A 72,089-nucleotide genomic window follows, 5' to 3' on the forward strand; every position below is an offset into this window, starting at 1 on the left:
ATCAACACTCTCACCATTAATTTCATTGGCAATTATAACCATCAGTTCACGTTGGCGACGTGCAGCAACTCTCAGAGGCCTGATGCGCTGTAATGGCACAATTGATGATTCCTGTTTGTGAGTTAAAGAATGATTGCGCAGCATAACCAATGAAGAGAAGTATGAATGACACTTCTTACAAACCCTGTCGCTGATCACGGATTGAACAGACGGACAATACAAATCATAAGGGATTGTGCGATAAGGATTTGAAGAGCGGGGAAGGATTTTATCCACTTTTATACTTTGAGCAACAAAAAGATATGGAAATTTATGTGAAATGCCATCTGAGCATGTTTGGGTGACTGCTAAAGGCGGAGGAAGAAATCTATCAGTTATTAAGCTGATATACGAGCTTCATGGCTTTGCGCAACATTTACCATCTATGCATTTAACAATCTGAGTCAAATACTGGCTAGTTCTCACATGAATATCGTTCCAACGCTGTTCTTTTGAGAGCAGAGAAGTTTCAAGGAGTTCAGACTCTTCTGGATCTATGTATGCTGCCACTGTAGGTAATGTATCCACTGTCAAGTGTGACCATATTTCTGACAAAGTGTTTCCGGCAAACTGAAAATTCTTCTTCTCTAAATCTGTGTCTATTGTGACTCATCTTTCATGGGGTAAAACTAATCCTGTGAGCCCATTGCTAAGTGGCGCCATTTTTCTTTCAACCCTATTCAATGCACTTCTTCCTGGTGCATTTGTAGCAAAGAACAAACCATCATAGTTCTGATTGAGAAAGTGGTGTACCGCAACTTTGATCACCTTTTGATACCTAGGATTTTCGTCTGGACCACCATCAACCGTCAACACTAATATTGGTTTAACAAGTTGATCCACACCGCTCTTTGTGATATCATCAAATTCATGTAAAGTAAGTAATTTTTCAAAATCAAGTCCATGACTAAGCGCTGTGGATGAGGAATGTTTACCAGATCTGATTGATATGTATGTTGGGCCGGAGTATCCAACAGCTTCTCGATTTCGGTGTTGGGCTGAATTTTTATCCCTGCATAAACTGAAAGGATCAGCTTATGTCCAGCAGCCACAACCCAGTCATGGTCAGGCAAGCTCATCCTGTATTCCATGTGCATGAGCAATGGACTCTGTTTTTTAGATGCTGTCATACATGTCGTTGACCTTCATGAGAAGAAGTACGTCTTGGCAACACTTCTACTAATTATAAACCCATCCTGTTTAAACTGATCAGTTAGCTGATCTAATGTTTTAATAGTCCTCTCGTGATGCTGATCCATGCATAGCAATATTTATGATAGTTTCCTATAAAAAAGATTGATCTTCTACAATCCTTGGCCTGCCAGAATAAGATCTAACATTCAAAGTGGCGCGTAGCCCCGGATTCTCTTCAAACACAGCATTCAGTGTTTTCTTTTCTTTTTATTTCGAGCTTTCTGAGATCTTATTTGATCAGATATCTTCCTCTTTAGCTTTTTTTCCAAATCACTCTTTTTCTGTTTCTTTTCTTTAAGCTCCATGTTCTGTTCTTGCGTTAACATTCCGTGAGTTTGTCGCTCATACAAGCCGACTAAATCAGAATTCAGAATCTCAATCTCTGATTGTAAGTTTATCTGGACTGTAGCCTGCTTAGATGTTGATAGTTTGCTGGTAGAGGGTTTGAAATCACAGACTTCATGAGCATCGTTCACTTTTTCATATGACTTCAGTGACTTATTAGTATTAGGCATTTCTTTTGCCAAATCATAGGGTTTTTCTTATGTGTAGATGTAGATACAGATGTTTGTTTGGCCCAAAACGTCAAAAGAGTCTTTTAGCGGCAGCAATTTCTTTTAGGTCTTGCAGCCAGACCTCCGCTTTCAAGTTCAGATCTGAATCGCTTTTTAGTTGAGTCCACTTTTCACCGACTTCTTCTTGGCAAATATTTTTACTCTTTTTAGGATATGCCAGCACGTAGGCATAAAAAATACATTGGAACATTTTATTTTTATCTCTCATTAACTGTCGATTTTTAAGCAGTATATATGTGATTATTAGATCTACCTTTCAATTGAAAAGCCTCACACAGACAAAGTTGATTCAGCAAGACACGTGTAGGCCTATTTGAGTTGATCGAATAAACACGCATCACAAGCTGACCCTACACACATCCGCTTTTTTTTGGCCGCACCTACAAAAATCACGTGATCTCGAACTTGGAACTGTTCGTACTAGTTATTTTTCCTCTAGATCAGGGTTCTCCAAACTACGGCCCGCGGGCCGTATGCGGCCCGCAAGGTCCTCTCATCCGGTCCGCGGAGATCTTTTTGTTCACGGAAAAAAGTGTTTGTTAGAAGTGGCTGGGGAACTTTGCCCAGAAAATACAAAACAATTTGAAAATGTAGCTTTGGGTGCAAATGCCATTGCCCTCCGCGTTGCAGACATTAATGAAAACATTGTGACTCAAATAGTGAAAACTGCTAACAAGTGTCGCAATTTTTCAACTGCAATGGATGAGTCGCTGGACAGCTGTTTCATGTTTTCTGAACAAGTACAGGGCAACAACTTGACGCACTTTCTGCAGTGCAAGGACTTCATGGCTGAAGCAACACCCCGAGTTCCTTACATCATTTGCATGCGAGATCATCAAGGACCTCCAGCTGCATCTTCAGTAGCGGTTTTCTGACTAGGATTCATAGGCAGAAGAGGTGAAACCCATTTGAAACAAATGTAACCAGTTGCCCAAATGAACTGCAGATGGATGTCATTGAATTGCAAGCAAATTACTTCCTTAGAGACAAGTTTAAAAAATGGCGGGTGGTTTTTTTTGTGTTTGCCGAAGGAGAACATACTTGGACCTCGAGTGTGTTTCTTTAAGACTTTTTCTCCTGGGGGTGCATTTAAAATGTGTATATATGTTTATATAAATTATATTTCGTTGGGGGGGGGGGGGGCACGGGGGACACAGCAACCCCAAAGAGATGCGTGAAAGAGACTCTGGCCCCCGAACTGATATTTGATATTTAATGCGGCCCTCGGGCTGAAAAGTTTGGAGACCCCTGCTCTAAATCGTTCAACAACCATGAGCTATCGGCATGAACCCCATGAAGTAAGGGAGACAAGGGCAAGAGTCGCAGCCCTAAGTGTGAACATAAGTTTTTAAATAAAATATTCGGAAAACGTGGTTTAAAGTTTTATTATGACTGCCCTACTCTGTAAACTTCAAAGAAGAGCAAGCATTACACTGATACCCATGCCTTACCCTCACTAGTTGATATGCTTCCGACCTTTATTCATATAGCAGTATTGACACATTTGCTTATACGGCAGTCTACTACACAACACACATCGTCAAATTATAGGGCAATTTAATTAGAACAAATATATATTTCACAATCTTTTGACAACTTAGAAGTATCGCTACAAATGTAAAAAAATATTTAGTATTTAGTAAGTTTATTTTTCTAAAAACTAAAAAAAATGCATGTTAATCAATTCGTGGAATTAAGACAACGTGACGTCACACTGTCTATACCCCCCTCCCCCTCGTCACCCATCGTCACAAAAGTCTGAACCCCCTCCCCACCCCCACCCCCCCCACCCCCTAGGCGTGTGACGTCACTTATGGACGACCCCTTATACGCTACGTGAGATGAAAAAAAATTTAAGTAAGGTAATAATAGAAGAATATAGTAAAAAGTGAGTTATCTAGTATTTTTTTGCACGATTACAAGGCTTTCTCTATGCTTCGTGTATACGAGAAAGTAAAAAACCACTTGATCGCAATAGTGCAATATTCTTAGAACTTAAATTCATACCGCTTCAGAGCTGCAACATACCAGTTACCGTCCCATAAAATTTTATCCTAAACATGTTTGATTCGGGTGTAGCACAAAAAGGCGACATCCAGAAGGCCGACAAGACAAAAGGTCGACACGGACTAAAGGCCGACATGGAAAGCGTCGTTAGACGAATTTAACTAATGATAGTCAACGCGGTACGGCGATAGAAATTAATTACAAAATAGAATTTATATATAAAATATATTCTTTTAATGGTGTTGTTTCATTTGGGACGTTGTTATATATATATATCACCGTTATATATATATATATATATATATATATATATATATATATATATATATATATATATATATATATATATATATATATATATATGTATAAACTTAAATTTGCAGTGTGTCTACGAATACATTATGTTTGTCTGAAATGGTTGCAAACGCAAATATTTTATGCACATTTAAATTAATATTCTGACAAAACAAAAGGAGAGAGCCTTCAAAGGGTCTCCTGCGGGAACATTTACATAAAATAACGTTTAATCTTGAATGCTCCTAGAATTGCCTTTCTAAGTGTATATGGGCGTCGCGAAAATGTTATATTTTTTTAACACAATTAGACATCTGTTGCCATTTAAGAAATAACAACAAATGCAGTTATAGGCGTTTACTAACCAAGCGTTCTTTGCTAAATGTTGTATGTATGCATATGGAGGTGGGATGTATTGGTAACATATTTCCACCTTAAAAATTGAAATAATTTTACACAAGTTATTAGTGGTCTTTAGGTGCTTGTGAAGTCTAGAAATTAATTACAAAATAGAATTTATATATAAAATATATTCTTTTAATGGTGTTGTTTTATTTGGGGCATTGTTATATAGCGTACCAGATTCAACCGTTTCGGGTGTTTATTATTGTGATACAGGTATTCCTTACTAGATGCCCTTTAGTGCACAGCTCCAATTACCTTAGACCATGCTCAATTGTTTATCACTCATTAAACCTTCACAGCGCGCACTTTTATCCGCAGTCCACGTGTCTTTGCTTCGTCTAAAATGAGCACCTACCGTCGTCAATGTTACTCAACAGGCCGATCTTGTCACTTCTACACAAGCCCGTCATAAAGCAACCATAGGGACCGGTAGACCAGGTATTGGGTCTGTCCAGCGTCACACAATCAGCGTACAGAGTGTGTGTATCGTTGCTCAGGGAAAAGTTTCTGCTACAGCATTCTACTTCGTCTACAAATTCAAGTTGTTATCGGTTGTTTTATTCTTCCTTGAGAAGCCTGGGACTAAATCATTTAAGCGTGGACTGGACATTTTTGACTGACATGCTCAGGGTAAAAAAATTCGACTTCATTTTGAGTTGTCTAACCTAATAAATTTCACAGTAAACAACTAATGGGAAAACAGTTTATATCAAAATGTGATTGTCGGAAATATTTCAAATGAACATTATATGTTGCAGACATAACTATCTCAAGTTATATTAAAATGTTAAAATTTGTTAACATTTTTAGAATAGTTTTTTACAAAATCTTGAATCTATGAAATTAGTTTTATTCTTTTTGAAAATGCTAAAAAAAATCATTTTGTAAGATATAGAAATTTTCTTATGGCAAACCGTCATTTTTCATGTCTACTAGGAATGTGCAGTTGTTGTTTAAATTGTTTGTATTTATTCATTTAGTTATTGTTTCCGCAGTGTACTTCAAAATTGTTCATTTTGACCTAAACTGTAGCTAAAACATAAAAAATATGCCCTAAATAAATGCACTATTATAATGTTTACAGTATTTTTAATGGAATAAAATTTTAAAAAAGTATCTTATAATTTTAAACAAAATGTGTTTTCACTTCCGGTGCCCCCTTAAATTTGTGTATTTAGAGTGCCTCTGCCAGGCCATACTTGACCGCCAATCAAACCTTCTGAAACCAGCATCAGCTTTCAGCATCATCAAAGCCAGAATAATACAGTGCTCCGACTAATAAAATTTTTCAATCTTTCAAAGAAGATCGATTAAAACCTGAATATTTTAAAAAGCTTATATATATATATATATATATATATATATATATATATATATATATATATATATATATATATATATATATATATATATATATATATATATATATATATATATATATATATATATATATATATATATATATATATATATATATATATATATATATATATATATATATATATATATATATGGGTAAGTCCGTGTGTGTTGTGTGTGTGCTTGTGTGTGTGTGTTTGTGTGTATAGTTGTATTATGTTCAGCCTGCATCAGACAAAATAAGCATAGCGCAATTTCATCTAATGTGCTTTTGATTAATTAAATAGATGCTTATATGCTCAAAACATCTTTCGAATAAACACGGTTCTTTTATTGTATTACGATTTAGGCGTAATCAGGTAAAATAAACATTCTCTTTAGCCCTAGCAATCTATTGGGTAGACCAGACATGTGTAGAGATGACTTGACCAACATTACGGTCAGCTACATTTAATTTTCTGAAAATAACTGTTTATCTTAAACAGGGTGAAACTATGAACGTCCAACATTCACAAATCCTAATCTAAAACGGAACTATAGGGTTTTCAGCAAGCAGTAAAACGCAGTATATTTTTCGTCTATCTTAACAGACAATTGTCTAAAGTAAAAACTAAACGCTGACATAACATTTTATTCTGTTACTCATTTACAATTATTGATATTTTCACTGAAAAAAATACCTGCAGACAAAAAAAAACATTAATATGTATCATTTCATTACTGCCTCATTTAAATTCAAATTCTTTCAAGTTTTTTTTTAGTAATTATTCAGTAAGGTTGGGCTGCCTGCATGTAATAAAACCTAACCGAACCTAACCTAACCTAACCTAACCTAACCTAACCTAACCTAACCTAACCTAACCTAACCTAACCTAACCTAACCTAACCTAACCTAACCTAACCTAACCTAACCTAACCTAACCTAACCTAACCTAAAGTAACCTAACCTAACATAACCAACCTAACCTAACCTAACCTAACTTAACTTAACTTAGCCTAGCCTAACCTAACCTAACCTAACTTAACCGAACCGAACCTAACCTAACCTAACCTAACCGAACCGAACCTAACCTAACCTATCCAAACTTACCTAGCCTAACCTAACCTAACCTAACCTAACCTAACCTAACCTAACCTAACCTAACCTAACCTAACCTAACCTAACCTAACCTAACCTAACCTAACCTAACCTAACCTAACCTAACCTAACCTAACCTAACCTAACCTAACCAAACCTAACCTAACCTAACCTAACCTAACCTAACCTAACCTAACCTAACCTAACCTAACCTAACCTAACCTAACCTAACCTAGCTTAACCTAACCTAACCTAACCTAACCTAACCTAACCTAACTTCAACTGAATAATCTTAATCTTATTTATTAAACTGTTTCAATATTAGTTAATACAAAATATTTTACCTGCTAAAACTAATATTCGTGTACAATGAAAACAATCATCATTTGTTTACTGGCTGACTGCCACGTCTAACTGAATAATTAATTAACTACTTGAACGAAGTTATAACTTTAAATTAAACAAGGCAGTAATGAGTTGATGCATAATAATGTAAGTTTGATCTGCGGGCGTTTTTTCAGTATAAAAGATGCCCACTGTCTTTCAATGTTTAACTGTCTCCTTTTGTGTCAGTCACAGCACATAGACTGAATCTTCATACTAAGGTAATTATACGTATGTTGTTAAAAATAGTTTGGTGGGTGTTTTTTTTTGTAGCCTTGCACTGTTAACAATTACGTCACATACCCTCTAGCTTTCCATTTATTTCCGAGACCTCAAGAAATATTATGTCCACTTTACCTTAAAAAGGCATGTATTTAGTCGCGGAAAATCAAACAATGAGCTTATTATAAAAAGTTACTTAGTCCTATAGAGTAAACTAACTGCATGGAAAAATGGAACAGTTGTTTTATAGATGTAAGCAACATGCGCGTTTCTAAATCGGAAGTACTGCAGTTTTCAACTAGGATTGGGTTTAAAACCGATAAAAAATTAGGTGTTTGGTTTTTTCTGAGCAAACAATTCATTCACATGACTAATCTACGCATAGATTTTTAGGTCTAAATAGAAATGTTTTACATAGTTACGTCTGAATCGTAATACAATATAATCATAGTTTATATTGATTCAAAAGACGATTTGTTGCATCGTCGATGTTTTATGGTGCCGCGAGCGTTGCAAAACTCCTGGGCAGAAAAGTCTGCTTCCAATGGGTGCCTGGCCACGTCGGCTTAGCAGGCAATGAAAAAAGCTGACTCCCTTGGAAACAGAGGGGCAAAAAGAAAGACCGCTTCCACTCCCACCACACACAGAGACCGTAGAGTAAAGCTAGACGAATCTTTTAAACGGAAGTGGAAAATGAGTTGACAGAGAGATCTAAAGCTCGAATTGTCTTAAAGCACAAAGCAGATGAAGAAATCCTCAGTTGCTGACCCATGGTTGAGGTTGCAAAGGTGGATACAATCAATCGTTACTCATCTTAAAACAAGGTATTGCCCATCAAAGTCGTACCTGTATGACTTAAAGATTTCCCACTATGACTACTATTAGATTTAAATACAAAACTTACAAGAAACTGAATTTAATGAGGATTGTTTCACCTTCGTAGTGAAACTGGTGTCCCCCCCCCCCTTATACCTCTGGCTAGAATACATAACTTTACTTAAAATAAGTTAAAATGATACGTTTGGAATGAAAAATCATTTTTTTTTACAAAACCATCCATATTAATTTTTAAATCATTCATTTAGATACTAAACGTTTTAAGAATATTACACTATTGCGAGCAACGCAGCAAAAAATATTTTTAGAAACGGCTTTTAAACTGTTATTTATTATAATAATAATTAGTAAACATTACGTTAAGTGTATTAAACTCTATGCTAATTATATATTTATTTCTTTGACAAACAAATAAAAATTATTTCCCCCCAATTTAATGTTGTTTTAAAGGGAAAGAATATTTGTGTGACTTAACAAGGGAAGTAATAGAAAATAAATTAAAAATGTGAAGTAATGTGTACACTTTGTAAAATTGTGTAAAAGATGATTTTTTTTCTCAGACTTTTTGTACTCGACATGACGTTACTTAAAATGATACATTTGGAAACGAAATTTTTTTTAAAAAAAAGCATCCAATTATTGTTTTAAGTCTTACATTTATATACTATAAGAATATTACACTACGAGCCGACCCGCGGCATAACATACGCCGCTATTTAGTTGTTGTCTTTTTCTACTTTTCAGTAATTCATAATTTGTGAATTCGACAGTACCAACGCTGACACTGAAAATATTTCTTTAAAACACTATAAGTAGCTCGTTAAGGACCATAACCCCCCCCCCCCCAACGTCTAAAATCGATTCAAACTAAATTATCTGCCCCTAATAGCCGTCACTAAACCCGACTCCATGAAGGTAAACATAGCGTGAACCACAGCTCACTAAGACCATGTAGGGGTGGGGATGGTAGGGAGCGCGTTTACAGCTTGTTTTCTGGTCCTAGGACCTTTGACCACAGGTGCTTTGACCATAGGGGGTTTGACCATAGGGGGTTTGACCACAGCGGAGCTTTGACCATAGGGGCTTTGACCATAGGGGTTTGACCACAGCGGGGCTTTGACCATAGGGGGTTTGACCATAGGGGGTTTGACCACAGCGGAGCTTTGACCATAGGGGCTTTGACCATAGGGGTTTGAACACAGCGGGGCTTTGACCATAGCGGTGCTTTAACCATAGGGGGTTTGATCATAGGGGGTTAGACCATAGGGGGTTTGACCACAGGTGTTTTATCAGCAGAGGGTCTTTGATCACAGGTGGTCTATCAACTGGTGTTTGATCACAAGCGCTGCGTCCGACTTTGATCATAGATGTTTTGTCCACATAGGGTCTTTGATCTCAGGTGGTTTGTCCAATGCTGTCCATATATTGTAATGATTTATTTTAAAAGTTGCTAAATTATATTTTAAATTTCGACATGATGTAATAATATGTTAAATCATCATGTATAAATACAAGTCATCTAAACAACTCTATGTCAAAACCATGGAGAATCTTGGAGAGTATAGCACGTATCATTTTTTATCCTTTATATATGCTATATATTTTCAAGTACATATACATTATTTATTTGTGAAACTTGTTATATGTCGCATTATTTGTGTTTCATTTATATTTAAAATAAATCTATGAGGCCTAGCACCAGCCTTTATGTGGAGACTAAAATATAGTTCTAGGCTTTTTAAAAATACATGTTAATTTCTATTAACATACTCTCAGGAAACATGTATAAAATCGTGTTAATTGTATCACACCTATGATAAAAGCCGGACACAGCGCTTGTGATCAAACACCAGTTGATAGACCACCTGTGATCAAAGATCCTCTGCTGAGAAAACACATGTGGTCAAACCCCCTATGGTCAAAGCCCCTATGGTCAAAGCACCTGTGGTCAAAGGTCCGCGCACCTGTTTCCTAGCGTCTCCCAGAAGAGAATTATATATATAGATAGCGAGTAAGTCATTTTTTTTAAAATCTAGCCGTGCCTGCGAAAAACGTTAGCCCTTCCGATGTAAAACACATTCACTTTGAGCCTTGTATATTGCATATATATATATATATATATATATATATATATATATATATATATATATATATATATATATATATATATATATATATATATATATATATATAATATTCTTTAATTGTTATCTCGGTTTTTATCGATCTTATTTCATAGATTGAAAAATGTTATCGACCAGAGCACTGTTATTTCTGGCTCTGATGATCATGAAAGCTGATGCTGGTTGCAGCAGGTCTGATTGGCGGTCAAGTATGGCCAGGCAGGGCCACTCACAGTGTACAAGTTTAAATGATTTCATTACGGGTTTCTCTAGGAAAGATAAAACAACCGATGACCCGTTGAATTTGTTAGACGAAGTAGAATGCTGCAGCAGAAATTCGACCTGGAGCAACGATACACACACTCTGTACGCTGATTGGGCGACGATGGACAGAACCAATACCTGGTCCACCTGTCCTGCTGGTTATTTTATGACTGGCTTGTATAGGAGTGACAACAAGATCGGCCTGTTGAGTAACATTGACGACGGTAGGTGCTCAAGGCCAGCGGATCACCCACCATCCTACGGACATTGCTATGACCATGATATCTCAAAATGTTTTGATAACAAAGGCCTTTGTAAATGTAACGACACCTACTTTGTTACCGGCATCTATCGCGGTAGTTGTGATAAACTCAACTGCCTTGATAAACTTCGATGTTGCAAGACCGCTACAGCACCGGAAGAGTTGAATTCACTAGAAAAAGTAAAGACCCGCATTATGGATACCACTATGTCTAATATTGCGTCACTAGCAAACTATTTGGGTTATAGCTATTGTCAAGGATGTAGAGCCGCGAATGTTGGGGAAGACTTTAGACGAAGCGCCGACACATGGGCTGCTGATAAAAGTGCGCGCTGTGAAGGTTTGATGAGCGATAAACGTCTGAGCATGGTCTATGGTAATTGGAGCTTTGCGCTTAAGGACATCAAGTATGGAACACCTGTAACACAAGAATTAACACCCGAAACGGTTGACTCTGGTACGATATATAACAATGACCCAAACGAAGTTACTAAGACCATTGAGCGAGCTGAGACTGTTGTCCGTAGTGTCACACACACTACAACCAGTTCTTGGACAAACAGTCATGAGCTTGGTCTGCAGGTCATGTATACAATAGGAGGTTTTGGAGCTTCTGCCGGCTATTCGTTTAAATATGAGACCACCACAGCTACAACTGATGAAACCAAAAAAGAGCAGTCGAAAACATTCACAGTTAGCACATCAAAAACTCTGAAGGCAAAGTCTGCTGCAAAATGGAGTCTTATTATGTCCAAAACCAGAACTTCTGTGACCTACACAGCAACTGTTATAGTCAAGTTTTCCACCGAACTCCAAGGTTTTCTACGTCTCGAGAATAACTTCCACTCTCAGTATCGCGGCACCAACAACCGCCCCACTTTTAACTACCGATTCGGCGATTCAAGCACACCTTTTTACACAGCCTTGAAACAGCAAAGCGAAACTAACCTACAGCCCTGGCTGTGGAACGACATGACAAACAAATACCCGAATGTTAAACCTGTAATAAATGCTTTGTTAAATGAAAATAGATACGTCTTTAAGATAACTGGTAGGTTCGATGAAGTCATGGGCAAAAGCGTTGATTTCCGCTGGGATGCGGCAAAGCTACGCAAGCGAGCAGCCGTGGCGGATGACCGTAATGTAATACGGCAGAACGCTACCCACATCGCCAAGACTCTGGCCAACGATGTTCCTCTAGTGAAGTTGGAGCCTCCCAAAGTCGATATCTAGGCGAACAGCCAAGAGAATATAGATAAGCCATCTTTTTTCTGGCTCTTAGTTATACTGATGTAAACCATCGGTAAACTTTGATTAAATATATCTTGAAAAAATAACATGTTATGTTATTATTTTATCCAAACAACATTCAGACACACAACTTCATATTGTATTGATTTTGATTTTCTGTTTTCGTTGTTTGATAATTAATGTATATATATATATATATATATATATATATATATATATATATATATATATATATATATGGTAATCTATCGTTTTGGGTACGTAAAATCGCCCGCGGCTATTAATGTACGAAAACGTTACCTCATTTTCAAGGCTTTAATAGGAGTATATTGTCATATGTTTGTGTCAAATATTATAGATAAATAAATAATAAACCTAAATCAATGGCTAAATATATCAATATAGGCCAGAAATTAACTTTAAACAGCAGTGTCTGAGAGCAAGATTTGCTATATAAACTAATAAACAGCAGCCATTTGTAAAATAGAGTGGCTTCCCCCTGAATCTCCCGCTAAAAGCTTATAAAAATAAAACTTAAACAAGATGGCTGCTATAGTAAATGAGCATTGTTACATCTGTTGGAAACATCGCTAGTCTTCATTTATTACAGAAAAGTTATAATTCAATTGTTTAAAAACAGGTACATAAATGAAACAAGGAAACATTTTTGTATTTTAAAAAACATAAATCCTCCTCAAAATGTTATATAATTATTAAAATTTAAGGAGTCACCTGGTTTTCACATTACAAGTCGCGGGCGATTTTACGTACCCAAAACGATAGATTACCATATATATATAAATATATATATATATATATATATATATATATATATATATATATATATATATATATATATAAAGCAATGTATGTCTGTATGTGTGTCTGTGTGTCCTTTATGCATTACTACACCTCTCATCACATCGCCGTGAAACTTTGGGAAGTTGTTGAGAATATTCCTGGGGAGGTTTCTGCGAAAAAAAATATTTCAAATTCGCAGGGGTGGCGCTCCCACAGGGCGCGATTTGTTTTTTCTATATACGGTATCCTAATATATAATAGGCCACGTTCGCATTTCTCTCTCTCTTTCTCTCTCTCTCTCTCTCTCTCTCTCTCTCTCTCTGTCTGTCTGTCCGCAAAATATTTTCGCCGGACATCACATCAGAATCTACAGCGATATATCGAGAACTTTATACGGACTTTTGTTGAAAATAATATGTTAGATGTTTTAAATGTATAACCACAATTTTATTTAAAGAAGAAAAATTAAAAATAAAGGCTTATTCGAATGTAGAAGAACAATTTTATTTATGCAACCGGAAAAGTGTATAAACTTGGGACAAGAACGCATTTAATAATGACGTCGCTTATTATTTACACTAAAAAAAGAGCAAGAAACTGATGACGTCATCTTCCGAGTTTAGAATAAAAAGAAATGAACTATTTCATTCAAATATGATTTAGAGCTATGTACGCTATGAAATGTAGACTATACAATACGATATTCTCGGCCTAAACTTTAAAAAATTATTTTATCGTTTTGGATTCTAGATCTAGACTAGATCTAAATCTACGCAAAAACTTGACGTAGACGCTACGTCGCTAAGATCTATTCTAGATCTAGATTTAGACTCCATCTACTGTAGAATCTATTCCAAAAAGAAATTTCTATAATAAACTTTTTCAGGACTTAAATATTTTATAGAAATCTTTGTTTGTTTAGCAATGAAACTGGCTAATTTTGGGTAAAAAAAATAATTTGAAAAAAATAGGCATATTAGTGCAAGTTATTGTTTTAAATACTTCTTTTATTCTCCATATTTTAAAAGGTACCTAATTAGCTGAGATGATAGTGTACTTGATACCAGACAGCTGGTGCTGGATCAAGACACACCAAGTCAAACCTAATTTATTTTTATTTATTTTTTTTTATATGTGAATCTTCCTATTTTAGACTATAAAGAAAGGAACTACTTTGGAAATCTTTGTTTATCTATGCAATTTGCTAATCTCTATAATATTTGAAGCAAAGTTGTCGCGGCTGGGTACGCTAGTATATATATATATATATATATATATATATATATATATATATATATATAAAGAATAGAGATTTTTTTTCATAACTCATTTAGAAAAATCGAACTATGCAATTAATATCGCCTTCAAAGTTATATTTACATTAGTAAAAATTAAAGCTTTTTGGGAACCATCGATTACACTCATTTTCATATTTGTGTATTGAATATATACCGTTGAAAATCTGTTTGAGTTATTTTATCGATTCAAATAATTTAAAAATCGCCACAATAGAGGTAAATGAGGTATAGCCAAGAAGTTTATTTATATTTAATATATGTGTATTATATATGTGTATATATATATATATATATATATATATATATATATATATATCTGACTCACATAACGACCGCTTTTGTCTCACATAACGACCGTATGTTGTCTGAAACAACAGCACTCTGAGACATTCTCACATAACGACAGCCAGGTGTCTGATTAACTTTAAAACCGCCTGCTGTCTGACTTGCATAATGACTATCTGTTGTCTCATTCACATAACGACCGTGTGATATTTGAAATAACGACATTATGTGACTTACTCACATAACGATATTCTGTTGTTCAACTCTCATAAAAAAAATCTTTTTTACTTCACACAACGACGGTCTTTTGTCTCACTCTTATAACAATAGTCTTTCGTCTGACCAACATAACGACGCTCTGTTTTCTGACTCACATAACGACGCTCTGTTTTCTGACTCACATAACGACGTAATGTTGTCTGACTCACATAACGACAGTCTCTTGTCTGACCAATGTAACGACGCTCTTTCTTCTGAATCAAATAACGCTCTGTTGTCTGACTCACAGAACGACGCTCTTTTGTCTGATTCACATAACGACAGTCTGGTGTCTGACTCACAAAACGACGCTATGTTGTCTGAATCCCATAACAACCGTCTCTTGTCTGACTCACATAACGACGTTATCTTAGCTGACTCACCTAACGACAGTCTGTGAGTCTGACTCACATAACGACAGTCTATGAGTCTGACTCACATAACGACCATATGGTGTCTGACGCTCTGCTGTCTGACTCATATAACGACGCTCTGATGTCTGACTCTCATCAAATTAGTCTGTCCTCTTCAGTTGTTTCGCTCCCCTTTCATAAAGACAGCATGACATCTGATGTTGTTTGACTCACACATGAAAGCATTATGTTTTCTCATTATAATACGTTCCTTGTAAAACAGATGCTTACAACGCAAAAAAAATCAACCTAATACCGACTTTTGAAATATAGTTACGTGCCTTTAAAATATTCATGCTAATAGATAGGAAAAGTCTATCTAATCATACTAAATTTTAAAAAAAAAATTTAAAAAAACATGTCAAGCTATAAAATTATAGCTACAATTTTAAAAATTAAAGTAGATTAGGAACCATCGATTACACTCATTTTCATATTTTTGTGTTGAACATAAGCCGTTGAAAATGATTTTGAATTATCGTATAAATTTAAATATTTAATAAAACCGCCCTCAACCCCACCTTGAACTGAACTGGCCAGGGAGAGTAAAACGATGGAAGTCATAACATTTATTTTCCACGATAAATACGGACAAGGTGATCCAAGAAAAAAAATGGCGAACAAGGGAATATTTTCAGTTCGATTCAGGCTTTTAAAATTCGTTTGTATCCCTTTTCATTATAATTGGCTTATTTTTTTATGTTTTTAACACACGTTTCATTATTTTTGTTAGGCCTGTGACTACTCACACTGAGTGCTCTAGTCTAAGCTGAGATCTAGATCTAGATCTAGATCTAGATAGATCTATTATTAAGTGTCTATAAGTTTCTAGATCTAGATCTAGAGTCTAGATCTAATAAAATCTAGATCTAGATCTAGATTATCTAGACTAGATAGATTTATAATTTATATCGAGAATCTAGATCTAGATCTAGATTATCTAGACTAGATAGTAGATAATAGATAGATTTATAATTTATATCGAGAATACTACTATATCTAGTACTAGATCTAGATCTATATATCAGCCATCTAATACTAACTAGAGATCTAGATCTATAGATCTTATACGACTTATAATTAAGTAACTTTATATAAATATATTGTATGACAGTAGATCTATTAGAATTAGTATTAAGTACACGTCAAGTTGTAGAGATCTACTCTAGTCTAGTCTAGATCTAGATTCTAGATCTAGAAGTTATATATTTTATAAAAATCTATATTAAATAATTAAAAAAAAATTAGTTTATTGAAGTATTTTAAGTTAATAGTAATAATAGATAAGTTAAATAAATTAGGCCCATAGTTTATATTATAAATGTGTAGCTGGTATAGACTAGTTTTAGAGACTAGTCATATAGATTATAGTAAATAGTTAATCTTAGTCCTTAGTTAGTAATTAGTTAGTAGGGCACTACATAGTACATACACCTAGTATAATAAATGATTAGTCTAATTAGTTAGAGCCTACTTGTTAAAATATATTTACTACTAGCGTACCCGCCCCACCCGCGCGTTGCCGCGGGGATAGAAGAAAGTCTGACGAAATATATTAGAACGATATAACCAATGCATTACCAATCATATGTTCTTAGACGCGTGTCCTTCTTATCTAAAACTGTGTTATTTAAATGTTAACAATGCCTGCGCTTGGATAATAATTATCGGGACACGGGTTTTCCTATACTACCGTATGAAAACCTTTAGTGCATATTAATCACTCAGCGAAATAATGAGGTAGAACACACTTCGGTGACCACCCATGTGTCAGTGACGTAGAGGGGCGCTCTGAAGAGCCCCCCCCCCCCCACCCCCAGATTACACTACCACATAGGCGCAGCGTACGGCCCCTGGCTCCTTAAAACCTGATGCAATATGCTAGCGTTACTAATGGTCTATTATTAGATGCTCGATCTCAATTTCTGACTGGGTCGTCTAATAATAGATGCTTATTACATCATTTTCAAAGTGACAAAACTCTACAGTAGGCTCCTTATATTCAAAAAGTTATTTTTTCATCTTTCGCAAGGTGACGAAACTGTACAGAAGGATTTCCTCGCGTTACAAAGTTATTTTTAGAAACCTGTTGTAGCTTTACCGCTGAATATAGTACCCCTTACTCGCTATGCTGGACGCTCGATTAACGGATGCCAAGTGCCAACATAGTCGCTCTAAAACTTTGGGCGCCAAACCGTGTATTGACGAAAATCGTACCCTACATGGCGCCGGAGTATTCTCATCTACTCCTTAAAGCTTCATGGTTAAAAAAATATTTTTATTTGCAGAACCCTAACATTGAGTGATCTAATCATCTCCCCAAAGTTTCATGGTACACGGATGAACGGTGTGAAACCGAAATTTTATAAACCGTTCATAGAGAAAAATCGCACCCTCCCGTGGCGCCGCCCTTGCGTAATTAAAAATGATTTTTTTACAGAACCCTTTCCTACAGTTTTATAATGAACTTCCCAAAGTTTCATCTCTATCGGATGAACGGTGTCACTGCAATTCACTTTTATTATTTTTATACACCGTTTATACAGAAAAATCGCACCCTCCCGTGGCGCCGCCCTTGCGAAATTAAAAATGATTTTTTACAGAACCCTTCCCTAGAGTTTTATAATGAACTCTCCAAAGTTTCATGCCTATCGGATGAACGGTGTCACTGCAATTCACTTTTATTATTTGTATATACCGTATATAGAGAAAAATCGGACCCCCCCCCCCCCCGTGACGCCGCCCTTGCGAAATTTAAAAAGGATTTCTTTTTCACAGGACCTTTCCCTGAATTGTTCTAATCAAATCCCCCAAGTCTCATGGCTATCGGATAACGGTGTCACACCAAATCGACTTTTATTTTTATATACCGTATATTGAGAAAAATCGCACCCTACCGTGGCGCCGCCCTTGCGAAATTAAAAATGATTTTTTACAGAACCCTTTCCTAGATTTTATTTTGAACTCCCCAAAGTTTCATGCCTATCGGATGAACGGTGTCACTGCAATTCACTTTTATTATTTTTATATACCGTATATAGAGAAAAATCGGACCCTCCCGTGGCGCCGCCCTTGCGAAATTTAAAATGATTTTTTCACAGAACCCTTCTCTAGAGTGGCATAATGAACTCGCCAAAATCTCATGGCTAACGGATGAACGATGCCAAACCAAATTCGACATTTGTTCTTATATACCGTATATAGAAAAAAACTAATCGCGCCCTGTCGGGGCGCCACCCCTGCGAATTTGAAATATTTATTTTCTCAGAAACCTCCCCAGGAATATTCTCTACAACTTCCCAAAGTTTCACGGCGATGTGAAGTGAGGTGTAGTAATGCATAAAGGACAAACAGACATACATACAGACAGACACACACACACAAACATACATTGCTTTATATATATATATATATATATATATATATAGATTGTAGTAGTATTAGTAAGTATAGTTACTCTATACAGTTACTGGATATATTATAATACACACAACCTCATAATTGCTGTGGTAGATTGGAAACACTGACGACAGAAACTATGCTGTTTGTATATAGTTCTTTATTGGGCCTCAGCTAACATGATGGAAACCGGAACAGCAAGTCACAATAGATAAATACAAGGGACATCACTCAATAACAACATTATAAATATAACTAATACAAGAAGAGTGAGTTCCCTTGACTTTACAAATCTCAATATATTACATCCCTTTACCCTTAGTAAACAACAACACATCTCTCAATAGAACAATTGATAGTATCCTAAAATCACCAAATATATTGTAACCTGAACATTATATGATTTGAATAATTTGGTAGATTACATCCTTACAAACAAATGCAAACTATGCTACAACATAATTAAAATACAAAACAATGATGTCAAAGTCCTTTTGACCTTTAAAATCATAGGTCTAACTTATCTGGGACTTTGATTGTCCTGTTTGACCTTCTCAGTGGCTTTTGATTTGGTGACTCAAGATTCTGACCATATGGATTCTCTATCTCAGGAGGTCTAGGATCTAAATTATTAATTCCAGAATTTACATTTTCTGACTCTAGACTACTTGGTTCACTCATATCAACAGAACTTGGTTGTGGAACAAACTGAGTTGGTGTGAACTGATCAAATTTGGTGGGATTGATAGATTCACACTTATTGTCTGCACAAGTTATTTTAACTGGTCTGCATGTCTACGGACAGTAAGTCCATCATTTGTTTTTACTTTATAAGACACAGGTCCTGTACATTGAACAATTTGACCTGGTATCCATTTTTCCACTCTCCCATAATTTCTCAGATACACATTATCATTAACTGCAAATTCTCTTTCAATGGATGTTTTGTCATGATTTACTTTTTGTGAATGTTGATGTTCGGAAACAGACCTTTGAACAGTTGGATGTAATAGGTCAAGGTGAGTTTTAACTTTCCTACCACATAGCAATTCGCATGGTGCAACACATGTTGTTATATGAGGAGTTGTGCGGTATTTTGCTAAGAACCTGCTTACTCTTTCTCTGAGAGAAAATCTGTTACCGGTACTCATTTTTACCATAGCGGTTTTGAATATGCCTACTGCTCTTTCAGCCAAACCATTCCCAGCAGGATGATAGGGTGATATGGTTATATGCTCAATACCATTTGCTACACAAAACAGCTTAAACTCATGAGCAGTGAAACTAGGCCCATTATCTGAAATAATTTGATCTGGTAATCCATGAGTTGAAAATATTTCCTTAAGTTCAATAATGGTATCATTTGCAGTGATTGTGTTCATGATTTTAACTTCTAACCACTTAGAATGTGAATCAATAACAATTAAGAACATTTTGTTCATGAAGGGTCCTACGATATCTATATGTTTACGTTTCCATGGTTCGATTGGCCAGTCCCAGTTTCGCAAAGGTGCTGTAGCTGGTTGATTTGAATATTGTGCACAGCTTGAACAAAGCTTTACATATTTTTCAATATCAGCATCCATATGTGGCCACCAGAACCACGATCGTGCAAGACTTTTCATTTTGGAAGAACCAAGATGAGTATCATGTAAAGTTCTTAAAACTTCTTTTTTAACATTTTGGGGATAATAATTCTTGACCCCCATAGTATACATCCATCTTCTAGACTTAACTCTGTTTTTCTTACTTTATATGGCCTTAAGTCATCATTCACTGACTCTTCAGGCCAACCATTCTTACAGTACTCATATACTTTTATTAAGCACTCATCTTTTTGTGTTTCTCTCTTAACATCTTTCACATTTATATTGGAGTTATCCATGATAGTGAAAAGAACAAATACATCTTCTGGTACATAACTAAGGCTTTGGTTTTTTAAAGGTAATCGACTAAGACTATCTGCACTATTCTCAGATCCAGGTTTGTATTTCAATTCATAATTGTATGCAGTTAGTGTGATAGCCCATCTTTGAATCCTTTTTGAGGCATGCTCAGGTAGGGGTTTGTTTTCCCCAAACAAACCTAGCAATGGTTTATGATCTGTACAGATGGTGAATTCTTTACCAAACAGAAACCTGTGAAATTTCTTAACACCAAAAATGATGCCTAAGCCTTCCCTATCTAACTGAGAATAATTTTTCTCAGCCTGGTTCAAAGATCTACTGGCAAAAGCAATGGGTCTGTCACCCTTTTTATCTATGTGGGATAAGACTGCTCCTACACCATCAGGTGAAGCATCACATGTTAAGATAAGTCTTTTCCCTGGGTCATAGTGAGTTAGTAAGGTGTCAGAAGACAAAGCTTCTTTTGCTGCATTAAAAGCAGCATCTTGTTGTTTACCCCAGTGCCAAGTTGCATTTTTCTGCAGCAGCTTGTACAGTGGTGATAGTTTACCAGACAGATTTCCCATGAACTTTGCATAGTAATTTATCAAGCCCAAAAAAGCTCTTTGTTGTTGGGTATTTTCAGGTTTGGGTGCTTCTTTAATGGCTTTTGTTTTCTCAGGTTGAGGTCTGAGACCTTGCTTGCTTAAAATGTAACCAAGAAAACTAATTTCTGTCAGCATGAATTGACATTTATCTTTGTTTATCTTTAATCCTTTTTCACCAACTATTTTCAAGACTTTATCAAGTGTTTTAAGATGTTCAGTGTCATTCTTACCAGTTATGTACACATTGTCAAAGTAAACACAAACATTTGGAATATCCTTAAAAATACTGTCCATGACAGCCTGGAAAATTCCAGGGCTAGATGATATACCAAAACATAGTCTTTCATATTGGTAGAGTCCTTTATGTGTGTTTATTGTCGTATAGACTTTTGAATCTGGATGCAGTTCTAGTTGAGTGTAAGCATGACTAAAGTCTAATTCAGTGAATTTGTCTCCTCCTGCCAAATTCAAAGAAATTTCCTCAATGTTAGGAATAGGGTACCTATTTAGCTCTATTTGCTTATTCAGTGTGGCTTTATAGTCTCCACAAATTCTTACAGAACCATCCTTCTTTAACACTGGCACAATGGACGTTGCCCAATCGGAATAGTCTACCTTCTTTATGATGTCATTAGATTCCAATCTACTTAGCTCATTTTCAATTGTATCCCTCATTGCATAAGGTGGAACTCTAGCTTTGCAGTATCTTGGATTTGTGTCTTAAATGCTTATCCTCACTGTCCTATCATTTAGTAATCCTGAACTACCAAAAACACTTTCATTTTCAGATATAACTTTATCTATTGAAGTAAACTAGATTCTCTTGCTTTGTTCACTGAAAATATACTCTCACAATTTAACTTAAGATCAACTAACCAGTTCCTACCTATTAATGGTGGTCCATTTCCTTCAACCACAAGAAGAGGAAGTTTAACACTTTGACCATTATAGCTTACATGAACCATACACTCTCCTATCACAGGAACATTGTCACCAGTGTATGTTGTTAGACACTTGTGACATGGTTGTAGAGGCACTGATCCTCCTGTGACAGCGTCAAAGTCCTTCTTTGTGATGACTGTTAGAGATGCTCCAGTGTCAAGTTGGAAGCTGATGCTCTTACCGTTGATATAAACTAGTACATTGATGGGAGCATGACTTATTGATTTCACAGAGAACATGTTGAAATCCGGCTGCGAATCAGTTTGAGCATTTTCACAGGAAGAGTGGTTCATTGGTTGGGTTAGGTAGTCTTGGTGAGAGTTAACATAGTGCTGCCTTTGGTTGCGGTACTGTCTTGACTGGCTAGATTTAAAAACAGACGAAGACTTTGCAAAGCAGGCATTGGCAATGTGACCTTGCTTACTGCACTTATAACAAGTTGCTGACTTGAACTTGCATCGATGAGATGCATGGGGACCTTTGTATCGATGACATTTTTGAATCATTATTACTAGATTTAGATCTAGGATTTGAACGTGCAGGCTGTTTAGCATAAGTTGAAATGCTCTGATGGGATTGGTGTTTGTTGACTAACCTGCTGTTTACTGCATGGATCCCTGAGGGTGCTAGAGATCTCGCCGCATCGGATGACTGCTGGAATGAAGTTGCAAGTTGTATTGCTTTTTCTAATGTGAGATCTGACTCGAGCAGCAACTTTCTTTGAACATCAGGGCTGTTTACACCTGTCACAAACTTTTCACATAGTCTGTCGGTCAGCGTGTCCCCGAATTCACAAAATTCACTTAAATGACGTAAAGCAGCGACATATTCTGATATTGAATCGTTTGGTTGACGAGTCCTACCGTCAAATCTAGCTCTACACAGGAACTTTGGTGGTACAGGCGCATGGTGGTCTGTTAGCAGTTTGCTCATTTCGTTAAAGCTCTTGGTAGTTAGACTAGCTGGTGCGCATAAGTCCTTTAATAGCCTAAATTATTGAGGCCCTATGACTGTTAACAAAACAGCTCTCTTTTTGGCTTCTATCGTCACGTCGTTAGCTTCAAGGTAAAAGCTTAACCTATCTAGATAATCATGAATGGTTTCATCATTCGAATCAAATTCTTTTATTTGGCCATACAGCGCCATTATCCTAGAAATACTTAGCCAATATGCTCTAGCAAGCTTTTTTTTTAAAGTAAGCATGTGCTCTTTTAAGTCGATTGATTTATCCTCGTCGCCAGTTGTGGTAGATTGGAAACACTGACGACAGAAACCATGCTGTTTGTATAGAGTACTTTGATGGGCCTCAGCTAACATGATGGAAACCGGAACAGCAAGTCACAATAGATAAATACAATTGACATCACTCAATAACAACATTATAAATATAACTAATACAAGAAGAGTGAGTTCCCTTGACTTCACAAATCTCAATATATTACAATTGCAAAATCATGACATTAGTGAATCAATTATTTAGTAGGCCAATATTTTCTATATTAATTTAATTTTAATATTTAATACTTACTAAATTACTAGATCTGTACAAAATACATTTTATTTAAGATAATTTAGGCTATAGTACAGATGACAGTCCTAATACTTCAATTACATTGTTATTATGATTAGGGCCAAGTGAGAGGTAATTACTAATAAGACTTATGATGACTTATATTAGTCTAATAACTAATAGATTCATATTTAATAGCAGTAGATCTATAGGCTTAAAATAGTATTGTAAAAAAACTAAAGAATGCTTAATTTTTACAGTCGTCATATTACTTTTAGTTTCAGTAGGCTTATCTAGACTGTAGATTTAGATGTAGTAACTTAGTAGTAGTCTAGTAGGCCTGTGATAGCGTAGGTATTTAGTATTAGTATGTAAGTTAAACAAAGTTAACTAGGCTTAATTAGGCTACAATTTTAAATTGTAAAAATTACATGTAGCCTAAATAAAAGGTTACAGACTAGTACATTAAATAATATCCAAAATTTAAATTCAATCTAGATTAGTAGTCTAACAGTAATTTTAGGCCTCTTATAATAATAGTAAAAATTATTAAATAGAAGATTAGGCTTACTAGTACTAGTAAAGAGCTGTCTTATTTTAGTTCTACTTAATTAACTTAATATATGATTTAGTCTACTCTTAGTCTTATGTAGTTTTCTTTAGAACTTAAAATGCAGAATAGTTGATAAAGCCAAAAGGTGTCAATTGTCATAGATGGGTTAACTTACTAATCAAATTAATATAATTATCCTAATATTTATTCTAGTATGTGCATGATTTATGATAGTTATAGTAGCCTAGTCTGGATATCAATTTTCAACTAATTCCTTTTCTTTTTTTAAAATTATATATACATGACTTTTGGACTCTTTTGAGGGCTATTGTATTTAATGACAAACTCCTTACATTAAAATATTAAAAGTAAACTATTATACCTATATTTTTATTGAATGGTAATGGTTAGATAGCCCATACAATCCAATACATAAATACACATCATTGCTTTATGATCTTTATAAGACAGACACATATTTTTATTTATAACATTAAGAGTTGAAAGTATGTAAACATAATGAGTTTAATATAACAGTTTATGAAATTTATTTATGTTTTTTTTAGATACTGTGGATCATACAACTGCATACAGAGAAGACAAAAGTCAAGATGAAGCTCAATTTAAAAACTGATCCAAGGATACATGTTGGAGCCATGAAAACTTGTTCATATTGAACAACTATTTTTTTTTATTTTAGTTCTAAATGAATATGGTAATTAAAAAAAGAAAATTATAAACTTTGTTATGTTTATTTTTTTTAGCACTGCTTGTGTGTGCTGGTGTATGCGGAAACTAATTATTGCTACCTTAATTGAATAAACTTAAACTGGTGAACTATAAATAGTTTTTAAAAATATGGTGCTGAAGTAGATTTCACCTAGTTTCTCCATGGTAATAAATTGTATGATCAGCAAAATGTCAAACAGCGTTTACTGTCCATAACCAGTCAGGTACCAGTTAAAGCTGCTTTCAATTTGAATCAGAGACAACCTAAAGGATTGAAATTTCAACTCAAGAACTTTTGCTTTAGCAAATGTGTTCACAAATATGTAGTCCCACTATAAGTCTTACATTTGCATATATCTATTATAGCTGTAAAACATAATGATAAGGGAAGAATCAAGAATATGGGTTTTTGTCAATTCTAGCCATACCAGCATATAAATGTAGACCAGGCTTAGTGAAGCATTGCTGATAACTCACCATCAACCACAAATACAGCAAACTATAATCACTGCCTGTTTCCTGGTAATGTGTTGTTATTGGCCATGCAAGTTTATGAACATGTTGTAATTGTTTATATATTACAAAAGAAAAAGACTGTTGCTGATCAGATGCATTCCAGATATTTGAGGAAAAGATGTTTTCTATAAGGATAAGCAGCTATAGCAAATGAGGTTAGGGGAAATATTGAGTTAAAATAAATTATTTAATAATTGCAATGACAGAGATATCATCACAACAACAAATGTAATTAGGTTTGTATGACTAATTAATGAATATCCTATAAATAATAGCAAAATGCTGTAGTGGTCGTCCATAAAAGACTTTGAGGTGGTGTGGGAGATTTGGACCTTTGTGTCAAGGAGAGGGGGGTTCAGAAAATAAGATGACACTTTTCAATGTTCAACAAACACTCATTTTAAGAAACTGAATTTAAACCTTTATTTGCATCATTAAAAGTCGTTTTATAAATTGTTATAAAATAATTCACCAATAGGCCTACATTGAATGTTGGAAAAGCCCATAGGTTTATATATTTTATGAAAATCGCTGCAATAGGGGGGGGGGGTTGGCTTAGGTTTACTTTTTTTGGGGAAGGGGGAGGTCTGGCATCGTTGTGACATCGTTAAAAGATGACCCCATAGTCAGAGGTCGATCTAAGTTGATTAGGTGTATATTAAAATGTTGCTATTAATTACGCTTTACTTATTATAACAATTTAATATAGCCTAGTAGTTTATTTATATTAAATAATATAACATCCCCTTGCACCACAACACCCTGACTATACTAATCCAAATTAAAATAAAAATGTTTTGTAAATTACTATTATATTATTAGTAATTTTGTGTATAAATATTTTTAGCCTTAGTAAAACCGGAAGAGACTTTGTACTTATTTCACAAATGGTATAAAATATTCAATTTTGGTTCAAAAATATGCTTTCTGGCAATACAAAGTGGAACCACTTTTGGAACCACTTTTCCTACCTATTACATCCATTCATTTAATAACTATTTTCCTTGTATGCGGTTTCACTCGACCAACCAATTTCCGTGAAGTGATGTTAAGTAAGTGTGATTTGATGTGAGGTGGATGTGATGTGAGGTGGGTGTGATTTGATGTGAGGTGGATGTGATGTGGGTGTGCTGTGAGGTGTGGTGAGGTGTGGTGTGATGTGAGGTGTGATGTTATGTTATGTTGGTCTTATGTGAGGTGGGTGCGGTGTAGGTGTGATGTGATGTGAGGTGGATGTGATGTGAGGTGGGTGTAATGTGAGGGTGTAATGTGATGTGAGGTGGGCGGGTGTAATGTGATGTGGGTGTGGTGTGATGTGAGGTGGCTGTGATGTGAGGTGGGTGTGATTTGAGGTGGGTGTGATGTGTGGTAGGTGTGATGTGAGGTAGGTGTGATGTGGGGGTAGGTGTGATGTGAGGTGGGTGTGATTTTGTGTGATGTGAGGTAGGTGTGAGGTGAGGTGTGCGTGATGTGAGGTGCGTGTGATGTGATGTTGGTGTGATGCAATGTGATGTGATGTGGGTGTGATGTGGTGTGATGTGGTGTGAGGTATTGTGATAAAAAGCCATAACAAACACCTGTTGACCACATTTTACATTTCAATTTTCATAAATGGCCTTTGCATACCGCCACCTTACATTAAAATATTTTGACCCGCCTAAACATATATCAATTTAGAAGTGGGCGCTGCATTCTATTACACAATTACATATGTAATAATTTCAGCTAGGTTAGACGGTGACAGCTTTAGCTTTAAAGAAAAACAAGACTATTTGTTGCGACTCCCTTAGCAAAGTTATCAGGAGTTCAGATCAGCAATGCCCGTATCCAATTGTCTGCTTTCTCCGGTGGGAGAAGGGAAACTTGAAATTTACGGGGGGTGGGGGGAGGGGGGGGGGGGGGCTCACTATATTTTCCGGGGGATGGGAGGGCGGGAACGACACGTCTAAAAGTATGTATTTTCATTTTAAATTTTAATTCGTTCTTATCTTCCCCTGCAATGATGCCTGAAAGTAACTCTGAGCGGAACCAAAAAACATCAGAGTTTTTAACCCCCGGGATGATGAGGCTAGGTAATTGATAAAGGCAACACATCTAGTATAGAAAACTTTTTTAAAAATAAAAAAAAAAAAACAGAAAGATAACAGGTTCAATGTGGAGTCAACGGGTCATTTGGCGCATGACGTTGTCACGAAATCGTTAATAGTGTTGTAAATTATAAACAATTTAAAGGAAAACAGTGTGAGGACAGTACCTTATGATATACCCATCGTAAAACAACTCATCAGAAGACACAGAGCAGCGCCGCCCCATTCACCAGTGTTGTCTCCCTTGTAGTAGAGGGTGTACTCTACGTAAACGGCCTAAAACTTGACGTGAGTTGCAAGAACGCTACGCTCGTACCGTCAACGGTCCAACGGAAACTTTGAGAATAAAACGTGTTTTAGTGAGCGCATGTTTGTTTAATGCGCGCACACATATACATGCACGAAGAATAATCTATAAGCTTATTTGCACACATACTCATATATATATATATATATATATATATATATATATATATATATATATATATATATATATATATATATATATATATATATATAAATTATATATATAGCCCAAACACCTAAATATGTGTTGTATGAAAGACAGCATATTAGTTTACGCTTTGTAATAATGACTCACGCCATTCATTAGATAACGCCATTTGTACAAAGAATTCATAGGGCAATTCGGCCCAATAAGACTTAACCCTTTATTTACGAAATTAGGTTTCGAATGATATTTTTTCTTAAACAATGTGTTATCATATTGCTTTTTTGCACATTTAAAGCATACGTCGAAGGAAATTTTGTTTCATAAATTTTTAAGGGCCCAAACATGTATTGGTACTTATAAGTACCGTCAGGAATGTAGGACCTTTTTTCCAAAAATTAAAAAATTTACAAAACAAGAAAAAACGATACAATTTATTTAATAATAGCATGGCAATCATTATAACAATTATTTTTTGTAATTTTCACACATAAACCCAGCATAATAGTATATTTTGAGTACGATTTTTACTGGATTTTCTATTGGAACACATATTAGACCTCAAACACAGCAAAAGGTGCCGACATGTCGTGCTCCCTCATTCCTCATTGCTGAGACATTCTTGCCTGTCGTCTTTCTGGTGTGGTAACAGTTGCCAGACTGAACCTGCTTGTGCTGGAGGCTCCCAATAGCCATAACAATAAGCCGCATAAACACATTTTTTTTAAACGAAAGTCTATTCATTCAGTACACTACTACTAGTAATACTAGTATAATTGTAGCCTACTAGAATGTTATGACAAGTCTTCATTACGGTGTAAAGTTCTTAAATAGAAGCGAGCTCAATGTGTTTGGAATAGCCGTAGTGGGCTACTGTTTTCTGTTTACTGATTCAAAATTACAAAACGATCTATACTACATGCAGATGTATGGACTATTACTAGTCTACATGTGTACATTACGTACACGCTAGCTATTGTATGCAAGACAGTTTTTTGCAACAAATATAACTTACAAATCTTACTTCTAGAACTAGACTTTGGTATACAAATAACGTGTACTAAACCTAGTAAACGAGCCTGCAACTGCTACCTTTATTCTTGTTATTCTTTTACTAGTAGAAATCTGCAACTAATTACAATATTTCTGAGGAAACCCCTATGCTGACCTTCTTATAAATGCTTAAATATAAATTTTTAAGTACATTTCGATAATTAATTATCAAAATAATATTTTTGTTACTCCACATCGAAAATCAGCTATTTCCAAGAAATCCTAAAAAAAATGTCTGTGTGCCCTGACGGTACTTATAAGTCCACTTGTAAACATCGATCTATTACAAAGACAATTTGATACAAATTGTATAACTAGAAATTAAACGCATTTGCCTGACTATTGAAGATGCCAATAAAAAATATTCGGTGTTGAAAACGTGAAGAATAAGGTAAAACAAAAGGAAATCAGGAACACATGTGAGATATGTACAGAACAATTGTGAACTACCGATACAAGTAGAGATTGAAAATGGCGCCACTACAGTAATTTTCAAAAATCATCGTTCCCTCCACCTACCTGTGACTCAAGGGAGATAATACTATCAATTACATCAATAATTTTTAAAATTCCTCTTAAATTAAAAATAATACAGGTGCTTTATTAAAGTGGTACTTATAAGTACCGTTAGTAAAATAGGCCTTTTGTATAAGCGGGCATTTTGCCTATTTCATCTTTTGGATTTCGGCCGTTTTTAATCAATCTTTAAATCGCAGTATTTCTTACTTTGTTGTACAGTAAACTTATTTCTCTCTCGTAAAATGTTTTACAAAAGATTGCTGAATTATTCATCGACAGTATTAACCTAGTTAACAGTGTGTTAAAGAATGTCGCTGTCTAGTTGTAGTCTTCTACATTTTAAGGTACACGTTTTTATACGCATACGCATACGCATACGCATACGCATATGCATACGCATACATGTGGAAACATTTTTTTTTAAAAACCCCGTGGACTAACAAGGGCCACGAGGTTCCCAGCCTTTAAATGAGAGATATTATTAAATGTTATATAAATATTATTTAAAGACAAAAACAAATCTAGTTAATACTATCTGCATCCTTATTACTACACGAGATAAATGGCCCTTTGAGGAAGGATACAACGGGCGCTCGGTTGCCAGTGTTGTCTCTTTTCTTTCAACAAAAAACAACCGCAAAAACATTACCTCAAATGAAACCGGAAACGCAAAATGACAACGGATTTTTATCAATAATCAATCTTCACGTAGTTATTGCGCATTTATACTAAATATAGTCGTAGCCATACCCCTAAACCATACGCCTAATCTTAATAAATGATAAAAGTTGAATTTATAGTTACTTTCAGGCAACTCTACTTGGGAGGAGGAAGCTCCGCACGCCCCTACTCACAACCCAAAGCACGTCTACCTTCCCATTCAACGAAATATAACTATATACATTTTCAAGTGCCCACCCCTTCCCAGATAATTCAACCCCTGCCCTCAAAAATTTCAAGTACACCCCCTTCTTCCGGGATCAAAAGCCTGAAAGAAACACTGGTTTTGTATGTAGATCATACAAACTAAAGGTAGAGCCTTGAAGGGGCTTCATCCCTACCGGAAGAGATACATGATAGGAAATTCACGCAAAACACTTTTTAGATTAGAAAATTTCAAGTTCCCCCTTCCGGGGAGGAACAAGTCTGAAAGAAACACTGATGTTGCGCTTAGCCACTGCCCGAAGAATTGCATGAAAGAAACTCTACACGCAAAAAGCTTATAAGGTTAGAAATATTAATTATGCCGTAATGTCAGTCTTTTTATTATAGAGGATAGATGACATCATTTCTTTTGCGTTGGAGTTGGGGGGGGGGGAGGTGGCGACTTAAACGTTCTTGTGCGGGGTGGGCTTAACCGAAAAATTGTATGAAAGAAATTCTGCACGCAAACCACTTCTAAGATATTGTAAGGGTGTTGTATCTCATCCTTCTAGATGTTGTTCACCGTAAACTGAATTTATTGTTCTTTTTTAACTTTCTCGTTTTCGTTGTAATCGTGCAGAGTACATGAAATTGAAATTGAAATGTTCATACATCTCGAATTGCATACATATTGAGTTTGGAAAAAAACCGTATTTTATTGCAATTTAGTCTGTGTGTTTGTGTGTCTGTAAACACAATAACGTTGCTGTTTCAGCTACGTTGACAAATTTTCACAAATAGGTACAATATGAAATTTGAATATGTATGTCTAAAATCTAATAGCTTGGTTGTTCTAGTTAGGTAGACAAAATTTAACAAATAAATGAAATATTTTTTGTTTTAGTTATAAAATTATTGTTATAGAAAATAACACTTAACGCTACTCCAGATTTCTCCAAAAATGCATTAGGAATTTAAAAATTATATAGAGCCTGCTATGAGCGGAAACCTACGAACACTAGTGTGGACACTATTAGTGGATCGATTAACTTTTCAAGCAGGCCAAAGCAAGAAACATAAGTATAGTGACAAAATGGTTCATAATTAGCTGATTAATTTACCTTTTATAATATCATTTAAGATTTTCATTATTCAGTACTAATTTTCCTATATATTTTATTCACAGATTGTTTACTGTTCATTTTGAGCTCCATTTTTTTTTTCTAAACGATTCTGTTCTATTGAAAATGTCTATTGAATGTCTATAGGATGACTACACGGGAGTTGCAACCGTAGCTTCATGTGTGACTCACATGACAACAGCTTCATGTTTTTTCTTATGCAAATCCGAATAGAATTGTAAATAAGGTCTGAGTAGATCGGAAAACCCAACACTTAACATAAATATCTATAGATAAAAAGTAGTTTGCATAAAATGAATTTCGTATAGAATTAATAGGGTCGGATGGGGGTGAAACATTAAACAACATCCTTTGTGCTGATGTCAGTAACAATTAGAATATGCTAAACAAGGCTTACAATGCTATACGTTAACAATAGGAGGTAGACGATATGATAATCTTTAGACTGAAGGTGGGTTAGTTAGAAAATCGATAATTCGTAAAGTCAGTTTTGTATAATGTTGTGTATTTTGTTAGGTAGTTCAGGAATAAACTAGATGTGATATCTTGTTGTTGTATATGCAAAACGGTGTTTAGTGTGCGCGTGTAATGAGGAACGGGTATAGTTTTGGAAATGCTTGATACTTAGTAAATGTGTCGCGAAAAGACTGGGGTGTTATATTTTGTGTTTGTTCTTGGTTGGACAAAGGCTATGGAAGCAAATCCAAAAAGAAAAGCCGGCTGAAATCGGAGTCAATGGCCTCAATGGCGCATAACCAGTTGACACGTAACGCTTAATTGTGTTGGAGGCGTGGTCGAGTCGGTAAAAAGCTCAGGGTTGATAAATTCGAACAAAGTCTCGAGTTCAAACCCACTGGCAGATAAATCTCGACCCCCTCCAACGCTAATAATTAAGAACGAAGAAGAAGAAGAGATATTTTGTGTGCAAGATGAATACATTTTTTGACGTATGTTTTGTTGCATGCAGTGTTAACGAGGTATAGAGTACTGACGAACCGAAGTAAAAAGTAAATTTCATGATATATAATGTATTTATTTATTTATTTTTACGTATATAGTCAGGTATTAAAATGTATACGTTAATGATTTGTTTTTAGTACGTATCAGATGTGTGATACATAACAGCAAATTAGCCGTGTCAACTTTATTCCAACAAACTGCTTAAACAAGTCACTTCATTGAAAGATTTTTTGAATATGTCCGAGACCCATGAGCTTCAGTCAAGTTGCTTTCCGAACTTATGTCTATTGCTAATACGGATCTCCACAAACAATAACCTAATTGTAGCGGTCACCAAAACGCCCATGTAAAACGTGATATACACAATAACTCTGGCCTTGTCTTGTTTATGGTCATGTTTATGATAATTCAAATCGATTATTTGTTTTTAATTTGAATTTTAACTGAGTAATAATGTTAATCGTTATGAAAAACATATAGTTTAAATACTATATTTTTTTTTTTAAATCTAGCTTGAAAGAAATAAACCGGGATTGATCTCACCTAAACTTTCTCGAATATTCTAATATAACATTACGTGGGATGTCAACTCGGAATATAGACATGATTTTTGTTTGCTTAAACTTTTAAAAATAGAAAAAAATCTAGTGGAAAAAAAATTGCGCACCAAGCGAGCACCAAAACCAAATGTGCGTAATAGTGCGCAATATTATTAGTACTTTATAAATTTACATGCGTTTTTTGAGAAATCGGAAATAGCGTAAATTAGTACTTCCGGTCAACGGAAATTACTCAACATTTGACAGAAGGTAGAGAATTAGATCTTTTACTTGCATGTGAAATTTCATTTATCTATCTTAATTAGTACTCAAGTTATAGGCTTTTGAAAAATTCAAAGTAGAAAAAGTACCACTTCCGGTTATCGGAAATCGCTCAAAAGTTGATACGGATCTACGATTTTGATATAATACTTATATATGAAACTTCATCAACCTAGCTGTAACGGTACTCAAGTTACCGTGTTTACACAAGGACACACACACGGACAGAATTGGATAATCCAGTTTTTCCAACTCCATTACGCATAAAACGCCAAAATATTATATATCTGTGTTTATAATTTTTGCCCGATTAAAATAAGTCTTCTATATCCCGGATGTGATGAAGGACCGAGGAGTAAAACGGTGAAAACTGTCCAAATTTAATGAGATTTTTGTGCACGATTACAAGACTTTCTCTATACTTCGTATATACGAGAAAGTAAAAAGGCTTTCTTTTTTTGCCGTCATTGTTTGAGCATCAAATACTCACAGTTCAAAAGCTAGAAACTAAAACGTACAACTTATGAAGCAGCTTGTGTCAGTTCAAGCTTCCACTTAATCTATTGCAACAAATTTAGAGCCAATGTAATTTTATTTAATTTAACATCCTACCTGAACATTTACACACAAACTCTCACAGCTATGTAACATATGGTACCAATAAAAGGTCGTGGTCTAGTCACATGATATAACTTATTACATTTATTCTGCTTACCACTATAAATTTAGCTAACAAAACCACGTCGAGAACCGATGCATTGCTGTAGCTTGTGTTTTTAAAGTTTTTCAAGGTAGGAAATCATCAGTGTTACTGCCACATTATTTAGTATCGATCCTAAAGTTTTTTTTTCAGTATTTTAAATATATCTATCTATCTATCTATCTATCTATCTATCTATCTATCTATCTATCTATCTATCTATCTATCTATCTATCTATCTATCTATCTATCTATCTATCTATCTATCTATCTATCTATCTATCTATCTATCTATCTATCTATCTATCTATCTATCTATCTATCTATCTATCTATCTATCTATCTATCTATCTATCTATCTATCTATCTATCTATCTATCTATCTATCTATCTATCTATCTATCTATCTATCTATCTATCTATCTATCTATCTATCTATCTATCTATCTATCTATCTATCTATCTATCTATCTATCTATCTATCTATCTATCTATCTATCTATCTATCTATCTATCTATCTATCTATCTATCTATCTATCTATCTATCTATCTATCTATCTATCTATCTATCTATCTATCTATCTATATATATATATATATATATATATATATATATATATATATATATATATAACCATGCAGAAGAATAACACACAGACGCAAATACTTTATTTTCTTAAACAGTTGCACTAGTTGAATCACGTGTGTGTAATTTATTATTTTTTTTTAGTTCCTTTACACTAATCTAAATATTAAATAATTTGTCAATTTGTGAAAAGACTAGATTGCTGCTCTTTATACCTAGTTCTTAAGTTAGCCTGTTAAATCAAGATTAAACGTTCTAAATACGCTACATTTTGTAATAACATTGATATTTTTAAGCAACGATTTTCACTAAAACACATGAAAAGAAAAGTAAATACATCAAAATATAATTACCATTTTGACCGACAGGTTTTAAACACCAACAACATGACTCCGTTTTGGATGTTCGTTGTCATACCAGCGATGGCCTTCGCTGACTACTTTACTGATGCCGACACAAATGCCGATGGCAAGCTGGCTTACAAAGAGCTAGTAAACTATGCTAAGGTTTAAAAATAAATTTATTGTTACTTCATTACATTTAACCAAAAATATATAAATATTTTATTTTCGCGGCTAGATAGTGTGTCAAGGAAATATTTAGCTTGAGTTGATTTAGAAAAAAATAACAACCACTGGTCTAAACATACAAATTTTAAAAGTATTAGTTCTTTTTGCTCTAGTGTTTATAAGGTGGCCGGAAAGAACCGCAACGGAAAAAAGCGCAACGGAAAAAAACGCAAAACAAAAAGCGCAACGGAAATAAGCGCACACGGAAAAAAGCGCAAAGAGAAAAAAGCGCACACGGAAAAAAGCGCAAAGAGAAAAAAGCGCAAACAGAAAAAAAGCGCAAACAGAAAAAAGCGCACACAGAAAAAAGCGCAAACAGAAAAAAGCGCACACGGAAAAAAGCGCAAAGAGAAAAAAGCGCACGCGGAAAAAAGCGCAAAGAGAAAAAAGCGCAACGAGAAAAAAGCGCAAAAAGAAAAAAAGCGCACACAGAAAAAAGCGCAAAGAGAAAAAAGCGCAAACGGAAAAAAGCGCAAACAGAAAAAAGCGCAAACGGAAAAAAGCGCAAACAGAAAAAAGCGCACACAGAAAAAAGGTAGGTAGGCAGGTGGGCAGGCAGGTTGGTAGGCAGGTAAGTAGGTAGGTAGGCAGGTAGGTAGGTAGGCAGGCAAGCAGGCAGGCAGACAGGTAGGTAGTCAGGAAGTCAGGGAGGGAGGGAGGTGTTGGGAGGGAGGGAGGTAGGTAGGTAGGTTGGTAGGTAGGTGGGTAGGTGCGTCATAATGAAATAATGGTAAATAAATCGTTGTTATGATGTGTGTTTTGGTGCGAATGAATGTTGTTGCGAGAAATATGACGAATTCATGTTAGATGACGCGGATGAAAGAGAGTGAAGTTTTGCCATAGGAACGGGTAGTTATGGTTTGCAAGCTAGGTAGTTCGGACTAGGGAGAATGTGAGAGATACTTCGTGTAATGTCGATATCAAACACGACACTCTTACAGCAGCCATAACAGTCATGTATAAATGTGTCATCTAGTCGATATAGGTATTTGTGCTAAATTTCTCTTTTGCACATTTTTCGTTGTTTTTTCTGTTTGCGCATTTTTCTGTGTGCGCTTTTTTCTGTTTGCGCTTTTTTCCGTTTGCGCTTTTTTCTGTTTGCGCTTTTTTGTGTGCGCTTTTTTCTGTTTGCGCTTTTTTCCGTTTGCGCTTTTTTCTGTTTGCGCTTTTTTCTGTTTGCGCTTTTTTCCGTTTGCGCTTTTTTCTGTGTGCGCTTTTTTCTGTTTGCGCTTTTTTCCGTTTGCGCTTTTTTCTGTTTGCGCTTTTTTCCGTTTGCGCTTTTTTCTCTTTGCGCTTTTTTCTGTGTGCGCTTTTTTCTTTTTGCGCTTTTTTCTCGTTGCGCTTTTTTCTCTTTGCGCTTTTTTCCGTGTGCGTTTTTTTCTCTTTGCGCATTTTTCCGTGTGCGCTTTTTTCTGTTTGCGCTTTTTTCTGTGTGCGCTTTTTTCTTTTTGCGCTTTTTTCTGTTTGCGCTTTTTTCTCTTTGCGCTTTTTTCCGTGTGCGCTTTTTTCTCTTTGCGCTTTTTTCCGTGTGCGCTTATTTCCGTTGCGCTTTTTGTTTTGCGCTTTTTTCCGTTGCGCTTTTTTCCGTTGCGGTTTTTTCTGGGAACCGTTTATAAAGAGTACCCATTTATTTCTAGGAACGTATAAAATAATATTATTTGACAGAAAAGTTTCGTATGTTTTAGAAATATGTATGTTTAATAATTTCTTTATGTCTTTTTGTTAATGTATGTAAAAGGTTTTAAGCTTTCTATAACTACCTCAATACTAGTAAAAAGACAATGTGATCCAAGTATTTCATGGCATGTGTTGTTTACTTTTACGTTTTCACAATTTAAAGAGATTGTATATTTTTGCCTTTGCATTGGTCTTTGCATTTGCGTGTGCATTTGTGTTTGCGTTTGTGTTATGTTTGTGTTTTTATATAGTTTTAATTATGGCTAAGGTAAAAGTTAGAGATAGAATTACATTCAATTACTAATTAGGAAATATTTTACTTAAACCCGGGTGAATCCGAGTGTAGCCTATGCACCTAAATAAACACGGAAGTCAGGGTCCTTTACGTTTTTTTTTTCACAGAACCCAGCGCTTTTTATATAATACATTTTGATTCACACTTTCCTTACCTTTCAAACTAAACTTGAAAACTTATTATTTTCATTCTTTTATACAGCCATGGGATGCTAATAAAGACGGCTTTATTAATTTGACCGAGTTCCATAAACTAATCCAAGACGTGCTGCCAGGCTACAGAAACAAAACAGTGGCTTTGTTTAAAATGAGTGACAGCAATAATGACGAGAAACTGGACCAAATCGACAGTTTGTCTCTGATTAAAAAGGCGGATATCAACGGAAATCATTATGCTGAACGTTCTGAGATGGAAGGGTAAAATATGCATAGAGTTGATTATTACGGGTATACAAAATAATGCACATTGAAGTAGATCAATGAAATTTAGGGGCTGGGTGATCGAGGCTGTGACGCTCATAAGGGCGGTAACTTATTTAGGAGAAATAGAATCCAAAATCAAACAACTGCTGTATTGTAATTTTTTTCTTGGTCGACAATTGATATGGAAACAAAATGAAAAGGAAATTCTAAACAGAATCGGACTGAAAGTGTATAAAAAGCTAAACTGGTTGGTACATCATTTGTTGTATATTCCGTTCAACATAAGAGTAACTTTTGAAACTACTTTTTTAAATTTAAATTAACTGTTATATTAAGATTTAGATGAAGTACGGGTAAATTAAGTAAGCCAAAGATGAGACATATTTTTAGAAATCATAATATGGCGCTGTAGTCTGGTATGACCATTGGAAAATCCAAGCACACAGCCTGGGTCTTAGGATGAGAAGAGCCATGCATCGACCCCATCTCAGCACAACTGTTGGATATCATTCCCATACAACGGTCTCTGCCCCAGCAGACAAGCCTCATCTACCCAAATGTTCAAACACCTTTGTTTAATCGTCCGACCAATCTGTCCATACGCATAATGACACACGTCTATTTATTTTCTTTTAAAAGTAAGATATTAAATGCATTAATTGTCACAATAATCTAATATATGCGGAATTTAATATTTCCCCAGATTGAGCACATTTCTCAAAGTGTATGCTGTCTTCTATTAAAGAATGAAGACAGTTTGATTGACATTAGCAATGTCTTAAAAGTTGAAATAAATGAATATACGATAAATTTGCAGTTGCATTTTTAATAAATGAGATATGTGTGGTTTTTTTGGGCACGTGCAAGCGTGTACATCCGTGTAAGTTCTCTACATATATACTAGAGTACCTCACTGCGCATGCTGCAAACTCCCTGGCGCTGCCCATAAGAAATGTATATTATTTTCCACAGAAAATTTCTTGGAAGTATTCTAATCAACTTCCCAAATGTTTTAAGGTGATAAGATGAAAGGTATTAAACCTTGCGCCATGCTTGCGAAATTGAAATAATTGTTTTACAGGTACCTCCACAACAATTTCCCATACTTTTCGGGCGATCAAATGAAGGGTGTAGTAACGCATAAATAAAATTTAGCAGATATACATACATATATATATATATATATATATATATATATATATATATATATATATATATATATATATATATATATATATATATATATATATATATATATACACCTACCCACACCATCACCTACAGTTTAAGTACACACATTCTTTCGTCAACTCTGAATGCAATGCTTACAACTTTTTTGCAATTTGTTTTACTTTATGTTTTAGACTTACGGAAATTTAATTCAGTTAATTTTATAATAAAAACACAAACCTACGTGACTTTTCGCACCCACTTGCATACACCTATCCACACCATCACTATTTTAAGTACAACGTTCCTTAATCAACACTGAGCGTAATGTTTTCTTTTTTTTTACATTTTTCTAATGTCGTAAATCTATAAAAAGCTATATAATATCAGGATCGCGTAAGTTAGGAAGGTTTTCTATATTACATATGATATATGTAACGAAGTATAAAAGTGCCAAATATCTATATCAGACAAGGTTGCAAAATATTTCATCATATAGCTTGTAGACTTCCCCTTGATTGTTCCCTTAGAGAACTTATCTGCCTCACTTCAACATATTACTACGTCATACTCCCTTACTAATGTTTGTATATATATATATGTATATATATATATGTATATATATATATATATATATATATATATATATATATATATATATATATATATATATATATATATATATATATATATATATATATATATATATATATATATATATATATATATATATATATATATATATATATATATATATATATATATAAAGCAATGTATGTTTGTTAGTCTATCTGTCTGTCTGTCCGTCTGTCCTTTATGCATTACTACACCTCTCATCGCATCGCCGTGAAACTTTGGGAAGTTGTTAAGAATATTCCCGGGGAGGTTTCTGCGAAAAAAAATTTCAAATTCTCAGGGGTGGCGCCCCGACAGGGCGCGATTTGTTTTTTTTTTCTCTTTACGGTATATAAAAATAAAAGTCGATTTTGGTTTGGCATCGTTTATCCGATAGCCATGAGACTTTGGATAGTTCATTATACCACTCTAGGTAAGGGTTCTGTAAAAAAAAATTAATTTCGCGAGGGCGGCGCCATGGGAGGGTCCGATTTTTCTCTATATACGGTATATAAAAATAATAAAAGTGAATTGCAGTGACACCGTTCATCAGATAGGCATGAAACTTTGCGGAGTTCATTATAAAACTCTAGGGAAGGGTTCTGTAAAAAAAAATTTAATATTGCAAGGGCGACGCCACGGGAGGGTGCGATTTTTCTCTATGTACGCTATATAAAAATAAAACTCGATTTTTGCCTAACACCGTTAATCCAATAAGCATGGAACTTTAGTGAGTTCATTAGAACACTCTAATGAAGGGTTCTGAAAAAAGAAATTAATTTAGCAAGGGCGGCGCCAGGGGAGGTTGCGATTTTTCTCTATATACGGTATAAAAAAAATAATAAAAGTGAATTACAGTGACACCGTTCACACGATTGCCATCAAACTTTGGTAATATGTTGAGAATATTCATGTGGACGTTTCTGCTTAAAACACATTTTCCAATTAGCAGGGGTGGCGCTCCGGAAGGGCGCGATTTGTTTTCTCTCAATATATGGTATATAAAAATTAAGAGTCGATTCCAGATTCACACTGTTCACCCAATCGCCGTCAAACTTTAGGGAGTTGATAAGAGCAATTCAGGGAAGGGTTCTGTAAAAAAAACATTTTTAATATCGCAAGGGCGGCGCCACGGGAGGGTGCGATTTTTCTCTATATACGGTTTATAAAAATAAAAGTCTATTTCCGTTTCACACCGTTCATCCGTGTACCATGAAACTTAGGGAGATGATTAGATCACTCAATGGTAGGGTTCTGCAAAAAATATTTTTATTATTGCAAGGACGGTATATAAAAAATAAAACTCGGATGCGATTCATTGGAGTGCCATGAAACTTTAGGGAATAGATGAGAAAACTCCCGAGAATATTTCTGCGAGAAAGAAAAATAAAGTTTCTTATGGGCGGCGCCATATAGTGTACAACTTTCGTCAGTACACGGTTTGGCGCCCAGAGTTTTAGAGCGACTGTGTTGGCACTTGGCATCCGTTAATCGAGCGTCCTGCACAGCGAGTAAGGGGTACTACTATATTCAGCCGTAAAACTACAAAAGGCTTCTAAAAATAACTTTGTAACGCGAGGAAATCCTTCTGTAGAGTTTCGTCACTTTGCGAATGATGCAATAAGCATCTTTTATTAGAAAATCCAGTCAGAAATTGAGATCGATCATCTAATAATAGACCATTAGTAACGCTAGCGTACTGCATCAGTCACACTGATGTTTAAAACACGTCAAATACTTTTTTTCGTGTTAAAGAAAAATCCTGTTCATTTGTGTCACTTTAGCGAATGACGAAATCTGCATCATTATTAACAGGATACTATTTGGCACGATGGCGCCTGTTAGTTTTAAGGAGCCAGCGGTCATACGCCGCGCCTTTGCGGTAGTGTAATCGGGGGGGGGGGGGCTGAGAGCGCCCCTGTACGTCTCTGACACATGGGCGGTCACCGAAGTGTGTTCTAACATATTATTTCGGTGAGTGATTAATGTACACTCATTGTTTACATGCGGTAGTGTAGGTAAACCTGTGTCCCAATATTTATGATTTAAGCGCAGGCATTGTTTACATTTAAATAACTCACTTTTAGAAAAGACGGTCACGCGTCTAAGAACATATGATTGGTAACGCGTTGGTGAAATCTTTCTAATACATTTCGTCAAACCTATCCCCGCGGCAACGCACGGGGGACGGGTACGCTAGTATATATATATATATATATATATATATATATATATATATATATATATATATATATATATATATATATATATATATATATATATATATATATATATATATATATATATATATATATATATATATATATATATATTATGCTAATAAATTAATTAATACCGTGTACAAAGGTTACTTTATTAAACTGCTCTGTTACTAATGATGTCTATATTAGATTGACAATTATAGCTTGACATGTTTTAATTAAAGCTAAATTTGGTCGTGTTGGCCATGCTGATCTAGCAGTTACTGGGGCAAAACAAAATAAAGCGGGAGTTATCTCCTTTAAACTTTCTCTTATAACCATAAATACCAGTGAGCTCAAAAAGAATTCAAGTGCAATCGGGCTATAGAAATATAGTAGTAAAAAAAATCCTCGGTTTTTTTTTTGTGATTTACGCGAGTATGATAATACATTATCAATCATGATGTAAAAGTGTCAAATTTGGAAGAAATCTGAAATATATATTTGAAATTTCGTCTACTAAACTTAAAGGATTCGCATGAAAGAGTCTTTTGATAACCGCAAGTTATGTAAGTACCTGTTCCGCTAGCCGGAAACCTTCTAAAAGTCGAGAAAAAACTACAAAATTGCTGTAATAATAATTATACATGAAATTTCTGAACGGACAGGATTGCAAAACTACGTTTTTAGGGTTCCAAAAGTTTGTAAAAAATCAAAATTTGATAAAATCTACATTTTTTTGAGAGATTGCAATACATCCTTTTTACTCCGTATAGGTTAACATTGGGAAGTGTACAACGGCACAATCAGTCAAAATTTCATTAAATCATTGTGCACAATTACAATACTTACTCAATACTCTGTAGGCCTATACGAGAAAGTAAAAGGGTACTTGCATCACCACCCACTAAGTGGATAATCAGGAGCAGAGTTTCTTCCAGGCATCTCTTCGGGGGGGCCAAGCCCCCCCCCCCCCCCCCGAAGAAAGTTTACCGCCCCCCCGAAGATTTCAAGTGCCCCCCCGGAGAAAAAAGTCTGGAAGAAACACTGATCAGGAGAGTACTCGAATATTTTACATAAGAGGTAAACAATGTTAGCCATTGAACCATGGAACAGAAACGTTTTAAACAAGGCTAAATGCACTAGACAACCCTTTATCCTTGCAAAACTGTGTGTTTCGGGGGACATCCAAAATGACTTAACGTTTGTTTAACGATTTTTATCTTTCCCCTCCCCACTGTCATATAACGTTACAGAAAGCTACAGAAAGCTATAACGTTACAGAGCCCACATTAAAAACACGTCACAACTCAGATAACAATTGCAAACATGTTTTTTTTTTGCTTTTTGAAAACAATTTTAGGCATGGGTTTGGCTACTCTATCCCTTCATATACTGTAGATACTGTATAATAATAAAAGTGAGTAATTATTCATTTGATAACTATCTCATTTTTCAGTGTTATCAATAGAAAAGGATGAGCATCTTTGCTGATTTACAAAAATGGTACACAAAACAAATAAAAACATTTTCAAAATTTTAGAAGTTACCAAATTAAGAACAGATAAATTAAACCATTATTTATTCTCTATAGTGTTTTTTACATTAGGTATAGTAGGTAATCCCAGTGGCGTAGCGAGGTCGGGTGTCACCCGGTGCGGCACTTAATGGTGTCACCCCCCCAGAGGCATAGAGACCCTTCCCAGGGACAAACTTTCAAATTTTCGATTTGCACCCCCCCCTCAAACTTTCGATTTGCACCCCCCCCCCCTCAAACTTTCGATTTGCACCCCCCCCCTCGAGTTTTTCTCTATATATTTTGCTATTTTTTGCCTTGGTGTCACCCCCCTAAATGGTGTCACCCGGTGCGGTCCGCACCCCCCGCCCCCCCCCCTCGCTACGCCCCTGGGTAATCCATAGAACACTAAGAGAAAAAATTAAAAATTTAACTTGGAAAGGTGCATTTTTAATTTAAAGCTCTTACAACTGGATTGTCATGATTTAATTGTTGAACAGAAGGGCACTTGAATTTAGACCAAAAACATAACCGGTACTAATTTTGACAATTAATGGATGAACGACAGGCCTTCGGTGAGAAAGGCTAGGGGGTAAGGAGTGGTCTAGCTAGATTCCAAACGGACCTAAGTAGCGCCTTCTTATAATGTCTTACAATGTCATTCTTTAGTAAGTACTTTATGAAAGAGCTTATGAGCACCCCTATTTGACTATTTAAAAAAAGGAAACAAGTCATGCAAGTGGTTTATATGTTTGCTTATCTTTGATAAGTTTGACTGAATGAGAAAGAGGACTCGGCTTTCACAGTGGTTTAAAAATAAAGGGAAAAAGAATTCACAAGAGCGTAGGGTGGTGTCTGTAGAATACAGATAATCCAACCGCAACTACGGTAATCTTTTTTTTTTAAAACACAACCAGTAAGTCAAAAATGGACAAAATATGAACAACAACGGATAGTATTTATTTTGATTTTGTCCCTTGTTTTCAAGGGATCCAAAATTTAATTCACTGAAGAATATAGACCTCTATTATCAAGAGGTTTAACTAGTTAAGTGATTTAGCACGTCTTTGATCAAACGCTTTAGCCAACGTTTTAGAGTCAAATAATTATTTAAAAAACATGAATTTTCAAAATTTGACATTATAACCGTATTGATTTAATAATTATTATGTTTAAATCAAAAGGTGAAACAATTATGTTTGTTTTTGTTGTATTATTTTTCTCTTTCATTTGAAAAACAAAATAAGGTATAGGTTGTTTCCCCTGGTATCAAAGACTTTAAATGGAAAGCAACTAATACAAATAAATAACTAATCCAAATCGATTAGATTTTTCAACAATACAATAAATTTAATGTCATTATTTATCAAACAATGTTTTATTTCGCATATGATATTTATATATATATATATATATCGAGTTTGTTTGATTACAAAATATGCATCAAATAGCTTCTCAAATATTAAAAATACTTTAAAAAATTGAAAAAAGCTCCATTTTTCTGTTTAATGAATTGATTTTTTTTCCTTGATTTCCCCATGTCTACGAAATAAAGAAACATGATTGGACATAAATATACCTCATTTTAAACTTTTAAAATGTTCTTCAAACTTAAAGATATTTTTTTTTTCATAATTGTCCGCATGGTCTAATTTGCTTTTCGGTAGTAGTGCATTTTTTAAAAATATCTTTGTCGACCTTGTTTTTGTCAACTCGTTTCTCTCCATTGCGACGTGCCGTACGATCGTGCCGTACGATCGTGCCGTACGATCGCATGACTTCAGATATTATTAACAAAGACATGCGATATTAACTCTTAAGACCTATTTCGTTTATGGACCTATTTTTATGCCAGTTTCTACACAGAAAAATATTCAGCACAAAACGGAACGCATCAACTTTTATGTCTAAGGACTTAACTACGTATCGGAACTTCTTTCCGAATCACTAAGTACATACAAATCATCTAACGGACAAAAGTCATTACATCCAGTGTTTCTTCCAGACTTTTTATCCGGAAGGGGGCACTTAAAATTTTCGAGGGGGGGCGGTAGATTGTTAAAAGTACACTGTTAAAAGTATATATTTTCTATATAATCTTAATTTCCTTCGGGGGGGGGGGGGGCGGTGGTAGACTTTCTTCGGGGGGGGGGGGAGACTCTGTCCCCCGAAGAGATACCTGGAACAAACTCTGATTACATTGTTGGCATTGTACATTGAGCCATTAGAGATAAGCGATATGATCCTATCGCATGTTTTCGCGATTATTCAGTACTAGTCTACACCTTCCCCATTACTAGTTCTCATCTTTCTTAGAACTAATCCGCACCTTCACGAGTCAACAACTCCTCTAGTCCACACCTCCATTAGTCCACACATTCCCTAGCACTGTTTAAGCGTGAAGAATTACATGACTAATTGGTGCTTTTTATCTTTGAAAAAAAAAAGAAAATTTAAAAAAAGCGTTTCTAGTAGAGAGTCCTCTAACAGCTCTTTCTCTATTTAAGTGAACGTGAATTCTAATATTTGTGTTTACAGTTTTTTGTTGTTGATATGGTTTTTTTTTTTTTTGAAAATTGTATTTTTTTTTTAAATTCTCAATAGTTTCTGGGGAGACAAAATCGTGGTGACCCGTCAAAAAACCGCACGACAAAAGAGCGCCGACATTAAAGCGCCGACATAAGAGCGCACTAATTTGCCGACAAAAGAGCGCCGACATAAGAACGCAAACTAAAGATCGAAAAGCCATATTTAATAAATAGGAACAAGAAAATTAAATCAGATCAGAAGGTATTGTTTGATGTAAACTCTTTATTGTTTCATTAAAAACTAATTGTTCAGTTTCTTTAACAAAAAAAAACTGGTATTGACGATTGATAATATCCATTGTTCCGAACATCATTATTCTGTAAACGTCAGTCGGTCTGGAATCCCACAAGACGGCATTTTGCCCTCTTATTTTCGTTTGAAGAGGCTCATGAATTGTTATCGGTGCAATATTCTGCGGATTTGGGTATGGCAGCTGCTTGCGTTTTATCTGTCTTTCTATTGCACATTGTGAAGCGACGTATGCCGGCAAATCAGGTGCTACTTCCATCGAATTTCCTGCTCCAGTTTGTTGTATAATCTGCCTTAATTTCTCCACCCCTTCCACTGTCCGTGTTCGTATAGCCGAAACAACTGTCGCTGCTTCAATTTTAGCCGGATCAGGAGCGTGATTGTGTTCTGATGATGACAGAACAACATCGTTCAGCATTTTCATATGTCCTCGGCAGCCATCTTTCTTGCAGCATCTCCATGTCGTACTTCCATCAGCATTTGCTTTGTCCTTTCTATTTTTGTAGCCTTCGACCAATATAATAACCTTCCCTTTCTTTGATTCGATCTTCTCCATGTTAATTGGGTTAGAAATATTTTCAAACTGCATTCATAACATATTATACTAATATGTAAAAAAACACATGTTGTTTTATCGTACCACCGATTTTTTAATTAAAACAACCATATAATATTCGTTTAGAATACAACATGTGGTTTTTTTTTAATTGAGTGCGCTCTTATGTCGGCGCTCTTTTGTCTGCGCTCTTATGTCGGCGCTCTTTTGTCGTGCACTCCTTTTTCGGGCAAACGGCCTTCGGGCAAGTGGCATTCGGCAATTGTCCCATTCGGGCAAGTGTCCATTCGGGCATTTGTCGCATTCCGGCAAGTGTCAATTAGGGCGTTTGTCGCATTCGTGCAAGTGTCCATTCGGGCAATTGTCGCATTCGGGCAAGTGTCCATTCGGGAAATCGACCTTCGGGCAAACGGCATTCGGGCAAGTGTCTTTCGGGAATTTGTCATAGACCCGTTTTATACACATTTTAGAGCCAATCAAGTATTAAGAAATCCCAAAATTTGAAAGAATAGACAAAATATTACAAAACTATATTAATAACTATTTCAATAATAATATAATAAATAAAACAATCATTTTAGTTCATATTGTATTCTTGCTTTTATGCTTACGCAAAAATTCAGCACGTTAGTTGTTTCCCCTATTTGCTATAAATGTTTATATGGGAAACAACTAACAAAATGAAATATCTTGCATCTATTCCGTCCAGTGATGTGTATATTAACGTACGAGTTCCTTTTATATGGTTGTTCTTTCTAATCAGGTTCACTTAAATATTTAACAATCTTTGCGTTTTTCTTTCTCAGTCATTCTGGGGCGACAATATCTACTATGAGTTATTATTTCCTATACACTTTCTCTATACTCTATATATGAGAGGGTAAAGAGGTACTTGCATTACCACCAACCTTTACATAAGAGGCAAACATGGTTGACCTTTTAACAGTATATAAGAAACGTTTTAAACAAGGCTAAAACAAATCATGGCAGCAATTTCTTTTAAACTACATTCTGTGTTTGCAAACTTTGAGTGCAGCTACATATCACCTAAACACAAGAACCGATGATTTACACTTTCGTCCTGTCCCTTGATTTCAATTTATTTTTAAATTAGTCGTAGTAGACAATTTTAATGTATAACTCATCACAAAACATACAGTTATCCAAGTTATGTAGAAACATGTGTTGACGAGTCAATTATTTGTTATCTTCATGTATGCAGCGTGTCTTGATGTCATGTTGGGATTTGCCTCATTGCCCCTCCTGCACATAATCTGTAGCTGTTTTTCCAACCTTGAGAACAGATGCCCACTTCTCATTGGGGAACTTAGTCACTGCCCATTCAGTCTCCTTGAACATGAATGGCTGCCATATGTCTCGTGTGCTGGGATTGTCTGTGTGATTATTTTGAATCATTCTAACAATCTGAACACCTGACCTGGTTCTCAGGTGTTCAATCCACTTACAAATCTCAGGGGCTAATTTAGATGACTTGGTAATTTTGTAAATCGTTACCTTTGGCTCTTCCGTCACAAAAGGTTCCGGACCCCTTTGCTATCCTCATTAACTCATACACTTTAATCTTGTCCCTTGATTGTCATGGGATCCAAAATTTTAATTTCTTGATACATGTAGGAGCGAGTATATCATTAAAGGGGGGTTTCCCGTCTGTTAAAATACAGCCGGTCATTGAGCTAATGCTTTTCTACGTAATATTGAGCAAATTAATTATTCTGAAATTCAAAACTTATCAAAAATGGATAGAATATTAGGTACAAAAATATTATAGGCTGCGAGGTTTAAAATAAAAAATACAATTGCTTTTGTATTTATTGAATTATTACTTTTCTTCTAACACAAAAATATAAGCGTGTAAGTTGCTTCCCCTGGTTCCAATAAATTTTATTATGGGAAACAACTAACACTCGGAAATATTCTCTTGTTATCTCTATTCCGTTTAGGGATGCGCCGCCATGTATTTCCCGTGAACTAATTTTACTAATTCTACACATGTCATAGATGTGTCTAGTAGTTAGAGCACATTATTCCTCTATCTTACAGTAACAAGATAGCCATATTGTCTTCTTGTTTGCCGATAATGATGTGGAAGAGTTATGGCGTCTATGTCACAGAATGCTTGGGTTTCACGATATTGATGTTGGAGTTTTCATTCGTAGATTTTAAAACGTTTCGGTCTGAGGCCAGCTCACAGTTCTAAGAGAGCGTTCTCTAACAGCTCCCTGGGTATATACACGTGCAACTACAAGTTCCTTTTGTATAGTTCCTATTTTGGTGATGTTTAACTTAAATGTTTTGCAATCTTTGCTCGTTCTGAGGGCGACAAAAGTTACTATAAGAAATCATGTTTTAAATATTTTGTTTGACTTAATTATCTGAGACGTTAAAAGAGTTAAATCGCCATATTGCCTTGCCTGCGACCCCCACCAGTTAACCGCAACTTTTGCATTCACATCAAAAAAGAAGTCAAACCTCTTTTATACAATTTTCTGAACTCGAACCTCATATGCAGAGTTTCTTCCAGGCATCTCTTCGGGGGGGCGAAGCCCCCCCGAAAAATTTTTACCGCCCCCCCCGAACGAAATAAAATTTATATAATTTATATAGAAAATATATACTTTTAACAGTGTCCGCCCCCCCGAAGAAAGTTTACCGCCCCCCCGAAGATTTCAAGTGCCCCCCCGGAGAAAAAAGTCTGGAAGAAACACTGCTCATATGAATTATAAATGAGTAGATTATTAAAGCTAACGTCAAACTAAAAAAATAATAGTGGACTAGAACCTATTGCGTGAGTGGATATTTCCCTTTTTACATTTTCAGTTATGGAAATTACAAAAAAATTAAAATAGTAACATTGGCTAGATGTGCTCCGAACCCGTACCACCGGTACACTCAGCCAGCTAGGAACATACCATAGGGTAAAAAAAAACTGGGTTGTATTCCTTGTTTTTTGTAGATCTTTAGTTCTCAGTGTTTCTTCCAGACTTTTTTCACCGGGGGGAGGGGGGGCGGACACTGTTAAAAGTATATATTTTCTAAATAAATTTTTCATTTCGTTCGGGTGTAGATTTTCTTAGGGGGGGGGGGCTTTTTATTCCCCCCCCTCCCCCCCCCCCCCCCGAGGAGATGCCTGGAGGAAACTCTGGTAGATCAAGATTTTAGATAATTATATTTTATCCTTAAGTTAAAGGAACTGCCAAGCCATTGAAAATTAACACTAGTTTTGCTGACAGAAAATTTAGCTTCATAATGCGTTAAACTTTGAAATGGGAAACATGGTATTTATTGAAGCCCGCCATGTTTTTTGTGTAATTAAGCGAATAGATCAAGAGATGTTACTTAACCAGGGACATTTTACATTTTTTTTGTGTGAAAGTAAAGCGTTTGTTTTAAACTTTTATAATTAAAGGGGTGTTTCTACAAATGAATGCATCTAAGAATTAATTATCGTCTTGGAATAAATGTGTGAATAACATTTTGGGAAAAAAAGAAGATTCCCTATATAAGTACGCATTTTAAAGTTCGACACATAGTACAGATACTCTCATCAAACAGAACAGAAAGCCAAGAACAAAATTAAATAAATAAATAAATAAATATAAAAACTTCTCACTTTTAGTGTACTAGACTACCAGTTATTCTTGATAGTTAAACAAATAATCACTTTAATTTTAGCAATGTATGTAATTGAATGAATGTGCCATACTATACTCAAGGAAGTTTGTTTGATGTTTTCAAAGCTATCCAGCTTGGAATTAGAAGGCGCTACTTAGGTCCGTTTGGAATCTAGCTAGACAACTCTTTACCCCCTAACCCTTCTCACCTAAGGCCTGTCACTCATGCATTAATTGTCAAAATTAGTACCGGTTATTGTTTTGGTCTAAATTCATGTGCTCTTCTGTTCAACAATTAAATAATGATAATCCAGTTGTAACAGCTTCAAATTAAAAATGCACCTTTCCGAGCTAAATTTTTAATTTTTTCTCTTAGTGTTCTATGGATTACCTACTATCCCTAATGTAAAAAACACTATAGAGAATAAATAATGGTTTTATTTATTTGTTCTTAATTTGGTAACTTCTTAAATTTTGAAAATGCTTTTGTTTTGTGTACCCTTTTTGTAAATCACAAAAGATGTTCATCCTTTTCTATTGATAAAACCGAAAAATGAGAAATTTATCAAATTAATAATTACTCACTTTTATTATTACAGTATCTACAGTATATGAAGGGATAGAGTAGCCAAACCCATGCTCAGCCTAAAATGGTTTTCAAAAGGCAAAAAAAAAACATGTTTGCAATTGTTATCTGAGTTTTTGGATGTCCCCTGAAACTCACAGTTATACAAGGATAAAGGGTAGTCTAGTGCAGGGGTTGGCAACCTGCGGCTCGCGAGACGCATGCGGCTCTTTTGATGTCAAGTTGACTCTATGGCTACTTGCACAAATATTAATATTTACATTATTTCATCTTCAAAACTCATAAAAAATTCTATTGTAAGTAAATACAGTTTTAAACAGAAGAAAAAAAACTCATACGGGAACAGTGAGAATAGGTGCAGTAGAAAGTATGCGGACAGATGTTTGGGCACCAGACCTAGCCCCACAGCCAAGCTGTGTACAGCCACTATGCAACCATTCCATGCTTGCCACTGCCCAAGTGCCGACTTGTCCGAATGCCGTTAAAAGGGGAATGACATTTTATTCAGAATGCATTTCCTTATCCATCAGTAATCATTAATTTGACGTGAGTGACGTAGTTTTTTTTAGTTATTGGCTTCCTACTGTTAAGCTGGGTACTGGACGGTGGGGTACAAATTTACCCTGCGTTCAGTTGGGTGGAAGATATGCCTCATGAGAACCAAAGGATAGAAGTGACCAATACACGGTAATCAAACCGATATCCAAGCCAGTTAGATTGAGTTTGTCGTGTCGAGGCCTGCCTGGCTAATGGGAGATATCTCCTGAGCCGTTCATGTCGATAAAGAAAGAAAAAAAAAAGTTAACTACTTCTAAAGTGGATCGCGATGGTCCAGGGGTCGGCAACCTTTTGAGACAGAAGAGCCAAATGTTACAATTTACAAAATTTCCAGGTTTTTTAATAGCTACTTACATTTTTTTTATATATTACGATAGTTGATACGGATTAGGTAAACACATTTCACTTATAATTTGAAATGAATAGCGTTAAATACGAACTTATATTTATGCATATAAATACATACATATGCTTCGCAGATTTAGCTAACTCTGCTATATTACATTTAGTAATCAAATAATATAACTATATGACTATCCCAATCCACTTTAGAAGCCAGTTACGGACACCACTGGCCCAGGAGGTGTCTCCTATAGCCAGGCAGCCCTCAATACGGCAAACTTCGACTAACTGGCTTGGATATTGGTTTGACTACCGTATATCGGTATTCTCCGTCCTTCGGTTCTCACAGGGCGTATCTTCCACCCTACACGAACCCAGAGTCCAGTACCTGGCTCAACTGTATAAAACTAATAACTAAAATACTTCGTCATTCAAGTCACATTAATGCATACTGACAGGTAGAGGAATGCATTCTGAATAGAATAACATTCCCCATTTAACGATATTCGAAAAAGTCGGCACTCGGGCAGTGGCAAGCATGTAAGTGTTGCCACGGGGCTGTACACAGCACGGTTGTGGGGGCTGGGCATGTTACCCAAGCGGCTGTCAGCTGTCCGTATACTTTCTGTTTTACCTATTCTCAATCTTCTCTGATTTGTGTGTTTAATCGCTAAGTACTATTTTTCAGTTTGTTGTAGAAAACAACAGTTAACTAAGTTTAGGTTTTACCTTTTATTTCTTAGGTAATCTAATCACACATTTAAAAGCATAACTTAGATGTTAAACTCAATTAAAGTTTTCTTAAATATATCACGGAAGTAACAAATCAACTCATTCTCCACTGACGCCGAGACAGCCACTTACTGAATTATGCACAAGTAGGAAATGTAGACACTTTAAATCTAAGAATTAAAATGTTTAAATTTTACAACAGTAAAAGTAAAGTTCCCTTTCATACCTTACGGTCTAGAGGGCAACTGACGTATGATCTAATAAGAAATTGTTTATAACACATAAAACAATGCTAGTGTATAAAGACATTTTCTTCCAATTAAGTTAAACGTAGTGTATGCTGTAACGTTCTCTGTGAATACACTTTTAAAAACTTTATTGAATTAAGCATATGCTGCTGGAATACTAAGATACTATAATGAAGCTCACATATTTGACTTTCGTGACTCTGCTGGTTTCGAATGATTCAAGAATGGAAATGGCAGGTAACAAAATTTATTTCAAGAGAGATTTAAACAAATATACACATTGTCATTGTCTTATCGGTAGCAGGATCTTTCAACACAGTGCTTTGACAAGAATACCACCCTCCCGCATCTCTTTAGTGAAAGCTCTTATATGGTCAAATTACTTATTGTCAGAGTCATTGTGGTTCAAGCACAGAAGGGTTAAAACACCCAGAACCCTCTAATTAGATAAAAAGCACGTGGTAATCATTAGATTCTGAAACTATAAAACTTTTTTATTTTCTAGAGAGTTCTGTATGTGAGCCGCCATCAGTTTACCACAACCACACCAGGACGTGTGTACGTCTGGTAACAGAGAGAAAAAAATACTTTGATGGCAGAATGTATTGTGAGAACAATTTTAAATTTAGAGTAGACCGTCCAACGCCAGAACATTTGATGTTTATTCTCGACAGAGAAATAAACGACTTTATTAAAGGTAATATTGTAAAATGTTTTTAGCAACATTTTTAAATATTTGTTTTAATTTTTAAAAGAACATTTGAAATAACTAGATCTACTTATAAATGAGTATAAAAACACAAATTAAAAAAAAAAAATATCTTCAGACTCATTTCGTAGTCTTGGTAAGACAGTAACTAATGTAGCCTATGTAAGTCATTTTCTAAGTGCATCATAATTCTTAACAGCTTAAATGCCAAGTTACATTTTCTCTTTTCATATTAACGATATATTTTAATATCGAATATAAAAAAAATTGCTGAAAGTGAAATATTATTAATGAATGTATTAATTTTAAAAAAAGTAATACAGAAAATTCTAAAACAGCATCAATATTATGAAGCCACATATTTTGACTGGGCTCTAGCATCCTATAGAGAAGAATCATTTAAGAATTTTGTGGTAATTACACCAAGTGGATGGCAGAAAATCAATGATGCTACACCTGTTGACTTCATATGTCAGTCTGAGTCAGGTAACTGCATGACGTTATTGTTGTTAAACAAAAAAAACCATAGGTATTTAAATCTTTAAAATAAATTTGAAACAATTCATTTTTTTTTAAATTAATTCCTTTTTTTTCAAAAAGAAATTTTAAAAAATGTATTAAAATTTCTGAAAAAAAAAGAGATAAGATTCTATAGTTAGATAGAGAGGAAAAAGCATGCTTTAAAATGTGAATTCCCACGGTCTTCTACACCTGTCATTTAGTAAAAAGTGTACATAGTTTGAATGAGTGTAGTTATTCTTGTGAATGTTGTGATTATTTTATACTGGCATAACGCACATGGACTAAATGACGCTTATAATTATAACTACATATTTATTGGTTTAAAGAAAATAATAGTAAAACGAGGCAAATTTATTCTCTTTAAACAAGTTACATCAAACATTTTCCTTGGGTGTCCACCTGCTAAAGAAGGACAACTGAGTCACCAGCTACAGTGTAGTATGAACCCTAACCCTAACCCTAGCATGAAGATCTGTAGAAACGATAACAGAGATACCTGTCTCACAAATGTCCATACTACAAACATGCAAGCAAACACATGGATCTCATATCACAACACAACTAAACATTAGCTCAGTAAGCAGAAAAGACGAGAGTACGTGGACGTGTTTTATAAGTTTTACAGTAAGCTTTGGTACACATCACATGAACAAGAGCTCAACCTAGCAGTTTACTGTAAGTAGTAAAGGAAAAGTTAACAGTTTGAGCTGTAAGCCAAGTAGCAAATATAAATGTATACATTGCTTATATATTTTAAAAACATAATCTTATCCCTCTGTTTAAGGCGGATGGATACAAATATATTAAAGCAAATTTACTGTGGTCGCTAAAAAAACAAGAACGCCACTCACTTGATCAAACCTGTATTAAAAAATTCAACATTTATAGGAGTACAGCTATGTTTAGTGAAAGATATGCCTTTAACAAATTTACTTATTTAATAATCACTCATTATTTTTGACAGCACTTCCACAAACCTCCACCTGTCAACAGACCACTAACACCACCCACGTCTTAGTCACGTGCTCCATTTATAAAGTTTACCCACTGGCGAGATGTCAATGGGAGGCATCGTTTGGTATAGACAGGATACAGGTTGGTTTTTGTATGGTTGTATACCAAAAATATATTTTATACATCAAATATTTTTAATTTTTACTTCACTCAGTGAGTTTATAAAAGATGGCTTTTTAAAACGTGTAAAAATAAATATTAATAATATAGGTTCTACCTGAGTCTATCTAACACATGCATTACATACTGTATGAAGCTGTTTACTACATGTACGGCAAGTTTTAGGCCTGACGTTACAGGAGTGTTTAAGATTGAAGTCACAATGTATCCCGATTACATTCCCTCAACACAAAGGGTAACACAGGTTTATATTCTAACAATAGGTAAGTTGGTTATTTAGATGATGAGCAGTGACAACAATTTTAATACAATCGTTATATTAAACATAACACAGAAATATCTTCCTCTTTGATTACAGTTTTCAGGCTACCGTTCTGAAGTTTTTGCTATTTAGTTATTGTAACAACAAATTTTAAAAAACCTTCCTCCTTTTCAATTTTAGTGCTGATTGTAACCTAAAATATGCCTGGTGATGACCGCCCCCCCCCCCCCCCAAATAAAGCGACTCTTTACATTAATGTACATGAAAGGTATACCTCGAGAAAATGTCAGCATAACAAAGGATTTCCGATCAATTACTCGTATTTATTGCCAATAAAAATACACGATAAAAATTAAATATCTATTGAAAGCATGATAGAATGAATTATTTTATTTACTGTAAAGGGCCATCAGACTGTCCCAGTAAATTTGACGTAAAATCAATCAATAATGACAGCGTCACTATCTCATGGACACCTGGCCGTAATGGCGGACTAACACAGACATTTATTTCTATGTCCGCACAAACCTCAACTTAGATAGGACCTGGATAACTTCTGTTGTTGATGAAAGTATGGTTTACACTGCAAGAAACCTCCACGTGAACATATCGCGTGTTTTCTCTGTTCAAGTACAAAATGTGCTCAGTGTTACAGAAAGTCCAGATTTAAAAGTCAGTCTGACTGTCTCAGGTAAAGTGTTCGTGTCTTATTGACGATTTCACCATTGTTAGCAACTTCTCTTTAAATCCGTACATCCACAGCTGTTTTTATAAAAGGTGACCTGTTGGTTATCAATACGTTTTAAGTGTTTGTCAAGAATGTGAGTAAACAGTCAACAGTAATAGCGTATGGAATAGTTAGATAAAAATTTCCTAAAGATAAAAATATTGTCGTGAAAGTGTGAGCGGCTAGAGTGTGTTTATCTGTTATTATAATTATTTGTAACTAAGAAGGCGAATGTCGCTTTTTGTGTTCCTTTGAGGATTGTTGTGGTTTTTAGTTAAGTAGTCCGCTATTATGGCGCTGATATGATTTTGATTTTTCAATGGTTTGTAGCCTGGTTATTGTGTCTTGTTTATATTTTAATGTTATTATTTATGCAAACTTTGCTTTGGATTGTTGCTCCACTTTGCTTTATGTCCTGAATGTTAGTTATTGTTGGATTAGGGACTATTTTCTTGTGCGTAGAATTGTTTTTCGTTCGTGAATGTGGTGTGTGGACAGGGAGGGACATTCAGCGGGAATGTCGAGGCCTGTGTTTTGAAGTGTTTGTGTATCACATTTATGTGGTGTATGGTAAAGTAGAGCTATTTTTATACTGTTTATGGTTTCCTTTAAATGGTTTTCTTATTTTATATACGAAGTGACTACGTACTATTTAGTCACTTTGAGAGATCTCAATGGTTGATGTATCTAGACCACGTGGTAATATGGTGGTCTGGGTTTAGATTTTAGTCATGGATCTAGAGAATCTAGAATCTATCTCTAGATTTTACTTACATATTTTATGAGAACCTCTTGTTGAGGCTGAATATTGTGTGCACTGAACTACAAGTTTTATGCTCAGTGACCTGATATTTACATTTGAGTGTGTTCTTTGTACTACTTTCATTTGAAAGTTCATTTTGTACAATATCCATTTTATTTTCAATTGTGTCAACTTCTTAGTGCCTTGTGTATAACTGTTTTTACATTTTGAATTGATTTGTCTATTTTTCCTCTTTCTAGGACGGTGGTCCGAAATTGGGTGTTTTGTTCTGTTGAGTTATGTTTCTGTTTTGTATGCCTCCAGTGTTCTGTTTTTACCTAGATTCTAGTTTTTTTATAAGCTTGGTTCCATATTTTTTTGTTAAATAAATTTTATTATATTGTTAAAATTTTGATTTATTTTTAGTAGTTTTATTATTTAGACTAAGGTTAGGTTATTAACCAGTCTGGGTTTAGCCGGGCTTGCACTGACCGGACGGTAATAGATAAGCCTAGGGAAGGGTAGAGTAGACTTTAGGTATCCCCACCTAGCAGGGCTTACAAAAGCAACTGTTAAAATTTAAAAAAAAAACCACTAGATGTTGGGCTACAATCGTCGGTACAACGAAATAACAAAAGTGAACTCTAATTAGTTTTGTAATTTGGCGTCCATATGTAAATGACGTACTACATACACGACATTTGAAACATTTACTAAATATGTAGAAAACTTAATTATATACACTCTCTTAACTTTCTTCACGTTCCATCAACACGATATAAAGATGTTATAGTGTGTCATCGTGAGGATATTATTGAATGAGCGGAATTAAACCCTAACATTTTGCCACACGCCTACCATTTTCGGGTTATGACAATGTTATGATGTATGTTTAGAAGATATGGACTTAAGTGCAGTTTGGTGCGAATACCATAGTGAACGCATTGGTATGATGACAAGATTGAAAGTGAGTGACGTAATTGTGTAGATATTTGGTTGCTAGGAGTTTGTGTGTGAAGGAGTTGAATCTTGATCGTCGATGTGAAAGGACGTGTGCTGGTTGGCATGACCCAAGTTGAGAGATAGGTTCTAGGAAGATAGATACGTGAATACAGTAATAAACATTCGTACAAGAAGTATTTAGTTCATCTCATTTCTAAACGTCGTTGATTTGTCTGAACGTAAGACAACCTTAGTGGTTCTCAAGGTTTAGAACTCTCTTCCTGGTATTGGAGACGAGCGAAATGGTAGTTGGCTGAGTCAAGTGACTCAGACCCTCTCACTGCAACCATAAGTGTAACATCTCTGAATCAAATTTTACAAAAAAACAAATCACATTTTAAAGTAATATGTAACAATCCAGTTACCTAATATATTACTTGCAGCATAATCAATAAAAAAATTCTTATATAATCCTTAATAATTTTTTTACGAAAACTAAATTCTAAATTAGAAAGATTTCTGGGGCGATGCATTTCATAACCTTTTACTGAATATCTTAATTACTTGGAAACATAGTAACTTACAACAGCAACGTATTATTTACATCTAAAACAATAGAAGAAAAAAATATTTTTACCACTATTAATGGATTTTAATGCTTTTTCTTTAGATTTAGGCGACTACGACATGAGGTGCGGCCAATGTGAAAAAAGGCCTTTGTGCCTACAATTGTAACCGTTGTTTTAATAAATTTTAATAAATTTGAATTTGGAGAGCTGAGTCAGACACGAATTTACTTCACTACATCATTCCACCTTGTTTAGTGGTTCTCATAGCTATTGTAACTGCTGTAGCTGTCAGAAAAGGTATTTGGGTAACCATCTTCATCCAGCGGTACATGCAATGATGTTGTGTTTAGATTAGACCTTGCTATATCGTCCCCCCAGTATTATCTTGTTCTATCTCTCAAAATGTAGTTTTGAGAAAAACGCATCTGAAGTTTCATGTGGTCTGATTCTTATATTTAAACTGTTCCAATTAATTTTTTTTTAGATAAAATGTTAAAGGGCAATGAGCATCCAAGTTATTTTCATTACTTTATGTACCATTAGAAGACCATAATAATTATTTTTCACTTTTGAGATAGAACAAAATACGATGAAAGTGATCAGGTTTCAAAAATTGTATAATGTTCTAAGTCAAATTTTGTGTTTTTTAGGCAGTTATAATAGCTTTTCTAGAAGTATCATCTACTTTTTGTATGAACAATGTCTTCTGGTTTTCTATCCTATTGTTTCCGGTCTTTACTTTCATATTTTTGATTACCGCAATGTGCAAAAAATATTTTTTGCACTACATTACAGAACAAGTAATATTTTAAGTTGTAAGTATGCTTTTGCATACAGAATTTTGATTTAATGTATTAATAAAATGAGTTCACAAGTCAATAGATAGGGTCAATAGATTTTAATGTTTTAATTCTACACCATGAGCCGTTTAAAAAATCAAAACAAAAAATAACAAAAATAACAAGAACTTGTAATAATGAATATTGAGAAAATACATAAACTTTGTTTTTATAATCAAAACAGTTTAAGCAAAAATAACACTCGCCGACAGTGCTTTAAAAACGTACTGTTAAAGGCTTTGTAATTTAGAAATTTTCTGTCCATGTCTGGCATGTAGGGCATCATTTTTTTCAAATCTTTCTTCTTTTCTGCTGAATTTAGGGAGCCCACTTTATTCGACTGAATTGTAAACTCCGGTATACTGGGAGATGTTTCAGGCTTTTCTTTTCTAAGTGTTCTTTATAAGTGGGTTTGTGCATTAAAATGTAAAGTTTATTCTGTAACTTTGGGTTATCTGCATACATTAACATAATTTGATTTAGTCAGTGGCGAGTCTAGTTAGGGTGACACTCCGTGTGGTAACTGAGGGTGTCAACCCTCCACCCTCTTACCATTTTACATTTTTGGTTTTGTGTCACTCCTCTACCCTATAATTTTATTTTAAGATTAAATGGATAAAGAATTATATTGGCTATAAATTTTAGTGTTTTTCACATTGGTGTCGCCCTCTAAATGGCGTCACGTGCGGATCACACCACGCCCCCAGCCTTGTGATACAACTGGAATTAAAGTATTAATACAATAAATGCAATTCTCAGGAATTAGCTTAAAAAATAATGTATTAATTTTACACAATATACACAGTTCCCTAATTAAAAAACAACCAATCTTGTAATTGAATATTGAGAATATACATAAACACTGTTTCTTTTCTCATAATGATGCTGCGCAACTTGACTACAGGCAGCGCCTATACCCATATCATTGACACAGCATTTCCAGGTCTCTGTTGTTTTTATTGTTCTCTTTCACACTTCTCTGTGGATAGAAATAAAGATAGACTACATCAGTACAAAGTGCAAAAACAGAAGGACTTATTTCCCCATCCCCCTCTGCTACACTAATACTAAACTGAAAACCAGGAATAAACTTATCATGGTTTTAAGACTAATAAGTTACTAACAATGAATTACTTTACATTTTGATCTGTAACAAAGACATTGTTTTCATCATCCATATATTGGAACACCTCCTCATTATGATATTTATAATATAAATACAAAGTAAACCCTACAGATACTAGTAAACTACTATACTACTAAACAATACAATTAGTATTAGATTAGTATAGGCGTATACTACGGTATACATTAACAATATTAGGCCTATTATTAATTAAGATATTTTAACAAACTTTGAACTAAATATGTGTAAAATAACACAGTTAAGACAACATATAAAAGATAAATATACTTACGATTCAGGATCTGGTAATTCAGTCAGTTTATTTGCATGACAACCAAAATCGACTAAAAGGTGTTCACACGCCGCCATTTTGATCAACGACGCACAAGTCACATGACTTAAACAGCTGATTTCATTGGCAGAATCGGACATAGAACATTATAATTCTAGCGTATCCAAGGAAAATTTATGCGTTAATTTTATATAGATTATATACTGTTAGAACAGAATCATATTATAAAACTGACATAGAACAAGATTATACTGGCCAAATGCACCAACTTGTAGTTAGAACAATGTGAAATTGAAAAGTTTGGTAGGAAGCAGATGACTTAGAGTCACGTAGATAAGTAGAGATTGAACATAGTGCTTTTCTACATCATAGGTTCGAGTTTTTCGAAAAAATCAAAATTTGTAGTTAGAACAAGATAATACTGAAGGGACGATATGGTAATAAAACGGCAATAAAATTGTACATAAAATACGAAGTCTACAATGTTATACCCTTATTTTAATAAATACATTTATAGTTAATACATGAAAACATTCAGAGCAAAGAGATTTGGAAGATTTTTCTAGGCTAGACGGTAGGAACATAATACATGTGTAATAAAATACAGATTTCATTATGGAAATTTTAACCATACATTGAATGCCTTTAATTAAACTTGGTTTAGGATGCAGAGCTTATGGAATAAAGAGACAACATATAGCAAGGTCTAATCTAAACACAACATCATTGCATGTACCGCTGGATGAAGATGGTTATCTTTTAGCACTTGGTGCGTCCGTAGGTTTGCCTAAAATTGAACATACACCTAGTAACTTACGGCCAGATGTAGGCAGTGACGGTTAATACGAGTCATTATGAAATGTAAAAGTCGACATTATGAGAAATCGTGAACATACACTGGAAGGTTCAAACAGCGAAAATCCTAACGATGTCATTCACGAGACAGAGGAGGCCATGGACCAAGCAGGCTCTAATGAAGAAACAAATCCGTCAACACGACAGGAAACAGATCAAACACGATCAGTGGGAAATCTTTCCGCACAGAGAAGACTATTCGACCTAATGAAAGTTTATGATAAACGAAAACTCGTATAATGATTACCTCGATATATATGATGTCCCTGACTAAATCCCTGACTATGCCCATGACACAAAACATGCACCTATCGTATAATATTTCAGTGAAAGGTTGCTGTTGCTAATTATGTTAATTTGTGTTATATTGATTATGGTGGTGACATCGAAGAATAATTTATGCCACACTTCATTTTGTGTCTTATAATTCTATTTTTTTCGCTAGTAAATCCGTTTACGTTGGCTAAATGAAAACAATTAGTACAAGTAACTTAAATTTGTTGTCATTAATTTAATTATACATTTTTGCAATTATAACAAATTTCACTAAATGGAAAGTGATTCCAATGTTTCATTTAAGTACCAATTTGTGTCGTAGTTGTTGGAAGTTTTCCTTTCCTTTAACGGTCTTTTTTAACGAAGTTTGGAAGCAAGTTACATTTTTACATAAAGATTTGATTAAATACACTTCTTTTTATGATATTTATCGCCTGCTTAATCGTATAATAAATGATTATACTTGTCTGCATTAATTTCAGAAGTAAAATTCCGTTTTTAATTTATTCAACAATTTGACTTAAGGCTGAAAAAATTTTTTTGATAATATTCTCCATCATCAATTGTTTTAAACTTAATTTACAAGACAATTTTCTTCACCTTTTTAGCGTCCATATTAAATGAATTCATTCAAGCTCTTGTAACAGTTTCTACATTCAAATGTTACGTTGAATTTGAAATGTATGATAACCTCTAGTATAACCAAATTAGTAACAATATCATTAATCAATAAAAATAGAATGTTAGAATTAGTTTCACATGAAGTTCGTCGTTTAAGAAATGCAATGTCTAAAAACTCAATTTGGTTAATTTTATTTTTTTGATTTCGTGATATTTTATTTTAAACACTTTGTAGTGAATTTTTAACATATTCATGCGCTTTTTCTATTTTGAACAATTTTGTTTTACAAAATTGCTAACACAATTTTTGAAACGCTATTCTAAATAAGTTATAAACAAATATATGCATTTTTATTTTTTTTCTTTACATTTGAAACCAGAGGCGTAGCGATGGGGGGGGGGGGACATAAGACCCCGGGCGCCGACTTTAGGGGCGCCAAAATTGGTTGTAAAAACAAATTCAAATGTCAATTTAGCTGCATTTTTGCAGTTGAGGAGGTGGGGGGGAGGGTGCACATCGAAAAGTTGAGGGGGGATGCAAATGAAAAGTTGGGGGGGAGTGCAAATTGAAAATTTGCTCCCGAGGGGGCCGCCAAATTGAAAGTTTGTCCCCATGCGCCGGGAAGGGTCGCTACGCCTCTGTTTAAAACATTAATCTATCTGTGTATTTAAGATTTTAACGACTGTAGGGGCCAAGCTGCTCGTACGTGATGCGCTACAGACAACACTGCCGCAGGTGGATTCAAGTAGTAATCCTATCACCCTGTGCTGGACGCACAGTAAAAATAGCTACTGGGAAGCTGGGGGCGCTAAATCACATATTTCCATTGATTGCCGCCATAGATTTGGTCTATGATAGAAATCTTTGCGGGGTCGTACTCAGCTTCCAAGATTTTCATGTCGATTGGATGAATTATGTTATATATATATACAATATATATATATATATATATATATATATATATATATATATATATATATATATATATATATACAATATATATATATATATATATATATATATATATATATATATATATATATATATATATATATATATATATATATATATATATATATATATATATGTATATCTATCTATATATATATATATATAAAGCAATGTATGTCTGTCTGTTTGTTTGTCCTTTATGCATTACTACACTTCTTATCACATCGCCGTGAAACTTTGGGAAGCTGTTGTGAATATTACTGGGGAGGTTTCTGCGAAAAAAAAATTCAAATTCGCAAGGGCGGCGCCAAGGGAGGGTGCGATTTGTCTTAATATACGGTATATAAAAATAATAATAGTGAATTGCAGTGACACCATTCTCACGATCGCCATGAAACTTTAGGAAGATGTTGAGAATATTCCTGGGGAGGTTTTTGCGCAAAAAACATTTTCAAATTCGTAGAGGTGGCGACCCCGTAGGGCGCGATTTGTTTTTTCTCTATATACGGTACTTACAAATAAAAGTCGGTTTTGATTTGACACCGTTCATGCGATAGGCATGAAATTTTGGGGAGTTCATTATAACACTCTAGGGAAGGGTTCTGTAAAAAATGATTTTTAATTTCGCAAGGGTGGCGCCACGGGAGGGTGCAATTTTTCTCAATATGTGGTATATAAACATAATAAAAGTGAATTGCTGTGACACCGTTCACACGATCGCCATGACACTTTGGGAAAATGTTGAGAATATTCCAAGGGATGTTTCTGCATTAAAACATTTTTAAATTTGCAGAGGTGGCGACCCGGCAGGGCCAAATTTGTTTTCTCTCAATATACGGTTTATAAAAATAAACGTCAATAGCGGTGTGATAGACAGTGTGATAGGATGGGGCATTACAAACACTCACTAAATTGAATCAGGCGTGTCCGCCGGCGCCCTGAGAGGGTTGATTTCGGCGCCCAAAGGCTCATAAATAACTAAATATATATATATATATATATATATATATATATATATATATATATATATATATATATATATATATATATATATATATATATATATATATATATATATATATATATATAAATATATAAATATATATATATATATATATATATATATATATATATATATATATATATATATATATATATATATATACATATATATATATATATATATATACATACATATATATATATATATATATATATATATATATATATGCCTATATATTTTTTTATTTATTTTATCTTTATTTATCTATTTATAACGGGGTCCATACAGGTGTTTAGTTGCTAAAACTTACTTTCTCGAAAAGAAACTGTTAAAGATCCATTGTGTTTTCTAATCACCATTCCATTTTCCATAACAAAGAACTCATGTTCATTTTGAAATTGTGCTGAGTAATCTCGTTTGTTTCCATATATAATCATCACTAAAATAAATAGTTATAGTTATTTATTTTAAAGATTCTACATAAAAGAATTTGTTTTTTTAAAATACTATTTAATCTACTCAATATGATTTCAATAGAATTTTTTTTAAGTTGTCACTTGCATAAAACTTTTAGGTTTTTCTTTAACAGAAATTCTGAATGAGTAAGCCAGCTTTCAAACAATTTAAACTTTCTAGTACCATTCAAAGAAATTTTCAAAAGAAAATTCATAGTTTTAAAATTAGAATAAAGAACTAAATTATTGTCTTTAAAAAATGGAAATGTTGTTTGCAAAAAAAACATACTTTTACGGCTAGGACTAACTTCTACTGTTAATGTGTTTTCATCTCCACTTTAAAATACAAAAACACATTAAACTGCAGCTCTTGATTTTGCTCCATTGCTGTTGAATGCAGCATAGGTTCGACCCTGTTATTTTAAAAATTAAAAAAACATAAATAAAAAGAAGACATGTTGCAGGCTTTATTATTCAACCTTTAATACAAGATTTTAAGTTAGCATTATAAAACTGCAAAGACGCTAGGTTTACCTGCATTATAAAATTGATTTCAGCTTTATCCATTGCTATGCCATCCACCTCCAATATTTTATATTCTCCAAGACCATTAAATATATAAAATCGCTCTTCAAAAGTAATAATGTGTGGATCGCCAAACAAAAACGCTTGAAGAAGAATTTTTGAATATTATTTAAATCTTCCAGCAATAGAGTAAAAAAATAATAAGGAATTATTAATAGATTTTAGCTAGATTATTATTCATGAACAATTTCTATTTAGCCTATTTTTAAGTAATGATAATATATTAAAGGAGCTTACCTCTAGACCAACTGCTTGCAATACATTGTACATTTGGTCTTAACACATAGTAGAGTTCGCACAAATTTGACCGATAACAGCACCAGTTTTTTTGGTTCAATTTCATTTATGTGATGATCTAAAATAAAAAATAATACTTAAAAATTTAACGATTATTACCTCATTTGAATTATTTCCAGGTGCAGGTACCTTAACCCATGTGATTACAATAACTGTAGTTGTGTTGTAGGATGAGGCGTTAACCAAATATCTAACGACGTCAATGTTCGCTTGTTCACATACTTTAGAGGAGGATGTTTCCAGACAACAATTATAAACCTTAATGGAATTATTTGAAAGTAATTTTTAACATCACAGATTAACTGCTGTGTTTTTCAAAACTTATAGTTATATAGAAATATGTAAAGTTGCAATTTTTAGAAATTACCCTCTACATCAGACTATTCAAATATGTTCACATCTGACACAATGTTATTTACAAAACACCAATGATATATTCGATTTAATTATAGTGTCATCCTTTTCACAAATATAGGGGCTTCAAAATCTTACGTATATTCTGTTTTCGTACTGATTAGACCACTATTTTTAATACTAGCTATTACAATATGAATATATTTTTAAAAAAATAGATTGTAGTATGTGTAGATATTAATAGATCTCGGTAATGAAAAGTATTGAAAAATGTGCCAAATAAAATCAGTTGCAAAATGTTAGCATCTTCTGTTAGCACGACATTGTTCAGCTTTCTCACAAATTATTTTTAATTCATAAATCTCATGTCCTACGATTGCAAAATTAATAATAGGCAAATCAAACATAATGTATGAAAACTGTAAGAAAACATACATGATAATTAACCTGCCCCGCATCGCCATCTGTGAGCTCAAGGTCTGTCCAGTACGGAGCTAACAGAGGTCGAGGATTTCCTTTTTTATCTAATACTGGCATTCGTTGAGGCGTGAAACTGGAGAACTCATCTCCAAAACTTATCAATCCATTCACGGTAATCTGTAAGTTACGTTGTTGTGGAAATATTTAGCAAAGCAAACACAGCAAAAAATACTTTTAAAAACTTTTTATTCAAAGCTTTGTGGTAACTTACCCATAGGTATTGATACAATGTGTTACCAAATGGCATAAAATCTTCAATGTAAATCTTTACTGTGGCGAATTCTTTGTTTTTAGGTAATGTTCCATCCATTGACAAAACTTCATATGGATACCTTCCTACAAAAAAAAATCACTAACATATAATTAGATAGGAAAAGTTATTTGCAGTAGACAATAAACCCTACGAAAGGGATGTTGTGTCACAATGATATGGCAACATGATTTGATGAAAATGTACTATATTCATTTGTGATAGAGTTAGAATATTTAAAAAAATATTTTTAGACATTCTGTATCCATGTTTATGTGTACTGTTATGCTTTCATTTGTCATAGTGTTCGATTTGTAATATAGCTGAAAGGTTCAGAGTGTGTGTAACTAGTGTTTTTTTTAACAATTAAAACCCGATGAACGTATTTAAAACCAGAAGATTATTTTAAATATAAATTTAAAAAACACATTTTAATGAACGCATAGATTCCATGAATTATTGCAATTACTATTTAGTAAGCTAATTAATAAACTAAAAAATGACCAAGCTGAAAACATTATGTATGTAAGATTGTGTAAGAAACTGTTTTTTTTTAAAGCTGTCAATATTAATTGATGACCGTAAGTAAATCATTTAAATAAAATTGATTATATTAATTTAAATGATATTACCAAAAGTCAAACACGGATTCTTAATGATCCAAAACATCAGATGCAAAAGGTATAATAATGTCATTATACAAGTTTATAATTACTAAATAACAAGGGATATATTTAAATTTATCAGCAGCTTACGTGATTCCAATGGCCTGCACAGAAATAAAAATTAAAAAACAGTATTAATATTAAATAAATATAGACGTATTAACACTTAACTTCTTATTCAAAACATCATCCCACGTTTTTTGCAGAGGGAAATAGATCTGTAATTTTTGAGCGAGTTTATTTCTTTAAAAATTGAAACTTGAGTATCGTTTCCATTAGGTGGACGAAATTTGATTTATATGTATTTAAAAAGTTAGCCGGAAGTGGTACATTACTTTATGTCTTGTTTCTCGACAACCTTCAAAATTCGAAATAAGTTATGATAAAAAGTCTTTTCTTCCTGTTAAAGACAAAAAAACTTACTTGCAGTGCCACTCGTATAGATAGCTGTTTATTGGTTCACAGATTTCATAGCTCTTACATGTTATGCATATGGCTGCTTCTGCATATATAGTTTGTGGATCAAGGATATTTTTATTAAATGAATTGGCTGATATGTAATTATATTATTAAAGCATTTACATAACTATAAAAGTAATGTATTCTTACTAACATAAAATGCTAAAAATATTTGAGTTAGGGGAACAATAATACTAGACCTACATCATTCCCCGTTCTTTCTTTCTATACACAATTAGTGTAGAAAATAACTAAAGCTATTTAACTATATATATATATATATATATATATATATATATATATATATATATATATATATATATATATACATATATATATATATATATATATATATATATATATATATATATATATATATATATATATATATATATATAATTAGTATATTAGATAACTTTTGGGCCGCATTTTTGGCGGAGGCGGTGGGTGAGGCGGAGGCGAAGCAAAGGATATATAGTAAAATACTCCCTACCTGGCGGAGGGTGAGGGTGAGGCGGAGGCGCACCCTGGGACAACGAGATATAGTAAAATACTGACCCACCTAGGTGAAGGTGGGAGAGGCGGAGGCGCAGCCTGGGACAACGAGATATAATAAAATACTCACCCACCTGGGTGAAGGTGGGTGAGGCGGAGGCGCAGCCTGGTACAACGAGATATAGTAAAATACTCATCCACCTGGGTGAGGTGGGTGAGCGGGTGGGGGAGGGTGGGTGAGGCGGAGAATGAGTAGGTCAGTAGGTCAGGTGAGAGAGGTGACCTTGTGAAGTATTCAACACCGGTGACCTAGCTACGTAATCACCACTGGTGATCTAGTTACGTAATTTGTTTTTAATGAGTTTTTACTGAGTTTTTTAATGAGTTTGTTTGTTTTAAAATAGTTTTTAATTTTAAATGTTTTATTTATTTTGTTTTTCATGAATTTTTTATTAGTTTAAAATGAGTTTGTTTTTTAATTAGTTTAATTTTTAAATTTTAATTAGTTTAAATTTTTAATTAGTTTGAATTTTTAATTTATTTTTTATTTTAATTTTGTAATTTTTATTGACTAGTTACGTAATTTGATTATTTGTTTGATTTTAATTAATTTGATTTTGATTTTTAATTTTAATTTAATTACTTTGTTTATATTTTGTTTGTTTATTTTTAATTAGTTTAATTATTATTGTTTAATTTAAATTTTATTTTTTAATTAGTTTGATTTTTTAAATCTTAATTAATTTGATTTTAATTTTTTAAATTTTTAAATTTTATTTTTTAATTTTAATTAATTTTCTATTTGTTTATTTGTTTATTTGTTGTTTATTTGTTATTTATTTGATTGGTTTGTTTATTTGATTGTATGTTTAAAATAATCGAGTAACGCTAACGTGTACAAAAATAGGTTTTTCTTTGTGTAGGTCCCAAAAACCATTTACCACAGTTGTTTCAAATTAACTCAAACATCAAAGAATTTTTTACCAACAGCGAAGTTTTCCGTGGGTCCCTGGTAGACAGGTACCGCCCGGAGATTAATGGCTTTTCTCGCTCGGCTTGACAGCCGACCTTGTTTATGGGCGACAGATGCGAGTTCACTGAGTGCATTGGTACGTGAGCAACAGCGCAGGTATGCGGCGCTGACGTGTTTTATAACCCACGCATCGTGCGGCGTCGTGTTTTTATGTGTCTGGAAAAGTCATTAAGTTTTTATAGCCGTTCCGATTTTCTTTTGATCTGAGTACCAGCTGGCCAGCATGAGACAGGCTGGCGCCACACTTAACGGAGGCTCTCATGCTTTTTTCATTACCTTGTTTTTAGGTTTTCTGGTACGACTATTCTACACCTTTTTTGAGATACACGTATACACATTCACACGCACACACACTAAAATTAGAACAAAACTCTTCTTATATTTTATTTATTTATTAACGTTTTTCATACGTGATATGAACCACGTGACATAAGAAGTAGAGGCGTAGCTTGTGTTGTGTAGGGCGAGAAAGTCGGTTAAAAAAGCTCATTCTGAGATGCATAACGTAATTTTACACATTCTTGAGACGGAAGAGCCAAAAAATAAAATGTACAAAATTTCCAAATTTTTAAACAGCCACTATCATTTTTATGCACATCGGTAATTGAAAGCATGGAGCCATTGCCACAGCACAGTAGTGGGGCTGGGCCCAATACCCAGAGCCTCTTCCAGGCATGTTATGAGGGGCGGGGTGAAAGGGGTCTCCCTCCCCCCGATCGAAATAGAATTCTTATGGAAAATATATACCTTTAACGATGGCCGCCCCACCCCCCTTCCTGGAAATTTTAGTACAACCCCCCTGGAAATAAAAGTCTCAAAGAAACGAAAAGTGCTAATGCCCAGCGACTGTCAGCTGACCATATACGTTTTACTCCACCTATTTTCTTTGTTTTTCATTTTGTTAAAAGTTATCTTTGTTTTTACTGTATAAAACTTATTGAGTATTGAAAAAGATAATATAATTATTATGGAACTGGAGAGCTGCATATTTACACCAAAAAGAGCCGCATGCGGCTCGCGGGCTGCAGGTTGCCGACCTCTGGTATAAGTCAATGGTTTGTTACATGGGATCGATATCAATCGAACCCCATGGGTTCGGCGGAAGTCAAAACCCACACCCGACACACATGATTTATGATTATATTCTGTCAGTGCGGATGATAAAAGTATAAGTTTAAGTTGAAACAATGGACTACCACGTGACTTTGCTGATTGATTTCAATGTTGTCTACAGCAATTTGTGTGGCATCAAATTAAATGTGATTGGTAAAAAGCTCACACCTCTTCAAATTAATGGAGGGTTGGGGGTGGGGGGGGGTGGCTTTTTCGCTAACGTCAATATCTATATATAAATGGGTGGGGGCGCAAAATCGATAGTTCGCCCCCCCCCCCCGCCCCGGGCGCCAAAATGGGTCGCTACAACTCTGATTAGAAAAAATCATATACAATTAGAAATATAAGGCACGAGAATGAGAAATAATCAAATGCAATTCTACAACCCCCACCCCTCCCCTATACAACCTACATATTATTATAAACATATTTACAACCATCAAAGCTAGCGTAACTCTACTCGGGATGTCTAACAACTGTATCGCAGAGTCACCCATGCGAGCAGCAATAAACGGTGTAGAAAAAATAAATCAAACTGGTTTTTATATTGATGTATATCTATAACTCTTCTACAGGGAAGGTTCTAAAACGGGTATTTCAATGGTATATTGTAATCCTGATATTTCTGTTCACATTTAGATCTAAATCCTGATTCTAATTTACGGATTATATAACATTCTTTTAAATCGGAGTAGTTTCAACGTAATTTTTTTGTGTTCGGGCGGATAGGTGGAATTCAAGAAATATATTAGTACAATCGTTTTGGTCTTCATGATCATTACTTAATATATAGGGCCAACACGTTTTATTTTCTCATCGTAGGCGACACTTAGCCCTAGACACACAACGCAAAATGACGATCATAACTAAAACCTCTCGGCAAACGAAAGGGTTAATAACAGTGGCGTATTCTATATATATAAAGCAAAGTGGTCGGGTGCCCGATAGGGCACTTCCCGGCGCCGCAGGCGCGTCAAATTTGGCACGATTGTGCCTGGGGGCGATAGAACACGAGGGCAGGTGACGGTTTGCCGAAAAGTCCAAAGAGAGGGGGTCAAAACTGACCTCGACTGACCGGCGCCTTATATGGGCTATATTACGAAAACAAATTTCCTCCGACGACCCCCTTGAAATTTTGTGAGGTGGTAGTAGATCGCCTTGGGGGGTCAAAAAAACCTCGGCATATCTGGGAAAACTTCGTAAAGGGGTCAAAACTGACCAGTTGTATTTCCCTATATAATCTTTGTATTTTATGGGAAAAACAGAGGGTCATTTCAACGCAGACTTTAGGGTACTTAAACTCAGTATATCTGGCTAATTTTGTGCATACTCTTAGGTAAATGGCTTGACCTTTAGGGAAAACTGTCGGTTTCATTCAAAGCCCTCGACGAGGGCTAAAAAGTGACCGCGAGTGAAATTCTCTTTATTTGAGCTATATTACGAAAAAAAAATTTCCTACGACGACCCCCTTTGATATTTTTTGAGGTGGTATGAGACCGCCTTGGGGTGTCACAATAAACTCGGCATATCTGGGAAAACTTCGTAAAGGGGTCAAAACTGACCAGTTGTATTTCCCTATATAATCTTTGTATTTTATGGCGAAAACAGAGGGTCATTTCAACGCGGATTTTAGAGTTATTTAACTCAGTAGATCTGGCTAATTTTTTGCATACTCTTAGGTAAATGGCTTGACCTTTAG

At 34.6% G+C, this 72,089-nt stretch overlaps 2 protein-coding genes across 2 annotated transcripts; both read left to right on the forward strand.

Moving 5' to 3' along the window:
* The first annotated feature begins 7,481 nt into the window (after nucleotides 1-7,481).
* Nucleotides 7,482-12,371, forward strand: LOC131943819 (uncharacterized). The gene is made up of 2 exons (XM_059304114.1): nucleotides 7,482-7,556; nucleotides 10,634-12,371. The coding sequence occupies exon 2, from the start codon at nucleotides 10,642-10,644 to the stop codon at nucleotides 12,274-12,276; it is 1,635 nt and encodes a 544-aa protein (XP_059160097.1). The 5' UTR covers nucleotides 7,482-7,556; nucleotides 10,634-10,641; the 3' UTR covers nucleotides 12,277-12,371.
* Nucleotides 12,372-34,094: 21,723 nt separating this feature from the next.
* Nucleotides 34,095-38,449, forward strand: LOC131943770 (uncharacterized). Its single transcript, XM_059304040.1, has 4 exons — nucleotides 34,095-34,180; nucleotides 35,045-35,182; nucleotides 37,419-37,633; nucleotides 38,343-38,449. The coding sequence occupies exons 2-4, from the start codon at nucleotides 35,063-35,065 to the stop codon at nucleotides 38,380-38,382; spliced, it is 375 nt and encodes a 124-aa protein (XP_059160023.1). The 5' UTR covers nucleotides 34,095-34,180; nucleotides 35,045-35,062; the 3' UTR covers nucleotides 38,383-38,449.
* Nucleotides 38,450-72,089: the final 33,640 nt, after the last annotated feature.

This window comes from Physella acuta, unplaced genomic scaffold (genome assembly GCF_028476545.2).
Source record: "Physella acuta isolate Inbredline_101_S28 unplaced genomic scaffold, ASM2847654v3 ptg000039l, whole genome shotgun sequence".
In the NCBI taxonomy this organism is placed as follows: Eukaryota; Metazoa; Mollusca; class Gastropoda; family Physidae; genus Physella; species Physella acuta.

What these genes read in the sequence shown, in the direction of transcription:
- LOC131943819 (XM_059304114.1), top strand. Translation starts at nt 10,642, where the DNA reads ATGTTATCGACCAGAGCACTGTTATTTCTGGCTCTGATGATCATGAAA.
- LOC131943770 (XM_059304040.1), top strand. Translation starts at nt 35,063, where the DNA reads ATGACTCCGTTTTGGATGTTCGTTGTCATACCAGCGATGGCCTTCGCT. An exon ending in AGCTAGTAAACTATGCTAAG is followed by an intron (nt 35,183 to 37,418) that starts GTTTAAAAATAA and finishes TCTTTTATACAG; the next exon opens with CCATGGGATGCTAATAAAGA. An exon ending in GAACGTTCTGAGATGGAAGG is followed by an intron (nt 37,634 to 38,342) that starts GTAAAATATGCA and finishes ATATTTCCCCAG; the next exon opens with ATTGAGCACATTTCTCAAAG.